We start from the raw sequence: 71,300 nt of genomic DNA on the forward strand, positions 1-71,300 counted from the left end.
AGAATCAGCAGACACATTGTCTTCCGGCAAGTACTCTTTAAACAAGTCCGCCCATTCGTTCATGCAACTTTCAGGTAGATTGTGATCAGTTTTAATATTCATCATTCTAGCAGCTAACGACAATTTAGAGAGACCTTCTCTACAACCACTGTAAAGTGGTTGATTCGCCGCGTTTAACATTTCGTAAAACTTTTTTGCATCTATATTAGGTTCTTCATCTTCATCATGAGCTACGAATGCATCAGCTACCATATCATGAACCCTATCATAATCTACCATCTCCTCCTGATGGTAACTATGTTCATTATGCAAATGATGATCAACCGGTTCTTTTTCCTGAAAATTGCTATTACTACTACTTGCTTCATTCTGATCATAATTAAAACCTTCTCCATGTTGAAACCAGATATAGTAATTTGCCGTGAAACCTCTATTTATTAAATGCTTCCAAACATTTTCACGATTTGCCAGTTTCGAATTGTTGCATTTCCGACAAGGACAGAACATCTTACCACTTTCTTGGGCGAGCGGTGTTGAATCTGCTTGATGCATAAATGTCTCCAGACCCGCAAGGTATTCTTTCGTCACTCTCCCGTTAGCATCTCTATGCATATACATCCACTTCCGCAACTCGTAAATAGTCCCGGAGCCAGTCATTTTTTTTCTTTCACGTTTTTTGTTGTTGGTGTGTTTAAAATGATGTTCAAACATCCATATTTATAGGAAAATTCGAATCTGGTAGTTGTAATTTTGCTATGAATTTACGACGAAAATTAATTAGGTGGGCAAAAAAAACGTGTAACACCTATAAAGTTGGTGGATTCAAAAATTTCCTCGCTAAATACACGTAAACTATTACCTCGTAAATACCACGCAAAGTTTACGTCGTATTTACGAGGAAATAGTTTTTCCTCGTAAAATACTCATAAAATTACATCCACTTTACGACGAAACAGTTTTGTCGTTACGTTACGAGGAAATAGCGATGACTTTAGTTTTTCACGTAAATTCGTCGTAAACTCGACGCAAATTTACGAGGATTGTTTTTCCTCGTTAATTTTCGTAGTTAAGCATGTGTTTTCTTGTAGTGTTTATCATCAATCGAATCACTGTACGCTCATGTTTTTTATTTTTCTTATCAATGAATAGATGTCTTTACTTGTATGACTTAGATGTCTCGTATTTCTCGAAAAAGTGATTCGATTGATGGGATTTGGTATGATACTTATGAGATCGATGATATCGATGAAGTTTATTTTCAAATCTGTCTTCTTAGAACGTATTGATTTGACACCATAAGCGGGATCACCACCTCATAGCGTGTTGCCGCCATAACCCCGTATTTCTTCTAGACAATCTCCTAATTGTTCCAGAGCAACTAGAAAAAGATTCTTTAACCAGAAAGAATTCTGTTCAGATGTAGGATACCTATCCCGAAGTTTTCGCAACTCAATCATGTATGATGGAATCATCAAAGATTTGATCTTTTCGAACTCTGTCTGTAACTCACTATAGGCTCGGGAAACAAAGAGAAGATGTGTACGAACGATATATCCAGCAACAAGAAGAAGGAAAAGGATTGAATAGAGGACCTCACGAACATTTGGCGATCTCAGATGTGTCGATATCAACGATGACTCATTATTTCGATGAATCATTTCTTCGGACAGAAGAAGATTATGTAAAGACTTACTCGAAATCTCACTTATCAGATTCCTTTGTGGAAGACACAATTTTTTCTGAAGAATTCGCCATGATATATCTAATCCATACATAATATCATGAAAAATGGATACAAATTTTTGACGGCTACTTAGTATCCGCAATAGGTCTGAAAAAATATCTAAGAATATCAAATTTAGATATTTGTACCCTGTCGAAGTAAAGAACCATGGCATATATGTTTGGAATAGATTCCATTTTGAGAGAGTTGAAAAAGCACTATCTCGTTGAAAGGTTCTATCCATCTGCTCTTTGTCAACGCATTTTTTTAGGCAAAGACTCCATTTTTTACTCTGTAAATATTTCTAAGAACATGGAGTGTGAATCAAACCCACATTTGAATTAAAATTGAGATACTGATGCAAGCTCTTCTCTTCTGAATCGGATAGATTCATATCTGAAAGAGTTTGACAATACGTTCTTTCCAAATTTACTCTTTGTCCCTCTATTAGAGGTGTTCCAGAAATGTCTGCAATCGAATAAATAGCTCTACGAACTAATGGATCGGATCGAATTGGAAAATGGAAAGATTTGTACAAGTTATACCTTTCGTCCCCACTTTGTGGAAAATCGTTAGATATGAATATGTTAGATACCTGTGACTCGATTGACGAAGGTGAAAAAGTATCTCTCTCCAAAAAAGCATGTTTTATTTACCACCACACGAAGAAAATATTTTGTTGTGAATGAACAAGATAGTGAGGAATTGTCCATACGTAAAATCAAAATTATTGAGACGGGCCTTTTCCACATGAAAAGGAAATCTTTTGTTACAATAGAAGCAGAAGTGATGTGGATTATTCAAGAATCGAAGTCGATTTGCTTTAGAAAAAGAAGATATCAATGAACTTCTCTGAAATGGTTTCACGGGATTCAGCCAATTGTCTTGATCGTGGGATACGATTGGGAAATAGGAATCCGTGTTATCAAAAGATTTCCTGTGATTCTTTCTAGTATGGAATGAGTCAATCATCCACTTTCGTATCTTATTGAACAAAAATGGTGATATTGTTCCTCCATTGATCAAGAATTTCGATTTTTGAGAAGTATTATGATCATCCAATAAAAAGGGTTTCAATTTTTTAAAATGAACGATTTGAAGACCTATTGATTCTAACAACTAATTCCAGGGTTGATCGTTCGGACCTTTCAATTCATAGATGTAAATCTCAGACCTATGAATGGGGATATTCTCGAAACTCACAATGAAAAAAGGAAGTGAGTTAGACAAAAAGAGAAGTAACTTGGACAAAAAACGAAGTAACTTGGACAAGAAGAAACGAAGTGACTTAGACAAATCTTTTTTATCAATAACCTCAGACCAATCAATCGAATATTGATTAATACATAATCGATCGAACACTACTTGAAAACGGCTCTTCCGCTCAGAAACGAAATGTTTCAAATGCTCCTGGAATTTCTTGCTCCCATTGGACCATTTGTATCTATATGCATTAGGATCCCGATTTATGGATCTCTCGGTTTGAGAAAGAAAAATAAGAGGATCGAACCATTTCTTCTGACTCTTTTTCAAATTCGATAAATGTTGGTTGATCGTATCTTTCATTATAGTTCTATGATTCAGAGTATCATTTCCAATTAGATCCCTTTGAATTCCATATTTTAAGTTGCGATCAGGTTTTTTCATTAAAAAGAATCGATTCAATACATTTCTTATGTACCCATAGGGACTATATTGGAATTGGATTTGAATCAGATTCCGGATCAATCTATATTGATTGACTGCCTCCATTATGTTGTTGCTAGCAAATACCACTCTTTTTGGTTTTGGATCTTCAAAAAAATATCCGCAGGAGATCCCGACCCAATTTTTTCTGATCGTTCGATAAAAAGATTCATTTTCTTCATAAAAAAAATAGGAGGTAGAACCAATAAAGATTTCTTTTTCAATTCATCCTTGGACTTGAAACCTCTTCAAGAATTGTCTTTGATCCAATCCGTAGGAATTAATAGAAAAGGCAAATCCCTTATGATACACCAGATCCTGCTCGGTTATTGATAGAGTGAATAGATCTGTCATTTCTTGAAATCTCTCTTCTGACTCAAAATCGTGGCGTAACGTGTATCCTCCCCCCCCCCCTCTTCCGTTCATGGAATAGATGAAATAAATAAATAAATGGATTTTTGTTCAAGAATGAAATCTTATTGGAACTGTCCATATCCAGTTCATCCTTCGGAACCGTATCACATCTCAGATCTGATGAAATAGGATGAATTGAGACGGTATTTTGTAAATACATAATTATCTTGAATATATTAACTATTTCTTTATTTTCCGATTGGCTGGAAGGGACAAAAGAAACATCTTGTTCTTTCTTCAACAATTTCTGATCCCTAGTGGACCTCTCAGTAGGATTCGAACCCAGATGAAGTTATGACCATCTGTCAGAGAAAAAAGAACGAATGGTTCTTGTAGAATTCCAAAAAAATTCTTCGCTTTCTTCCGGAAGCAGATGATTATTCATTTGCTTTTCACGTTCCGTGAATAGCCGGGGCATTGAGGAATATCCAGAAAGGTATTTAGGGAATCGGTCTGATTCTATCTCTCTTCCTTCCGTTTGAATAAAGGAAGGATCCCAAAGAATCGATCTTTCTTTTAGTTGTTGAATCTCTCTTTGATTGATCAATGTGTGATAGTGATATTCTGAATCCTCATTACTAATGGAATCGAAAGGATCTATGAATTGATCAGAAGATCCGTTAAATAGGCTAGAATCCGTTACTTGAACGAAACTAGATCTTATAGAATCATATTGAATATTTGACGATACATTTCGTACCTTGCTAAAAAATCTATCCTTGTTTACCAACCACACATTGTCTATCCAAAACCAATTCTCTCTCGATATTTTCCTTAAAAAATCCGATTCGTGCGGATGCTTCCCCCAAATAATGAAGAGATCTTGGTGGAATTGCCACATATGAAATTGAGCACAATTTTGCAAAGAAATAGCCCGATTGTTTCTCGAGAAGAGATGGGAAACATGCTCAATATCATTTGATTGAATAGTTGACCCAGCTCCTTGTTGTTTGAAGAAACCCTCCACTTCAATTGGTATTTTTTCACGAAAAGTAAACATGAGATAACAAATCCAGTCTTTCACTAAGATTTCGAATAGTTGTCCTGAATTCAAGTTGATTATGTTTCGCCTCTTATTCGGAGAAAGACGATCAAACAATTCCCAATCATGGCCCTTGCGGATCGGATCATCCATATAATATACAAAAAAAAACTCCAGATATTTGATATCTTTCTCTTTAAATGGGATATCAATTCCAGCGACGGTTTCATTAGATATCTTACAACAAAAATCCCTCTTTTTTCCGATCCAGTTCCTCCACCACCGCGAATATTGAATCAAACACTTAATCTCAAACTCAAATTCTTTATTATAACTCTCAATCCTTTAGAAAATAACTCAAAACTAAAGCTCTCTCTTATCTCACAAGTTATGCAACACTCTTGCATATCCTTTATATATACAACTAAGTTCCTAAACTCATTAGGAAACCCCTCTTATAGATAACTCTAACATATATTCTTTCTTAATCTCATAAGAAAGTGGTAGCTTATTCCCTAAGCTACTTCAAGTTTAAATCAACATTCTCCCCCTTAAACTTGAAATCTTCTCTTGACACATCTTGCATCCCGATTAACTCTCTCATCTCTTTAAACTTGATTCTCCCCAATGCTTTGGTAAGTATGTCTGCCTTCTGTTTCACTCCGGCGACATGCTCAACGCTTACCAAGCCCTTTTCGACACATTCTCTTATAAAATGAAACCTTGTGTGAATGTGTTTACTACGGCCATGGAATACTGGATTCTTGGACAATGCTATTGCAGATTTGTTGTCGATTCTCATCACCACCTTATCACACTTTGATCCGAGCACCTCGCCAAGTAGATCATTCAACCATATTGCTTGTTTAGATGCTTCTGTTGCAGCTATAAACTCTGCCTCACAAGAAGATAAGGCAACTATTTCTTGCTTTTGAGAGCACCATGTAATAGGGTTCCCACCGAGATAAAATATATGGCCTGTGGTGCTCTTGCCGTCATCTGGATCAACGTTATAGCTGCTATCACTGTACCCGACCAGACCTTCTTCCGATGCTTTACCAAACTTCAGTCCATATGACAATGTACCTTTCAGATAGCGCAACACTTGCTTCAACGCAGCCTTGTGAGACTCCTTTGGATTATGCATATACCTGCTTAGAATACCAACACTACACGCAAGATCAGGCCTTGTATGTATTAAGTATCGCAAGCATCCAATGTTCCTTCGGTAATCCATCTCATCAACACTCGCTTCTTCTTCTGCTTTGCAAAGTTTCAGTCCCGCGTCCATAGGTATGTGTATTGCATTGCATTCCTTTAATCCAGCTTCTTCTACTATCTTTGCCGCATATTTCTCTTGGCTTAACACAATACACTCGCTTCTTTGAGTAACTTCTATCCCAAGGTAGTAACTCAACTTACCAAGATCAGACATATCAAACTTTGTTGCCATATCTCTCTTAAAACCAACTATCATGTCCATGTTTGAACCTGTCACAAGCAAGTCGTCCACATATACTGCTACAATCAAGAGACAGCCGTGCTCTTCCTTTCGATACAGTGACGGTTCCTTAAGGCACCGTTTGAAGTTTAACTCATGCAATACGTTGTTGAGCTTCTCGTTCCATGCCCTTGGGGCTTGTCTAAGGCCATAGAGTGCCTTCCTTAGCTTATAGACTTTAGTCTCTTTTCCTTTGATGATGAATCCCTCAGGCTGAGACACAAACACTTCCTCTTTAAGGTCACCGTGAAGGAAGGGGGTCTTGACATCTAGGTGATGCAATTCCCATCCTCGAGAGGCCGCTATCCCAATAATGAGTCTCACGGTTTCTATCCGAGCAACTGGAGCGAAGACCTCATCGAAATCTATCCCAGGTTTTTGTATGTAACGTTTGGCAACCAACCTCGCCTTGTATTTATTGATGCTTCCATCAGAATTTCGCTTCACCTTGAAGATCCATTTTAGTCCAATGGCTTTGCAGTTTGGAGGAAGATCGACCAAGCTCCAAGTTTCGTTCTTCACTATTGATCTAATCTCATCTTCACAAGCATCTCTCCAAACTTTTAGCTCCTTTGCCTCTTCATAGTTCCATGGTTCCTCGTTCACCAACATTAACAGATGTTCACACTCAATCTCACATAGTGTCTCATACATCTCATCTTCTTCAGCAAGCAACTCGTAGTCTTCGAGGTAACTTGATGCCTTGGTCACATGCGAGGAACGCCTCAGCTCTACTGGTGCCTCTTGTTGTGAATTTTGAGTCGCATCATAAACTTCTTCCTTCGCTTTGACATCTCCTTCGTCTTGAGAAATATCCTGATCACTAATTACTTTGAAACCAAAGTCTATCGTACCAGACATATCGTTGCCCTCTTTCTTCTCATCTGACCACTTCCACCTTTGACTTTCATTGAAAACTACGCCTCTACTGACCACAATTCTCTTAGTTATTGGGTTGACTAGTCGATAGGCTTTACTTCCGGGCTCTGTTCCAAACACTTAATCTCAAACTCATTCTTTATTATAACTCTCAATCCTTTAGAAAATAACTCAAAACTAAAGCTCTCTCTTATCTCACAAGTTATGCAACACTCTTGCATATCCTTTATATATAAAACTAAGTTCCTAAACTCATTAGGAAACCCCTCTTATAGATAACTATAACATATATTCTTTCTTAATCTCATAAGAAAGTGGTAGCTTATTCCCTAAGCTACTTCAAGTTTAAATCAACAGCGAACTCCAGTTAGATTCAGGCATGATACACTTTTTAATTATTGGGAGAACCCGAGTACTCTCTCGGATCCCGGAAACAGCTCTCAGAGATCTTTTTTCCTTTTGTAAGATACAGGAGCGAAACAATCAACCTATTGATATTGGAAAACCCAAAAGATTCTTCCGATGTATCATTTATGGGTCCAATGGAATTCATAGGTATAGGAAGAAGCCCTTTCAAATAGAGATTTTTGCATTCCACCATATTTCGATTGTTAATACGATATAGAAGGGCCGCTACTACAAATAGTACTACACCCTTGATCGTAAAATATCGATTGCTTGTTGAACCATGTGAATTGCGCAAAAGTAGGATACTAAAAATTCGAGGGTCCAAGGGTTTTCTAAAACGTTCTTGGTGAAAAAAAATATGAATGAAAGATCCCACTGAATTGATTTGGATCCATGAATCTAAGAAATAGTGAGAATTCTTGATCTCTCTCACTATTTTTCTCAATTCGAAAATCCAGGATTTGAATTGATGTCCTTTCATTGATTCCTCCTAAATTGCATTGATTTATCCAAAAGATTTCATTTTTGGAATTTTGTTATTCACCATGTACGAGGATCCCCACTAAGCATCCATGGCTGAATGGTTAAAGCGCCAAACTCATAATTGGCGAATTCGTAGGTTCAATTCCTACTGGATGCAAGCCAATGGGACCCTCCAATAAGTCTATTGGAATTGGCTCTATATCAATGGAATCTTCTCATCATCTATACATAACGAATTTGTGTGGTATATTCATATCATAACATAACATATGAACAGTAAGAACTAGCATTCTTATTGAGACTAGAACTCATAAGGAAGAAAATCAATTTATGGATGGAATCAAATTTGCAGTATTTACAGACAAAAGTATTCGGTTATTGGGGAAAAATCAATATACTTTTAATGTCGAATCAGGGTCAACTAGGACAGAAATAAAGCATTGGGTCGAACTCTTCTTTGGTGTCAAGGTAATAGCTATGAATAGTCATCGACTCCCCGGAAAGGTTAAAAGAATGGGACTTATTCTGGGACATACAATGCCTTACAGACGTATGATCATTACGCTTCAACCGGGTTATTCTATTCCACCTCTTAGAAAAAAAATAACTTAAATCAAAATACTTAATAGCATGGCGATACATTTATACAAAACTTCTACCCCGAGCACACGCAATGGAGCCGTAGACAGTCAAGTGAAATCCAACCCACGAAATAATTTGATCTATGGGCAGCATCATTGTGGTAAAGGTCGTAATGTCAGAGGAATCATTACCGTAAGGCATAGAGGGGGAGGTCATAAGCGTCTATACCGTAAAATAGATTTTCGACGAAATACAAAAGACATATATGGTAGAATCGTAACCATAGAATACGACCATAATCGAAATGCATACATTTGTCTCATACACTATGGGGATGGTGAGAAGAGATATATTTTACATCTCAAAGGGGCTATAATTGGAGATACTATTGTTTATGGTACATAAGTTCCTATAAAAATGGGAAATGCCATACCTTTGAGTGCAGTTTGAACTATTTGATTTACGTAATTGGAAGTAACCAATTAGGTTTACGACAAAACCTAGAAATCGATCAATGATCCAATTTGAGTACTTCTGCAGGATAGACCTCAACAGAAAACTGAAGAGTAACGGCAGCAAGTGATTGAGTTCAGTAGTTCCTCATATAAAATTATTAACTCTAGAGATATAGTAATATGGAGAAGACAAAATTGTTTCAAGCACCGACAGAACCATAAGCGCCCCTTGTTTCAAAGAGAGGAGGACGGGTTATTCACATTTCATTTGATGGCCAAAGGCGAATTGAAAGCTAAGCAGTGGTAATTCTAAAGATTCCCCCGGGGAAAAATAGAGATGTTTCCTACGTTACCCATAATATGTGGAAGTATCGACGTAATTTCATAGTCATTCGGTCTGAATGCTACATGAAGAACATAAGCCAGATGACGGAACAGGAAGACCTAGGATGTAGAAGATCATAACATAAGTTATTCGGCAGATTTTGATTCCTATATATCCACTCGTGTAGTACTTCTACCATATATAGAAGAATTCTACGATATATATAAGATAAGATCCATCTGTATAGATATCATCATCTACATTCAGAAAGTCGTATGCTTTAGAAGAAGCTTGTACAGTTTGGGAAGGGGTTTTGATTGATCAAAAAAAAAAATCTACTTCAACTGATATGCCCTTAGGCACGGCCATACATAATATAGAAATCACACTTGGAAACGGTGGACAATTAGCCCATACAGCTTCTGAAAGAATGCCGACGGTTAAAAAGATAATTCTGATACTAAAAATACGAAAACTCCAATAATCTAATTGCTTAGAACATAAAACATAAAAGATTGAGACAGAGATACCATGATTGTTTTGATTAGACATAATAAACCCAATTACAATGTAGTAGTATTTTCTTTGTTCAATCAAAGAACATTAATATCGAATAAAAACAACTGAACAGAAAATCAAGCGTAAGCAAATTCAAGAATCAAAGTTTTTTTTTACCTACATAATAAGTATGAGTGTACAATGTAGGAAACTGAGAATCAATCAAGAGATAGTAACCGCAAAGTGGTTTTCAGATATTGAAACTCCCGGAAAAAAGCTTTCAAAAACGGTTAGACTATATGTGAACAAAAAGTCTTTATAGTCCCTTATAAATTTATATTAATATTCTTTATAAAACTATATGATCGCTTTTTTGAGTATTTGTTATTTTTGTCTCAGCATATTGAAGCAGGTTTGGAGTTGCTGAAACTGAGAAAGATAAACAATCCAGATTTGTTTCTGAACAAAACTGCCTTAGTTGTTGGAGTGAAGTTTCTTGAAAAATAGATGAGCTTTATGATGAGTTTTTAGGTGACAAGGAAGGTTTCCAATTTGGAACAGGCTTTGACAAGTACAACATAGAGAAGAATATCAACTTCCTCTATTCGGCTATTGCAGTAGAAGAAAAGTATTGGGTTGCAGTTGTAGTCAACTTGGAGAAGAGAAGTATCACAACATTCAATTGTGCAGTAATGAAATTCACAGATGCGAGTTTGGTCCCTTATGTAAATGCATATGCGATGGCTCTCCCATTAATGATTCGTAACATCTTCAAAGATGTCAGCATGGATACAAGCAAGTTCTCGATAAATATTGTTTTGTAGGTGTCCCACAGGTAACTATCTCTTGATTGATTTACGTAATTGGAAGTAACCAATTAGGTTTACGACAAAACTTAGAAATCGATCACTGATCCAATTTGAGTACCTCTGCAGGATAGACCTCAACAGAATACTGAAGAGTAACGGCAGCAAGTGATTGAGTTCAGTAGTTCCTCATATAAAATTATTGACTCTAGAGATATAGTAATATGGAGAAGACGAAATTGTTTCAAGCACCGACAGAACCATAAGCGCCCCTTGTTTCAAAGAGAGGAGGACGGGTTATTCACATTTCATTTGATGGTCAGAGGCGAATTGAAAGCTAAGCAGTGGCAATTCTAAAGATTCCCCCGGGGAAAAATAGAGATGTCTCCTACGTTACTCATAATATGTGGAAGTATCGACGTAATTTCATAGTCATTCGGTCTGAATGCTACATGAAGAACATAAGCCAGATGACGGAACGGGAAGACCTAGGATGTAGAAGATCATAACATAAATTATTCGGCAGATTTTGATTCATATATATCCACTCGTGTAGTACTTCTACCAAATATAGAAGAATTCTACGATATATATAAGATAAGATCCATCTGTATAGATATCATCATCTACATTCAGAAAGCCGTATGCTTTAGAAGAAGCTTGTACAGTTTGGGAAGGGGTTTTGATTGATCAAAAAAAAAAGAATCTACTTCAACCGATATGCCCTTAGGCATGGCCATACATAATATAGAAATCACACTTGGAAACGGTGGACAATTAGCCCATACAGCTTCTGAAAGAATGCCGACGGTTAAAAAGATAATTCTGATACTAAAAATACGAAAACTCCAATAATCTAATTGCTTAGAACATAAAACATAAAAGATTGAGACAGAGATACCATGATTGTTTTGATTAGACATAATAAACCCAATTACAATGTAGTAGTATTTTCTTTGTTCAATCAAAGAACATTAATATCGAATTCAAATTATAAAAACAACTGAACAGAAAATCAAGCGTAAGCAAATTCAAGAATCAAAGTTTTTTTTTACCTACATAATAAGTATGAGTGTACAATGTAGGAAACTGAGAATCAATCAAGAGATAGTAACCGCAAAGTGGTTTTCAGATATTGAAACTCCCGGAAAAAAGCTTTCAAAAACGGTTAGACTATATGTTAACAAAAAGTCTTTATAGTCCCTTATAAATTTATATTAATATTCTTTATAAAACTATATGATCGCTTTTTTGAGTATTTGTTATTTTTGTCTCAGCATATTGAAGCAGGTTTGGAGTTGCTGAAACTGAGAAAGATAAACAATCCAGATTTGTTTCTGAACAAAACTGCCTTAGTTGTTGGAGTGAAGTTTCTTGAAAAATAGATGAGCTTTATGATGAGTTTTTAGGTGACAAGGAAGGTTTCCAATTTGGAACAGGCTTTGACAAGTACAACATAGAGAAGAATATCAACTTCCTCTATTCGGCTATTGCAGTAGAAGAAAAGTATTGGGTTGGAGTTGTAGTCAACTTGGAGAAGAGAAGTATCACAACATTCAATTGTGCAGTAATGAAGTTCACAGATGCGAGTTTGGTCCCTTATGTAAATGCATATGCGATGGCTCTCCCATTAATGATTCGCAACATCTTCAAAGATGTCAGCATGGATACAAGCAAGTTCTCGATAAATATTGTTTTGTAGGTGTCCCACAGGTAACTATCTCTTGATTGATTTACGTAATTGGAAGTAACCAATTAGGTTTACGACAAAACTTAGAAATCGATCACTGATCCAATTTGAGTACCTCTGCAGGATAGACCTCAACAGAATACTGAAGAGTAACGGCAGCAAGTGATTGAGTTCAGTAGTTCCTCATATAAAATTATTGACTCTAGAGATATAGTAATATGGAGAAGACGAAATTGTTTCAAGCACCGACAGAACCATAAGCGCCCCTTGTTTCAAAGAGAGGAGGGCGGGTTATTCACATTTCATTTGATGGTCAGAGGCGAATTGAAAGCTAAGCAGTGGCAATTCTAAAGATTCCCCCGGGGAAAAATAGAGATGTCTCCTACGTTACTCATAATATGTGGAAGTATCGACGTAATTTCATAGTCATTCGGTCTGAATGCTACATGAAGAATATAAGCCAGATGACGGAACGGGAAGACCTAGGATCTAGAAGATCATAACATAAGTTATTCGGCAGATTTTGATTCATATATATCCACTTGTGTAGTACTTCTACCAAATATAGAAGAATTCTACAATATATATAAGATAAGATCCATCTGTATAGATATCATCATCTACATTCAGAAAGCCGTATGCTTTAGAAGAAGCTTGTACAGTTTGGGAAGGAGTTTTGATTGATCAAAAAAAAAGAATCTACTTCAACCGATATACCCTTAGGCACGGCCATACATAATATAGAAATCACACTTAGAAACGGTGGACAATTAGCCCATACAGCTTCTGAAAGAATGCCGACGGTTAAAAAGATAACTCCAATACTAAAAATACTAAAACTCCAATAATCTAATTGCTTAGAACATAAAACATAAAAGATTGAGACAGAGATACCATGATTGTTTTGATTAGACATAATAAACCCACTTACAATGTAGTAGTATTTTCTTTGTTCAATCAAAGAACATTAATATCGAATTCAAATTATAAAAACAACTGAACAGAAAATCAAGCGTAAGCAAATTCAAGAATCAAAGTTTTTTTTTTTTTTTTTTTTTTAGAATCAGAGTTTCCCATCAGAAATGCAGAATTATTATTATTAATTAAAATCAAAACCCTCACATGGCATTTTCGGATTCGTGACGAACAGCTTTCATAATCAACCCATCGTTATGCACCACCATTATCACCGGCGTGTTTCCGAACGCCCTCGCCATCGCCGTCAGTATCTCGGATATCAAATCCTTGAATTTTTCCGGAGCCAGATTCTCGCCGAATCTCTCGAAAATCGCCTCGTACACGCTATCGGTCTCTTCTCCCGACGCCACTTCCGATTCCACCGCCACCACGCGGTTGAGACCTTTCCGGAGCTCCGACGGCGATAACTTTCCGTCTCCGTCTAGATCTAGGATCTTGAAATAGTCGTCGGTGATGGATTCGAAGGCTTTTGTGTCCGAGATTAGTCCCATAAGAGTCTGGCTCGTGAATACCGTTTCGATCATGATCCGAATCTGGAAACTTTCCCTTGTTTGCAAGTTTCTTTTTCTTTTTTCTCTTCCTTTCTTTATTGTTCGCACACATACATGGGAACTCAATAGCGTAATAAATTGCTTGCATGTTTTGCTTTGCTCAAGAGAATAATAAAAGGCATTACATTTTTGGACTTTTTTTTTCTTTTCCTTTTTGTCTCCAAATTGTTTATTGAGAAATTGTATTGTTTACAACAATTATCTTATAATTAAGTATCTCATTCGGTACATTTTTGTATTTTTTATCTTTACCTATTATTTTGTCCCCATATTGTTTTTTATTTCAGGTAAGTAAAAGGTTTGAATTAGCTCCAAAATAATCAATTTTAATGATAAAATAGGGTTTTTGATAAATAAAAAAATGATAAAATAGGGTTATTTCATGCTTCACCCAGAGAATTTGTTTCTGTTAAATATTTCTATGTTTAACAACAAAATTATTTTTTTGAAAACTTTGATTATACATTCTATAAATCATTATTTATGTGATTTTTTTTCTATTTTGACTGTATTAGACTTTTTAATTTGTTGGTTTTATTTAGATCATTCAGTTTTATTTATGCGCTTATATATTATTTTTAGGTAATTTTATATTATGTATTTCATTTAGACTGTGCAAATATGTATTTTTAATATTCAAATCAAAACTAGATTTATGCATTATGGTTTTTGGAATTCATCAAAAAAATGATGTAGTTACAAATTTAAATTTTTTTTTTAAGTTCTCTTTTTATATCATGTTAACATTTTTTTCATTTTTGTGTTTATGTTTAATGTTTTATTTATTTATCTTTGTCAACTTATATATATTATATTGTGAAAAGAAAATACAAATATTTAAGAAGCTATCTGGCGGTACAATAAATGTTTGAAAAACAATATACTTCCAGGCACTTTTGGCTAAGCAATCCGCAGCCTGATTCCTTTCCCTAAACTCAATCCAAAGAGCATTGAGGGAGTTTATTCATTCACTCTCTTATATCAATCAACATATTTCCCAACTTCGTGTTTGATTATATCTTGTTGATAACATCAATAAGTCCTTCGCTATCATTCTCAAACCATATTTGACGCCATCCTTTAATCCATGCGAGTTGAAGAACGAATAGAAAACCTGCTTCTGCTTGAAAAGCACTGTGTATATTGGCCACTATGGCTGCACCTGATTCAATATGGTTTCCGTTATTCTCTGAGAATCCATCCAATCAAAGGTATGGGGAGAGAGTACATGTCAAAGTTTTTTAAATCAAGAGACAGAGACATAACGCCTTTCCATCAAAATGTAAAAGCCACAAAACAATTGATTTCATGTTGTGAAGAATGACCAGAGTGAGCAAACTTTCAGTTCGCCATCCAACAATAAGCTAAGCCTAAGATTGTGTACTAAATTCTAGCTAATCGACTTTTTGCGCACAAATAATCAACATTTTTTCTTGTAATTTGGGTGAGAAATGTCAAAATAACACTTAAATTAAAAAAAGGTGTAAGAAAACTCTGTCAAAACGTACATTATACATTTGCCTTCAGCAAGAAAATTTAGAGAATAAATGACAATTGCAAACATGGGAGAAGATGCAACCTCTAACAAGACTAGAAAACAGCAGTGCAGCAAGTGAAAAAAACTCGGTTATCCACAGACAGAAGAAATCTAATCTCATTCATTAAAGCCTGGCTGACTTTGCTGTGCCTTGGGCTGATAAATCACTTTCTTTCCATTCATCTCACCATAGCCAACTCCTCCTTCCCTATAGTATCCACCGCTGAAATTCCCACCTTGCGGTGCACCAAGCCATTGTGTTGGCGGTGATGGCAATGGGTTGTTGATATTTGCATTAGCAGCTTCTGTATAGCTTGAATACAATTGTTTGCTTCTGCCGTTATCTTCTACCGATGAACCAGTTCTGATTCCACCATGGTTCGGTTGTTTTACTACCATCTTGGAGTTGTTGTAGTAGTTCCGGTTATAGTCTGGTGATGGACCAGGATATCTCGGACCGTTGCTGTACATTCCTTGAGAGCTATTGTTATACTTTCCGGAATAGTAGTAGCTCGAGTCATCGCCATATGATTTCCTGTAAGAAGAGGAACCCGCTGCTCTTGGTCCACCGTAATGATAATTACCCGGTATATTTCGGTTGTATGAGTTCGGGTCAATTAATCCTGAAGCCGAACCAGTGGAAGATTTCATATTAAGGGTGTTTTTGATCAGACGATGAGCTGCTTCTCCCAGTGAATGCCCGGCTATAGCACCAGCCACTTGTGGTCTGCGCCATAGATATTATTATATGTATTAAAAAAAAATTAGCTAATACTATGATATTCAAAATATCAGTCAGTAAAACCCCCTCTTACCTATCTCGGGCTTGTCGGCGTCGGTTGCTATTGTCTTCGTGCCATAAAGCAGGAAATGGCTTTATATCTGCTGGCGTCAAGATCTGCAAATTTAAACTTCCACAATGACTATATATCCACTTGTTTTGCACTGAATATTCAGTAGATAGATAAATAAATTGGTGAGAGCAAAGAAAAAAAAGACTAAAGATAACAATGACATTAGAGATAACAAGTCTAATAAAATTCTTCAAAACATTGAATCAAATGATAATTTCTCTTCTGTTTTTTAAATGCAGTGATGAACTAAACTGTTAATGAACTACTCTTTGGTGCAACATACCTTGTCCGGAATGATAGCTCCTCTTGGTGGTTCTGGGATATGAGAGTGTTTGGCAGGATTCAAGTATGTAACATTTCTGAAAGATTTATACGGAAAAAAAAACTGAGTAAATCATAATCGTACTTAACAGTAACTTGCCAAGTACAAGAAAACGTACAAGGCTCGGTTCTGCTCAATGCATGGGAAGCCATTGACAGGGGAAACAACTCTAGTTTGAAAACCGTTCCTTTCACTAAACCACAGAAAACCGTTCATCCCTTGGCTGCAATAAACAAAAGACAATCGAGGATAAGACACATAACTTCTCGATTATTAAATTAGCCAATCAAAGCTGACCTAGCATTCGGGTCAATCATCCATGGAAGACATTCATTTGGAGGCAACTGGTGGTAGAAGTGGTAGTACTGCATAACCCGCTGGCCCAGTGGATGAGTGGGGTGTACGTATAACAAATCAAGCATCACGCTGTTGCGTTGCCGTTCTTCCACCTACGAGATTGATTCCCACATTGAATACTTAAATATAAGTAATATTTCAATTCAAGTTACCAAAACACAGTGACAGTAAAACTGATGGCTAGAGCAATCTAATCTGTAAAGCTACCTAATAGCTAACAAAAAAACATCCTGAAAGTCCAAGAATTTATCTTTCATAAAAAATATAGTTTCACTGGAGAGTATGTAGAATATGCATATGTATTTCGAGCGAAGAATCAGTTCAAACCGTTAGCGTTTCTTCAAGCTTCCTTGTAGATGCTAACAATAACTTCTCCTCAATGAAAGGAAGTTTCGCAATACCCTGGATCACAGCAAGTGCGAAACACACAACATCAAAATCTAAGAACACAATAAATAGTCTCATCATGATAACATTATCACTGTATCCAAAGCATACAGACAACAACGAACCTGCCAAGAGAAGCGCTTTCCATTCATGTCAATCTCAAAATCTGTAAATAAAATGATCGCTAATGAGTATCCACTATTGAGCAAAAATACATTGCACAACAACCATGTAAATAGATTCATTATCAACAATTACCAGAAGGGTAAAATTTCAGGATCGGAGATGAGGGATCAGTCATCAACTTCCGGTATTCTCCAGGCAAAGCGTTTGAGCTGCATAAACAAAGAAACACAACTTACATCATTGCTGGCGCTGAAAATAATAATAATAAAGGTTCCACAAAAAAAAAAAAGAACCTTGCAGCCGGCAGGGTTCCCATTAACTGATCAAAAGGTTTAAAGGGCTCTCCAATGAAAAATGTGATTTCCAAATCAGATAGATTCTTAAGATCTGAAGCAAATGGGGCATAATGGTATGGGTAAAACCTGAAACAATTAGAAGAAAGGGTCAGACTTGCATTGAAATTTGCAACTTAGTATTAACATCAAGGTCTTTCTCGAGAAGAGACCATCAGCCTACTATAAATAAATATTGCAGCATTTGAATGTATGGCTCTCATGGGAATAACATGATATATCAATGTATACTTATTGAAAAATTAGACTGACCATTGCCAAGAGCATACACCTTGGTAGTAGTACCGGCAAACCCAGCACAAACCTTCAACATATTTTAGTACCTACAAGGGAAAAGTAGGTCAGTAGACTTGATGACAGTCTCATGTCCTCTAAAACTGTCACAGGAGTCATTTCACAAAAGTAGTTCAAATCTCGCTATAAACCTCCTTAAAAGATAAGAGCTGTGTAGTGCTAAATTTGAGTGTCAAAAATCGTCAGGATGAAAGACTTAATGGGATGTCAAGAGTTCAAAATGTGCACCAAAACACATTTAGCACATGACTGACGAAACCTTTATTCCATTTTAGACGTATAATAACAAATCATCAGAAGGGTGACAAAGCTTACCATGTCTTGTTTGATTTGCTCAATTTCCTCTGGATTGGTCGTACTAAATTTCTCAGCATAATACCTCTCCTTGTAGCCGGGCTCTCCCAGCTTAATCTACACAAAAAAAAGAAAGAGCAGTTTGAGGTGTACCTCCTAAATTATTCCCCCAGTAAATAAAGAGAAAAACGTCTCTCCAGCTCACAGGCTCATACTGACAGAACGTTGCAACAATCTTACCTTATCCTCTATCGGTTCAGGTGGTATTTCAGATGGGTCTCTTCTTGATCTTTGTTTCATTTCTTCATTGTTTTCCATTGACTGAGTACCAACATTAGCACACCGTTAGCCACAACTTATGCAGTTTGAACATAACGGAAGAACACAATACAAACTCATTGATTAGAAATGGAGCTAGTTACTGCCTAATAAAGAGAACCATTCGCTCAAAAGCTAGCTTATAGGGGTGTATTCTATCCACTACCGGTACGAGGATTGGACTAACGCTATTATAGAGACCCAATCAAACCGCATCAGATGCTACCACACAGAAAAAGCGCAACAGTGTAGGGTAGAAACTAGAAAGGGATACCCAATAGGGTAGAGAGGCCCAACGTGGCGGCCAGTGCCAGACGCATGTTGGTTCCAACATGGATTAGGCATGTGGCCAGTTATTAGGGCCTTCTAAGGGTATGAGCACCCTACTTTTCTAAACCTTTCAACGGGTTACATAAGAGGAAATATGGAAATGGATAAGAATACCTGTTTTATCCGCGTCCTTTTCTGAAATATTTTATCTTCATTTGCCGTGACAGCTTGAATGAAATGCTCTACCCTATCTAGCAAAACCTATAAAAGAGAATGTCAATAACGGATTATTAAAAAGACACACGGTTCATAGAAATAATGCAGTTCGGGTTTTCATTAGTAATCATCTAGGCAGACAAAGCAATTCAAAATAGTTACACAAAGATAACAGACCATTCTCTACAGCTCATACGAAATAGGGCACTGAAGACCGAGATGCGAGAATGATGTGTGGGAGAAGGTAAAGAAACCCAATAGCGTACCTCACCAGAATCAGTTAGATAGCCTCCCATAGCTGTAAATTCCTTTCTGTAAACATGCATCAGCAAGTTTATAGCCCCCTGAAGTTGCAAAGGAACATAAAGACCAAAAAAAATTAAGCTAAAGACTAGTTTGTAAAATGCCTCGACGGCATTTAAGTGCATGAAACATGATACCGATTCTCCGTCCGGCTAATATTACAATCAGTAAAACAATCATGTGATGTATAACAACCAATGTATCAAGGAATGAAAAGATTCGATAACATGCATACCTCTCGAATTTCTAATGTAGGCATATGAGGCAGGAAATCATTGCCAACAAAGAAGCAAAGGAATACAAAGTCATCAATAATTCTCTCGAAGTTGATGGTGAAAGGAGGATCTGGGATGGCCAATTCATATTGCAGATATTCTCGCAGCACCCAGATGTTCAGGAACTATAAACACATTACATCAGACAGATATGAGAAAGCTCCAAAAGTTTAAAAAATGGCATGATGTTTAAATGCAGTAAGATATTTTGAGCATAACAAAGCAAACTACTTAAACCTGATATTTTTTCTTGTGGATTGGAATATCAGATGCTGCATTTGGGATACCTGATTTTCCAGGGCAATCTGCAGCAAAATGACCAGTTTGTCCACACACAAAACATTTCTCTTGTTGGCCAGGGTAAGTGATAACCTGGAGTGAGAAAGACGAGCAGTCATTTTGATTGACAGAGTATCAAAAAAATACAGAGCAAAGGGGGTGGAAAACAGATACCTCTCTTAAGATTGAAAAGTGAACTTCATGTGTGGCTAGAGAGAGCATTATCAAATCTGCATCCTGCACAATAACATAGAGTTCTTGGCAATAAGCAATCAACAATTTGTTGGAAGAAGCAAAATGGAAACAAAACAACTACGCTGTGGCTTGATACTAACCAGACCGTATAGACAATGCCGTGTATTTGGATCGAAACCAGGAAGACCACGTTGTAGACGAATGTATGACATTATCTTGTGTTCTCCTTCCCCCGGAACATTTGAATCAGAGAGAATCACCTACAGATAATAATCCATCAAGAGAAAAATTAACTTGAAAACCATAAGTAAAGGCTAAGTTAGAAGAATGGTATCAGACCTTAACAAATCTCCAACCAGGGTTACGATTTAACCTAGACTGTATGTAATACTGAAGAGCTACTGAGAGTACAGCCATAAACGGGGTCCCAGGAGTAATGACATTTGAATCAGAGGTTTCTGCCTTCTCTTTAGCAGACAAGATTTGCCCCCCAATCTCAAAATCTTGTCTCAACATCTCTTCCTCAGCTTCCTATTCAACACCAGATAATAGTATCAACAACAATGACCCACGCAAAGCCAGGAGTAAATATATAAAAGAGAAAGAGAAAGAGACGATACAGCCTCTGCTGCGTCCTTTGCAGCTCTGAATCGCCGAGAACGCTGCTGATTCATCTTTGCTCTTGGTGCAACTCCATCTGCAACAACATCATCAGGACCAAGTGAAAGAGACAGAGAGGAGAAGAAGGAAGCAAAGATCATCTAACCTATAGCCAAGTAAAGAAGCTTCCTGGGACGCACTAAAGTAAATAGATGGTCAATGTACTCGAACACTGATTTGAATACATCATCGTATGTGGCAGGTGCAGGCTGCAATTAGTTACAAAAATGTGAAAAAATCTTCATTGAAATAAAATAACAGCACAACTCTTATTGCTACACAGACTCACTCCCATCCATAATATCTAATCCAATTCATTTCTAAAGAAAACAACTGTGGATCATCATCATCATGTCAGTGATTTCATTTCTCATACAAGATAAAGCTGAAAACCCTAAAACCAAGTAAGAGATGACTTTCTTTCTTTTTTTACCTTTCCTTCAGGATGGAAACAGGGATGGATGATACCGTTCATGTCGAGGTACAAATTATCAAATTCGAATCCGTTAGGGTTAGGTCTGGTGATATCTAGGGCACCAAGACCCGATTCTTCCTCAACGACGTCGCTAATTGACTTGGGGTATCGGTCGGCGAGCCATCTGTAGAACGCTGGAACTCCCATGGCGATGAGATTTTGAGAGAGATCCGATCCGAGTGATGCTTGCTCCCGATCAGTTTATGGATACTTACTTAACTATGATTTCATTCTACAGAAGAACTCTTTTTTTTTCTTTTTACTTTTAGCCAGCTTCGCTTTGGGCTTGGTGGTTGCGGCTAGGGCTAATATTTAGTTTTGCTGGAGCCTTTAATGTTTACCGAAGCAAGTGGCGAGACTTCAACAGGCCGGCTTTATTTTTTACCCACGGCTTTAACTGTGTAACTTCTTTTTCTTCTTGTTCACCGTCTCAAAGATCTATTTATTAGATTATCAATTTGTAAAGAATTTTATAGATTTTGGATGAAGTCCAAATATCTTAAACTCTAGTGTTATTCAATTAAGTCTTTTCAGAAATATCTTAAAGTCTGATGCTATTGGTTTATGAATTTATAATAAGTAGTTATAAGTTTACAAAATTTAGAGTTATTGGATTCATTATTTTAGAATGTCAATAAAAGTTTTGTCATGTTATTCAAAATTTAGAAGTTTACAAATCTGTTGTCATTGGATTATTGATATTTGAAAACTTTCATCATAAAATATGTTTATCAAAGTATTACTTTGATCCAAAAAAAAGTATTACAAATAGATCAAGTATTGTCAAAGTCTTTTTATAATTAACAAAACTTAATTACCAAATACACACAAATCTGTAGCTATAATGGGGGTGATTCGTAGCTGCTGTAGGTGCTGTCCACAACTCTATTTATTTCTAAAGCACCAAATTCAGAGCAATCAAGCTTTAAATTTCTTTTTGAAACCACACCTCTTGGAATAACCTACAGCTGTACAAGTGTTCTGCAGAGCCAAATATTCAAAGCAATTTTTTTAGTGCTTTCCATAAAATTCTACAGCAATAAAATTTAAAGCCACAGCAAAAAGTCAACAAATTTTTTTCTACAGCAAAAATTTTAAAGTTACAGCCCTTACCAATCAGACCCAATATGTCTTCACCATTCAGTTGCCGTCGTCTAAATTGTAACAAGTTACTTCTTCTTTCTATCCATGTATCACTATCTTCTATATATTAATCAGAAGCATTACAACATGTTTATATAGCTAAGTGTCATCACGATGATGATTCTTAGAATTCTTACAAAAATATGTTGATCCACATAAACATATACCCTGCTACAAACCTATTATGATCCTCTCTCTTATTACGTGGAAACATGCAAGGGGTGTTTTCGGTAAGTAATTTTATTTTGCTACAGAGAACTAATGATTTTTAGCGCATGTGGGTAGAAAGTTAATATTGGATGCTTTTGGGTATATTGACCTAATTCTCTCATTAAACAATCACATTAAGCATATAATAAAAACAATTAGATTTTTTTTTATATGTTATATTTTGAATTTTTTAAAATGACTATAAATTACTAAAAATGGTAAAAGTCTCACATTAAAAAAATTTATGATCAATGGTTTATCTTTTTTTGTTTAAGCAAGATACAAATGATCATATATCATAGGGGTGGACGTTCGGATACACGATCGGATTTGTATCGGATATTTCAGTATAAAGGTATAGAACCCGTTCGGAAATTTCTACACTCCGAGTCGGGTTCAGGTATTTTATGTTCGGGTTCAAATATTTTGGGTCGGGTTTGGATATTTAATTTTTGAAGAAAAAATAAATAAATTATTCATTGTTTAAGTTTTTTGTATTTTAATATATTTTAATTTAAAAAAAAAAGTTAAAAGATTAAACTATTAATAGGTTTGGAGATAAAACTTTAAAAATAGAAAGACACTAATTTAGTTGTTGTTTTAAAATTTTAGATGTAACTTTTGTTAATGCAAGAAACAAGAACTTGATATGTATTTTAAGTGAGTAGCAAATGATTTTGTCAATAATTATATGTATATTATCTAATTTTGAGCAATAAGAATCATTAATATAAATATTTTGAATAAAATGTGAGAAATCAACTAGAAATATAGAGTTAAGTATACTTATGTTTGGTTATCTTCGGATATCCATTCGGGTTCGGATATTACCCGTTCGGATTGAGATATTACCCGAATTGGTGAAATAAATCATTTGTTTTGTTGTTCTAATTAGATGATTTTTAGACCGACCTGATGAATATATATTCTATAACAGCTTGATATATTAGATTTGAACACTAACTTGTTAATATAGTTTGCCAGTGATTTTTTTTCAAAATTTTGATTCTTAGATATGTATATGGAGTGAAACTAATTTTTACAGATGTCCATTTTTTTTTAATTGACACTTATATAATTTACTGAACTCATAAAAGAAGTTAAAAAAAGAAACTTAACTCATATCAATGAAACAAAGACGAGAACGAAAGCACAATTCTATAGAGGTAGAAAATGAAATCACTTATAGAGAGTCAATAGTAAACTAATCGAGAGCAGAAAACCCTCTTTCGTCATTATACAATCGATGTTTCCTATATTTGGTGATTTGTATCAGCCACAAAACTTAATTTCGTTTTGTGCATATGAAGTCTTAAAAATATTAAAATGAGATGTAATACGTTAACTCTTCAACGACGATGATATATTTAAGAGACCAACATTTGTATTCATCATTTTATAATCGATAAAGAATGTAGTGTTGCAAAATGTTAAAATTATTTCATAAACAAACATTATTATAAGAACTCACCACGCGCATGCGTGTGGGTTATCATCTAGTTTTTATTAAACTACTATCAAATTAATTAGTAGGATACAAAAGAATATTTTTTATTTCCTTAAATAAAAGCTACGGAATTACCTAATATGATTAACATATATACGACAATTAATGATTATAAATCATACATATTTGATAACAATTTTGTATCTTCTCTCTTTTTTGTTTAATTTTATATTATTAAATGAAATTAAAAAAATTACTTTAAGCATATAATAAAAAATTTTAGATTTTTTCTTATATGTTATATTTTGAATTTTTAAAAATGACTATAAATTACTAAAAAGGTAAAAGTCTCACATTGAAAATTTTGTGATCAATGGTTTAATTTTTTTTGTTCAAGCAAGATACAAATGATCATATATCGTAGGAGTGGGCGTTCGGATACCCGTTCGGGTTCGTATAGGACATTTAATATTTTCGGGTATTTTTGTACAAAAATATAGAAACCGTTCGGGTATTTCAGTATAAAAGGATAGAAAATGTTTGGGTATTTCTACACTTCGGGTATTTCTACACTTCGGGTCGGGTTCAAGTATTTTATATTCGGGTTCAGATATTTAAATTTTAAAAATAAAATAAATAAATAACTCATTGATTAGGTTTTTTGTATTTAAAATATACTTTTAACTTAACTGGTTTTCTAATTTCTAAAATATTAAACTATTAATAGGTTTGAAGATAAAACTTTCAAAATAGAAATACACTAATTTGGCTATTGTTTTGAAATTTTAGATACAACTTTTGTTAATGCAAGAAACAAGTGCTTGATATGTATTTTAAGTGAGTAGCAACTGATTTTGTTCATAACTATATGTATATTATCTAATTTTGAGCAATATGCATCATTAATATAAATATTTTGAATAAAATGAGAAAACTAAACTAGAAATATAAGGTTAAGTATACTTATGTTTGGTTATCTTGGGATATCCATTCGGGTTCAAATATTATCCGTTTGGGTTAGGATATCGAGTCTCTCTAAATTTAATAACCGTTCGGGTATTTTACTATTTCGGTTCAAATTTTCGGATTGGATTCATATACTGGTTTGGGTATCGGATAAAATGTTCAGCCCTAATAAATCATATGAATATGAAGTCTCATTAATAGATTTTAATATTTTATATATATATATATATATATATATATTAATATCATTTGAAATAAATTATATACTATATAAAATATGTTAATTTCAAAATTTGCAGTGAAAAATTATTGAGTTCTTAATATTTTAATTTTGAAATTTGTATTGAAAAATCTCACATTAAAAGTTTTGTGATTAACAATTTAAATTTTTTATTACAGCAAATATACAAATGTTAAAAAATCATATGAGTAAGAAGTATCATTAATAAATATTTATATTAAAATATACTATGTTTCTATGTCAATATCACTAAATTTTAATTTATACCATATCATTAAAAGTATTGATTTTGATTTATGTGCTTACTCTAATGTATATACTTTTATGCATACAAATTATTTTTAAATAGGTGGTTTTTAATTTCTTATTTGGTCCTCACAATCCCAAAAATACACTTATTCAAATCGAAGTGATTTTTTATATTGAAAGCACTATATATTATTTTATTCAGATTAGATAATTTAGTCTTGATTTAATTCCTAACATGCTTTTAATGAAATATCATGACAAGATTTCAATCACATTCTTTTGAGTTTGTTTGAAGAATGAGAGATTTAATCATTCGTCTAATATTTGTTTCTCCTTAATATCCTATCTAACTATTATAATTGTAAAAATAAGATATTTGAACTATTTTTTTCTGGTTTATCATTTAATAAATCAAACATTTCTTAGTTTATACATAGTTTACATATATTAGAATGACAAATTATTATATATATTTTTTATCTGTATATTCTTAGAGGGTGTATTGAACTAAAATTTTTAGGAGATTTTGAGTTTTTAACTAGATTCACTGTTATTCAACTAATGATTTTAAGAAAGAAAATTCAAATCATGTGTTATTGATTGTGGAATTTATGTAAAGTCACTAAAAACAGTTCCAAATTCCTTGCTATTCGATCACTAATTTATAAAAGCTCTCAAATCTAGTGTTATTCAAACCTAAATAGTATTTTAAGCAAAAAAATTGTAAACAGGATTTCAGAATATTTTGCATCCATTTCTTGTTGAAATTAATTCATACGAAATCACACATCTATTTAGGTCTGGGATTTTTATCCGAGATCCGGATTCGATCCGAGATTCGATCCGGATCCGATCCGAAAATTCGGATATCCGGAGGGACCGAATCTGGATCCGGATAATAAAATGTTGGATCCGTCAAAACCGGATCCGGATCCGGATATCTTGATTTTTTAGTCCGGATATCCGGATCCATAAGTTTTATTAATAACTATTTCAAAAATAATAATATCTATATATAAAAACTAACTTTATTTAATATATTTTTATTTTTATAATAGCATATGTAAATTTTATGTAAATTTTGTAATATTATACATAGAAATAATTAAAAACATTATATATTTTTTATTTTTAAATTATTTTTAATATTTAATGTATATTATTATTATTATTTTATTTATTTTAAAGATCCAAATTCGGATCCGGATATCCGCCGGATATTACAATTTTTAGAAGGATATCCGACACCCGGATATCCGAGAACTCCGGATCCGGATAAGGATAATAAAATTATGGATCCGTCAGATAAGAATCCGGATCTGGATACATTAAAATTGTCCGGATATCCGATCCGTCCCAGGCCTACCTCTATTGGTGTTATTTGGAGAAACTTTAATTAAAAACCATTACAGAAAAAGAATTTCAGAGATGATCACTGAAGCCCGAGAGACCACTCCGGCGAGAGGACCGCCGCCGTCAATCAGACGCCTAGGAGAAAACGCAGTAGATAAAAGCTATGGCAATAGAACAACCCAGATTTTGTTCGATAACTTTCATTCTGCACAAAAATTTTCACTTCTTCTTATGATAAAATTTCAATCTAATTCTTCTTCTTCTTCTCAATTGTTTTCATTCTGAAAAGTGTTTTAGCTCCCAGTGGTGTCACCCCTTCAAATTGGAGGTGATCTCACTGATTTTCTTGAGGTACCAATGATTAATTGACACATAATACATTGTAAAGGTCTCTGTTCTAATTCTGGAACTGGGTTCTGTTGATGAATCGTAGTGAAACTTGTGTAACCAGTATTGTTGTTTGGAAACCCTTCATGTTCATGTGACAGACCAGCCCATTCTTCTTAATGCTACAGTGGGAGGTGTCACCAAGCTTGCAACCGATGAGCTATTGTCTCAGACAAATCAACAGAGACATGCAGCGTAAGGATGATATATGGGATGGACCAAGACCACTTTACTTTATCAGCCTTCTGAATCTTTGATAGATGAGTTGTTTTCTCTATATAAACATGTCTCTAGACTATTGATTGATTTGGTCTTCTTCCTTTGTTATTTCAGAACCTAAATGTTCTTGTTTAAGATTTTAGCAAAAAAAAAATTTCTTGTTTGATCATTAACACAACTGCAGACAAACAAACGTGTTGCAAAAATGAGTGGATGGATAGAAAGATCCATATGTCCTAAGCTCAGCAACAATGAATCTCTTGAGATCACTAAAAAATTCATGAGCAAACAAGTAAGAATGTGATGAGGTCACCACTGAAGGCATCAGTTCTATGTCAAAGTTGCGAGGGGAAGAGTTGAGTTAAAGTTGTGAGAAGAGTGGACGCTCAAGGTTATTTGCCTATTGCTACAAAAAATTTGTCATCAAATATTTTTTTAATTCACGTTTGCTCATTTGCCAATGTAAATTACCCAGAGTACTCTGCAATTTTAGAAAAGAGTCACACAAAATCACCAATAATTTTCATTTTTACTTTTAAATTCTACCAAAATGACCCAAATATCTTGATATTTTATATTCGGGTTCAGATATTTAAATTCGGGTTCAAGTATTTTATATTCGGGTTCAGATATTTAAATTTTGAAAATAAAATAAATAAATAACTCATTGATTAGGTTTTTTGTATTTAAAATATACTTTTAACTTAACTGGTTTTCTAATTTCTAAAATATTAAACTATTAATAGGTTTGAAGATAAAACTTTCAAAATAGAAATACACTAATTTGGCTATTGTTTTGAAATTTTAGATACAACTTTTGTTAATGCAAGAAACAAGTGCTTGATATGTATTTTAAGTGAGTAGCAACTGATTTTGTTCATAACTATATGTATATTATCTAATTTTGAGCAATATGCATCATTAATATAAATATTTTGAATAAAATGAGAAAACTAAACTAGAAATATAAGGTTAAGTATACTTATGTTTGGTTATCTTTGGATATCCATTCGGGTTCAAATATTATCCGTTTGGGTTAGGATATCGAGTCTCTCTAAATTTAATAACCGTTCGGGTATTTTACTATTTCGGTTCAAATTTTCGGATTGGATTCATATACTGGTTTGGGTATCGGATAAAATGTCCAGCCCTAATAAATCATATGAATATGAAGTCTCATTAATAGATTTTAATATTTTATATATATATATATATATTAATATCATTTGAAATAAATTATATACTATATAAAATATGTTAATTTCAAAATTTGCAGTGAAAAATTATTGAGTTCTTAATATTTTAATTTTGAAATTTGTATTGAAAAATCTCACATTAAAAGTTTTGTGATTAACAATTTAAATTTTTTATTACAGCAAATATACAAATGTTAAAAAATCATATGAGTAAGAAGTATCAATAATAAATATTTATATTAAAATATACTATGTTTCTATGTCAATATCACTAAATTTTAATTTATACCATATCATTAAAAGTATTGATTTTGATTTATGTGCTTACTCTAATGTATATACTTTTATGCATACAAATTATTTTTAAATAGGTGGTTTTTAATTTCTTATTTGGTCCTCACAATCCCAAAAATACACTTATTCAAATCGAAGTGATTTTTTTATATTGAAAGCACTATATATTATTTTATTCAGATTAGATAATTTAGTCTTGATTTAATTCCTAACATGCTTTTAATGAAATATCATGACAAGATTTCAATCACATTCTTTTGAGTTTGTTTGAAGAATGAGAGATTTAATCATTCGTCTAATATTTGTTTCTCCTTAATATCCTATCTAACTATTATAATTGTAAAAATAAGATATTTGAACTATTCTTTTCTGGTTTATCATTTAATAAATCAAACATTTCTTAGTTTATACATAGTTTACATATATTAGAATGACAAATTATTATATATATTTTTTATCTGTATATTCTTAGAGGGTGTATTGAACTAAAATTTTTAGGAGATTTTGAGTTTTTAACTAGATTCACTGTTATTCAACTAATGATTTTAAGAAAGAAAATTCAAATCATGTGTTATTGATTGTGGAATTTATGTAAAGTCACTAAAAACAGTTCCAAATTCCCTGCTATTCGATCACTAATTTATAAAAGCTCTCAAATCTAGTGTTATTCAAACCTAAATAGTATTTTAAGCAAAAAAATTGTAAACAGGATTTCAGAATATTTTGCATCCATTTCTTGTTGAAATTAATTCATACGAAATCACACCTCTATTTAGGTCTGGGATTTTTATCCGAGATCCGGATTCGATCCGAGATTCGATCCGGATCCGATCCGAAAATCCGGATATCCGGAGGGACCGAATCTGGATCCGGATAATAAAATGTTGGATCCGTCAAAACCGGATCCGGATCCGGATATCTTGATTTTTTAGTCCGGATATCCGGATCCATAAGTTTTATTAATAACTATTTCAAAAATAATAATATCTATATATAAAAACTAACTTTATTTAATATATTTTTATTTTTATAATAGCATATGTAAATTTTATGTAAATTTTGTAATATTATACATAGAAATAATTAAAAACATTATATATTTTTTATTTTTAAATTATTTTTAATATTTAATATATATTATTATTATTATTTTATTTATTTTAAAGATCCAAATTCGGATCCGGATATCCGCCGGATATTACAATTTTTAGAAGGATATCCGACACCCGGATATCCGAGAACTCCGGATCCGGATAAGGATAATAAAATTATGGATCCGTCAGATAAGAATCCGGATCTTGATACATTAAAATTGTCCGGATATCCGATCCGTCCCAGGCCTACCTCTATTGGTGTTATTTGGAGAAACTTTAATTAAAAACCATTACAGAAAAAGAATTTCAGAGATGATCACTGAAGCCCGAGAGACCACTCCGGCGAGAGGACCGCCGCCGTCAATCAGACGCCTAGGAGAAAACGCAGTAGATAAAAGCTATGGCAATAGAACAACCCAGATTTTGTTCGATAACTTTCATTCTGCACAAAAATTTTCACTTCTTCTTATGATAAAATTTCAATCTAATTCTTCTTCTTCTTCTCAATTGTTTTCATTCTGAAAAGTGTTTTAGCTCCCAGTGGTGTCACCCCTTCAAATTGGAGGTGATCTCACTGATTTTCTTGAGGTACCAATGATTAATTGACACATAATACATTGTAAAGGTCTCTGTTCTAATTCTGGAACTGGGTTCTGTTGATGAATCGTAGTGAAACTTGTGTAACCAGTATTGTTGTTTGGAAACCCTTCATGTTCATGTGACAGACCAGCCCATTCTTCTTAATGCTACAGTGGGAGGTGTCACCAAGCTTGCAACCGATGAGCTATTGTCTCAGACAAATCAACAGAGACATGCAGCGTAAGGATGATATATGGGATGGACCAAGACCACTTTACTTTATCAGCCTTCTGAATCTTTGATAGATGAGTTGTTTTCTCTATATAAACATGTCTCTAGACTATTGATTGATTTGGTCTTCTTCCTTTGTTATTTCAGAACCTAAATGTTCTTGTTTAAGATTTGTCCAAAAAGAAAATTTCTTGTTTGATCATTAACACAACTGCAGACAAACAAACGTGTTGCAAAAATGAGTGGATGGATAGAAAGATCCATATGTCCTAAGCTCAGCAACAATGAATCTCTTGAGATCACTAAAAAATTCATGAGCAAACAAGTAAGAATGTGATGAGGTCACCACTGAAGGCATCAGTTCTATGTCAAAGTTGCGAGGGGAAGAGTTGAGTTAAAGTTGTGAGAAGAGTGGACGCTCAAGGTTATTTGCCTATTGCTACAAAAAATTTGTCATCAAATATTTTTTTAATTCACGTTTGCTCATTTGCCAATGTAAATTACCCAGAGTACTCTGCAATTTTAGAAAAGAGTCACACAAAATCACCAATATATTTTCATTTTTACTTTTAAATTCTACCAAAATGACCCAAATATCTTGATATTTTATATTCGGGTTCAGATATTTAAATTCGGGTTCAAGTATTTTATATTCGGGTTCAGATATTTAAATTTTGAAAATAAAATAAATAAATAACTCATTGATTAGGTTTTTTGTATTTAAAATATACTTTTAACTTAACTGGTTTTCTAATTTCTAAAATATTAAACTATTAATAGGTTTGAAGATAAAACTTTCAAAATAGAAATACACTAATTTGGCTATTGTTTTGAAATTTTAGATACAACTTTTGTTAATGCAAGAAACAAGTGCTTGATATGTATTTTAAGTGAGTAGCAACTGATTTTGTTCATAACTATATGTATATTATCTAATTTTGAGCAATATGCATCATTAATATAAATATTTTGAATAAAATGAGAAAACTAAACTAGAAATATAAGGTTAAGTATACTTATGTTTGGTTATCTTTGGATATCCATTCGGGTTCAAATATTATCCGTTTGGGTTAGGATATCGAGTCTCTCTAAATTTAATAACCGTTCGGGTATTTTACTATTTCGGTTCAAATTTTCGGATTGGATTCATATACTGGTTTGGGTATCGGATAAAATGTCCAGCCCTAATAAATCATATGAATATGAAGTCTCATTAATAGATTTTAATATTTTATATATATATATATATATATTAATATCATTTGAAATAAATTATATACTATATAAAATATGTTAATTTCAAAATTTGCAGTGAAAAATTATTGAGTTCTTAATATTTTAATTTTGAAATTTGTATTGAAAAATCTCACATTAAAAGTTTTGTGATTAACAATTTAAATTTTTTATTACAGCAAATATACAAATGTTAAAAAATCATATGAGTAAGAAGTATCAATAATAAATATTTATATTAAAATATACTATGTTTCTATGTCAATATCACTAAATTTTAATTTATACCATATCATTAAAAGTATTGATTTTGATTTATGTGCTTACTCTAATGTATATACTTTTATGCATACAAATTATTTTTAAATAGGTGGTTTTTAATTTCTTATTTGGTCCTCACAATCCCAAAAATACACTTATTCAAATCGAAGTGATTTTTTTATATTGAAAGCACTATATATTATTTTATTCAGATTAGATAATTTAGTCTTGATTTAATTCCTAACATGCTTTTAATGAAATATCATGACAAGATTTCAATCACATTCTTTTGAGTTTGTTTGAAGAATGAGAGATTTAATCATTCGTCTAATATTTGTTTCTCCTTAATATCCTATCTAACTATTATAATTGTAAAAATAAGATATTTGAACTATTCTTTTCTGGTTTATCATTTAATAAATCAAACATTTCTTAGTTTATACATAGTTTACATATATTAGAATGACAAATTATTATATATATTTTTTATCTGTATATTCTTAGAGGGTGTATTGAACTAAAATTTTTAGGAGATTTTGAGTTTTTAACTAGATTCACTGTTATTCAACTAATGATTTTAAGAAAGAAAATTCAAATCATGTGTTATTGATTGTGGAATTTATGTAAAGTCACTAAAAACAGTTCCAAATTCCTTGCTATTCGATCACTAATTTATAAAAGCTCTCAAATCTAGTGTTATTCAAACCTAAATAGTATTTTAAGCAAAAAAATTGTAAACAGGATTTCAGAATATTTTGCATCCATTTCTTGTTGAAATTAATTCATACGAAATCACACCTCTATTTAGGTCTGGGATTTTTATCCGAGATCCGGATTCGATCCGAGATTCGATCCGGATCCGATCCGAAAATCCGGATATCCGGAGGGACCGAATCTGGATCCGGATAATAAAATGTTGGATCCGTCAAAACCGGATCCGGATCCGGATATCTTGATTTTTTAGTCCGGATATCCGGATCCATAAGTTTTATTAATAACTATTTCAAAAATAATAATATCTATATATAAAAACTAACTTTATTTAATATATTTTTATTTTTATAATAGCATATGTAAATTTTATGTAAATTTTGTAATATTATACATAGAAATAATTAAAAACATTATATATTTTTTATTTTTAAATTATTTTTAATATTTAATATATATTATTATTATTATTTTATTTATTTTAAAGATCCAAATTCGGATCCGGATATCCGCCGGATATTACAATTTTTAGAAGGATATCCGACACCCGGATATCCGAGAACTCCGGATCCGGATAAGGATAATAAAATTATGGATCCGTCAGATAAGAATCCGGATCTTGATACATTAAAATTGTCCGGATATCCGATCCGTCCCAGGCCTACCTCTATTGGTGTTATTTGGAGAAACTTTAATTAAAAACCATTACAGAAAAAGAATTTCAGAGATGATCACTGAAGCCCGAGAGACCACTCCGGCGAGAGGACCGCCGCCGTCAATCAGACGCCTAGGAGAAAACGCAGTAGATAAAAGCTATGGCAATAGAACAACCCAGATTTTGTTCGATAACTTTCATTCTGCACAAAAATTTTCACTTCTTCTTATGATAAAATTTCAATCTAATTCTTCTTCTTCTTCTCAATTGTTTTCATTCTGAAAAGTGTTTTAGCTCCCAGTGGTGTCACCCCTTCAAATTGGAGGTGATCTCACTGATTTTCTTGAGGTACCAATGATTAATTGACACATAATACATTGTAAAGGTCTCTGTTCTAATTCTGGAACTGGGTTCTGTTGATGAATCGTAGTGAAACTTGTGTAACCAGTATTGTTGTTTGGAAACCCTTCATGTTCATGTGACAGACCAGCCCATTCTTCTTAATGCTACAGTGGGAGGTGTCACCAAGCTTGCAACCGATGAGCTATTGTCTCAGACAAATCAACAGAGACATGCAGCGTAAGGATGATATATGGGATGGACCAAGACCACTTTACTTTATCAGCCTTCTGAATCTTTGATAGATGAGTTGTTTTCTCTATATAAACATGTCTCTAGACTATTGATTGATTTGGTCTTCTTCCTTTGTTATTTCAGAACCTAAATGTTCTTGTTTAAGATTTTAGCAAAAAAAAAATTTCTTGTTTGATCATTAACACAACTGCAGACAAACAAACGTGTTGCAAAAATGAGTGGATGGATAGAAAGATCCATATGTCCTAAGCTCAGCAACAATGAATCTCTTGAGATCACTAAAAAATTCATGAGCAAACAAGTAAGAATGTGATGAGGTCACCACTGAAGGCATCAGTTCTATGTCAAAGTTGCGAGGGGAAGAGTTGAGTTAAAGTTGTGAGAAGAGTGGACGCTCAAGGTTATTTGCCTATTGCTACAAAAAATTTGTCATCAAATATTTTTTTAATTCACGTTTGCTCATTTGCCAATGTAAATTACCCAGAGTACTCTGCAATTTTAGAAAAGAGTCACACAAAATCACCAATATATTTTCATTTTTACTTTTAAATTCTACCAAAATGACCCAAATATCTTGATATTTTATATTCGGGTTCAGATATTTAAATTCGGGTTCAAGTATTTTATATTCGGGTTCAGATATTTAAATTTTGAAAATAAAATAAATAAATAACTCATTGATTAGGTTTTTTGTATTTAAAATATACTTTTAACTTAACTGGTTTTCTAATTTCTAAAATATTAAACTATTAATAGGTTTGAAGATAAAACTTTCAAAATAGAAATACACTAATTTGGCTATTGTTTTGAAATTTTAGATACAACTTTTGTTAATGCAAGAAACAAGTGCTTGATATGTATTTTAAGTGAGTAGCAACTGATTTTGTTCATAACTATATGTATATTATCTAATTTTGAGCAATATGCATCATTAATATAAATATTTTGAATAAAATGAGAAAACTAAACTAGAAATATAAGGTTAAGTATACTTATGTTTGGTTATCTTTGGATATCCATTCGGGTTCAAATATTATCCGTTTGGGTTAGGATATCGAGTCTCTCTAAATTTAATAACCGTTCGGGTATTTTACTATTTCGGTTCAAATTTTCGGATTGGATTCATATACTGGTTTGGGTATCGGATAAAATGTCCAGCCCTAATAAATCATATGAATATGAAGTCTCATTAATAGATTTTAATATTTTATATATATATATATATTAATATCATTTGAAATAAATTATATACTATATAAAATATGTTAATTTCAAAATTTGCAGTGAAAAATTATTGAGTTCTTAATATTTTAATTTTGAAATTTGTATTGAAAAATCTCACATTAAAAGTTTTGTGATTAACAATTTAAATTTTTTATTACAGCAAATATACAAATGTTAAAAAATCATATGAGTAAGAAGTATCAATAATAAATATTTATATTAAAATATACTATGTTTCTATGTCAATATCACTAAATTTTAATTTATACCATATCATTAAAAGTATTGATTTTGATTTATGTGCTTACTCTAATGTATATACTTTTATGCATACAAATTATTTTTAAATAGGTGGTTTTTAAATTCTTATTTGGTCCTCACAATCCCAAAAATACACTTATTCAAATCGAAGTGATTTTTTTATATTGAAAGCACTATATATTATTTTATTCAGATTAGATAATTTAGTCTTGATTTAATTCCTAACATGCTTTTAATGAAATATCATGACAAGATTTCAATCACATTCTTTTGAGTTTGTTTGAAGAATGAGAGATTTAATCATTCGTCTAATATTTGTTTCTCCTTAATATCCTATCTAACTATTATAATTGTAAAAATAAGATATTTGAACTATTCTTTTCTGGTTTATCATTTAATAAATCAAACATTTCTTAGTTTATACATAGTTTACATATATTAGAATGACAAATTATTATATATATTTTTTATCTGTATATTCTTAGAGGGTGTATTGAACTAAAATTTTTAGGAGATTTTGAGTTTTTAACTAGATTCACTGTTATTCAACTAATGATTTTAAGAAAGAAAATTCAAATCATGTGTTATTGATTGTGGAATTTATGTAAAGTCACTACAAACAGTTCCAAATTCCCTGCTATTCGATCACTAATTTATAAAAGCTCTCAAATCTAGTGTTATTCAAACCTAAATAGTATTTTAAGCAAAAAAATTGTAAACAGGATTTCAGAATATTTTGCATCCATTTCTTGTTGAAATTAATTCATACGAAATCACACCTCTATTTAGGTCTGGGATTTTTATCCGAGATCCGGATTCGATCCGAGATTCGATCCGGATCCGATCCGAAAATCCGGATATCCGGAGGGACCGAATCTGGATCCGGATAATAAAATGCTGGATCCGTCAAAACCGGATCCGGATCCGGATATCTTGATTTTTTAGTCCGGATATCCGGATCCATAAGTTTTATTAATAACTATTTCAAAAATAATAATATCTATATATAAAAACTAACTTTATTTAATATATTTTTATTTTTATAATAGCATATGTAAATTTTATGTAAATTTTGTAATATTATACATAGAAATAATTAAAAACATTATATATTTTTTATTTTTAAATTATTTTTAATATTTAATATATATTATTATTATTATTTTATTTATTTTAAAGATCCAAATTCGGATCCGGATATCCGCCGGATATTACAATTTTTAGAAGGATATCCGACACCCGGATATCCGAGAACTCCGGATCCGGATAAGGATAATAAAATTATGGATCCGTCAGATAAGAATCCGGATCTTGATACATTAAAATTGTCCGGATATCCGATCCGTCCCAGGCCTACCTCTATTGGTGTTATTTGGAGAAACTTTAATTAAAAACCATTACAGAAAAAGAATTTCAGAGATGATCACTGAAGCCCGAGAGACCACTCCGGCGAGAGGACCGCCGCCGTCAATCAGACGCCTAGGAGAAAACGCAGTAGATAAAAGCTATGGCAATAGAACAACCCAGATTTTGTTCGATAACTTTCATTCTGCACAAAAATTTTCACTTCTTCTTATGATAAAATTTCAATCTAATTCTTCTTCTTCTTCTCAATTGTTTTCATTCTGAAAAGTGTTTTAGCTCCCAGTGGTGTCACCCCTTCAAATTGGACGTGATCTCACTGATTTTCTTGAGGTACCAATGATTAATTGACACATAATACATTGTAAAGGTCTCTGTTCTAATTCTGGAACTGGGTTCTGTTGATGAATCGTAGTGAAACTTGTGTAACCAGTATTGTTGTTTGGAAACCCTTCATGTTCATGTGACAGACCAGCCCATTCTTCTTAATGCTACAGTGGGAGGTGTCACCAAGCTTGCAACCGATGAGCTATTGTCTCAGACAAATCAACAGAGACATGCAGCGTAAGGATGATATATGGGATGGACCAAGACCACTTTACTTTATCAGCCTTCTGAATCTTTGATAGATGAGTTGTTTTCTCTATATAAACATGTCTCTAGACTATTGATTGATTTGGTCTTCTTCCTTTGTTATTTCAGAACCTAAATGTTCTTGTTTAAGATTTGTCCAAAAAGAAAATTTCTTGTTTGATCATTAACACAACTGCAGACAAACAAACGTGTTGCAAAAATGAGTGGATGGATAGAAAGATCCATATGTCCTAAGCTCAGCAACAATGAATCTCTTGAGATCACTAAAAAATTCATGAGCAAACAAGTAAGAATGTGATGAGGTCACCACTGAAGGCATCAGTTCTATGTCAAAGTTGCGAGGGGAAGAGTTGAGTTAAAGTTGTGAGAAGAGTGGACGCTCAAGGTTATTTGCCTATTGCTACAAAAAATTTGTCATCAAATATTTTTTTAATTCACGTTTGCTCATTTGCCGATGTAAATTACCCAGAGTACTCTGCAATTTTAGAAAAGAGTCACACAAAATCACCAATATATTTTCATTTTTACTTTTAAATTCTTACCAAAATGACCCAAATAACTTGAAACCCCCCCCCCCCCCCCCCCGGAAAAAAACAATCTCCTAAAATATCTAGTTCAATACATCCCTCTTAAGTAACTAAACCTCAAAAGGCGTAGACTAATAAAATAAATAATTTGTTTTGTTGTTGTAGAATTAGAAGATTTTTAGACCGAATTGGTGAATATATACTAGACATACATTTATATTTCGAGTCTGCACTTATATATTTTATAATAGCTTGATATATTAGATTTGAACACTAGCATGTTAATAGAGTTTGCCAGTGATTTTCTTCAAAATTTTGATTCTTAGATGTGTATCTGGAGTGAAACTAATTTTTACATATATCCATCTTTTTAAATTGACACTTATGTAATTCACCGAATTCATAGAAGAATTTAAAAAAAGAAACTAAATTCATTGATAGACCATGAATTTGACTCACTTTCATTCATGGTTTATCAGTGTTTTACCTATTAATTATTATATTATAAAGTCTATTTAGTATATTTATAGGATCAGGAGTGATTTGGAGATAAGTGATGATTTTGGAGCATTTTTGGAGATATTTGGAGCAAACACCCGAGATGACCATCGAGCTCGACCATCAGTCGATATTGAAGAGGAATAATCGATCGATGTTCACATCAGAACATTGATCGACAGCGAAGCGCGCAGAAAGCTCGTTTGGTCACAGCCGACTTGAAGTTCAAGCTTCACCAATTTACAAGATTACCCTGACGAGTTTTAACCTAATTATATAGGATTTGTCACAATGTTAGAGGCAAAGTGTGCTTTTCTTGTTTTACTATTTTCACAGCAAAGGTTTTCTAGGATTTTGATAGATTGGAGAGATGATCCAAAGTTATATTTGTGATTGGAACTCCTTTGATATTTATTTACTATTCTAATGAAGTTTTCTTACCTTATTGTTGTTATGAATTGTTTGGCCATGTCTGAGTAGTTTCTTTGTTAGATTTTAGGGTTTAAATAGGTTATGAGGGATTAGCCCCAACTATAGATTGCTGAGTTGTGATAATAATCATTAGGATTGTCATTAATGTCTGATTATAGATTAGATACCTAGAACTTGCCATAGGAATGTTAGATATAAGCGATAGCTTTAATCTCATCATGAAACCATTCTAATTGAGATAAGATTCTTGCTAGAGTAAGGCGAGAGCTGATCTAGTGAGCTTAGTGAGCACATTCAACCCGCACATTAACGCTTGACCAGTAGCGTCGATCGATATTCAAATAGAATAATCGGTTGACGTTTCGAATAGTGTATCGATCGATATTCATATGGAATCATCGACCGATAGTACTGGTTAATAGACGAACCTAGAAAGCGAGAGCCTAGTGGTTCGTTTATAAGTGTTGAGCTCTACATTATCATGGATGCAACTCATTAGACATCTGTAGGATTATAATTCCAAGTCTCCCGAATTAAAACCCTAAATCTAGCTATTTCCTTTTAAGCACCAAAACCTCAATCAATCAATCAAGCAATTACTTGCTCAACAAAATGCAATTTTACATTTAAATCATTAAACCACCTTACTTAACAAATCCAATTAGATTTATTAGGTTTCCTAGCTCCTTGTGGATTTGATCCCTAAGTACTAGAATTGAACCTCTTATTTGAGAGAATAAAATCACTCCTTACGGTAATTTGAGTGAGATCATCCATCAATGAAACATATAAGAGAATGAAAGCACAATTTTATAGAGATAGAAAATGAAATCACTTATGGAGAGTCAATAGTAAACAAATCGAGAGCAGAAAACCTAATCCACTTATACAATCGATGTTGCCTGTTTGGTTTTGGTGATTTATGTCAGCCGCAAAACTTAATTTCATTTTGTGCATATGAAGTCTTAAAAATAATTAAAATGAGATGTAATACGTTAACTCTTAACCACGGTGATATATTTAAGAGACTAATATTTGTATTTATTATTTTACAATCGATAAATATTGAAGTGTTGCAAAATTGTAAAACCATTTAATGAATAAACATTATTATAAAAACTTACAATTATCATTTAGTTTCCATAGTAAACATAAAAAAAAAGTTTAAAGCTGCTCTCGCACTAACATCACCGTCGGTGTTGGTTCTTGCAAGAAAAGAAAACGATTTGGACAACCAGTAACAACACCGAACATAAATAATATAAAACTCAGTCAAGTGAAAAATCAAACAAAAAATTTTGAATTGAAAAAAATCAAAATTTTAACACAAAGCCTAGACAAAAATCTTTCGATGATGAAAAATAAACTAGGCCAATGTAGTAATGTCGCATGAGACCAAATATTTCAAAAATCACCTCAGAGATTCAGAAGTTCAATGTTGCAAACGATTCTTACAACTAACCACGCTCTAAACACTACAAGAAAACATCAAAGATTCTGAGGGAAAAAATCGTCGGAATTTCGTCGGAATATCGTTATTCCGACGAAATTCCGACGAAACACGTCGTCGGATATAATTCCTCGGAATTTCTTTTTTTCCTCGGAAATCCCTCGGAATTTTCCGACGGAATTCCGAGGAAATAAATTTCCGAGGAAATAAATTTCCGAGGAAATTCCGAGGATCCCTAGTTTGTCGGAAAAGTCCTCGGAATATACCGAGGGAGAACTTCGTCGGGATAATTCCTCGGAAGTTCATTGATCGATGCGTGTTTGGACATATATACATCGATCGATAGGAGTATACCGACGGACTTTTTATTCGGTTTATTCCGAGGAACTATTCCCTCGGTATATTCCGAGGGATCCGTTCCTCGGAATTTTCTGAGGGAGCTGTCCCTCGGAAAATTCCGAGGGAAATGTCCCTCGGTATATTCCGAACGTTTTAAAAAAAAACGGATCGATCGATGCGTTTTTGTTCAAAAACGCATCGATCGATCTAGTGAAAAATATAATTAATTTCCTCGGAATGTAAAAAATATTATTTTTTTTGAAAAAATAAAATTTCTGAAATTTAAATTCGAAAATATGAAATTAAAAGTAAAATTGAAATCATATTAATTAATATTCAAAGTTTCACAAATAAAAATAAAACATTCCGAGTTTGGGGGAAAAAAAAAAACTACGGGTCTGGCACGTCCGGGAACACCTCGTTCGGGTACATCCTCTGCATCATCTCCATCATTTGCTGGTTCAGCCTCCTCTGTGCCTCATAGCCCGCCTGTTGAGCCGCCATCTGGGTCTCCAACAAAGATATACGATCATCTTTGTCCTTCAACTGAGCCGTAAGTACTTCTGGATCAACAAAGGGCGGTGGTGCAGAAGAAGGAGGAACCGACCGGGTGCGACGACCCAAACCGACCAAACGTCCCTTCTTCTTTGGAACCGACTGAATAGAAAAAAGCCAAATTTAGAAATTTAAACCAAGAAATAAATGAATTGAACTTTTAAGAAAAAGAACTTACGGATTCAACGATTCGAAACCGGGACAAGTTGGTCGAAGCCGTCGAAGCGTCATCCTCGGTTTGAAGCTGAGACACTTCGTCTACCACCTGAGTTTGGACCAGGTCGACCACGTCCCTCACAAGACCTTCATCAATCTGGCCGGTCTAATTGTTGGTATACGCCCTCCTCATTAGGGCGAGATCATCAACCGGCTCGCCATCATTTTCTTCCGCTTTGAAAAAAAACATAAAATTAAAGAAACATTAGAAATTAGAAGAAATGCACAATAAATTTAAATTCTGAAACTCAAATAATTGAAGAAAAAGCGGTTGAACTTACCATGCGATCTCCGAGAGTGGCAATAGATTGAGCACCCAAGTTATGCTTGTAGATGCCCTTCCCTTTACGGTCGCTCCTGCGGTTGGTGGAGTTGGTGGAAGAAGTTTCTTTCGTCTCCTCCTTATCCCAATGCGCACACAACTCCTTCCAGACCGTGTCGTTCATCGACTTTGGGACCTTTTAATTAAAAAAAAAAAGAAAAAGTTTAATAAATTAAAAAATAGTTTAATAAATTAAAAAATTATTTAATAAATTAAACCGAACCTTATTGATTTCCCACTTCTTCTTCCACTCGTGGATCTGCTTCCCATAGTTGTCCATTACTTTATGGACGAAGTGGTGATAGATAAAGAGCGTCTCATCGGAATTCCAGTTGAACTCTTGCAGAAAAAAAACACAATTAGTAGAAAATTTATATTAAAGATTAAAAATATAAGTAAAAAATTAGAATACTTACCGCAAACTGACGAAACCACAGAACCTGCTTGTCGGTTGGGAAGTGAGTGAAAGTCGGATGTCCACTGTCGAGGGCCGAGTACATCATACGGTTGATCCATGCGCTGATCCCGTTCCCGGATCGGTTGAACCTTATTAAAAGAACAAACGATTAATAATGAATCCAAATTTAAAGAAAAAAAATGTTTAATTACCATGTTTGACCCCATCCATGTGGATACGGAGTGAGATACGGAAGATGGTCACGACCGGGCTGTTGAACCAACTCCGCAACCCTCATTACTCCCGGAGGACCCGGAGGAACAGGAGCGGATGCAGCAGCGGGAGCGAGAGGAGCATGAGCGGGTGCAGCAGAGGGAGATGTATGGTTGGAGCTGTGGGGCGAAGGGGAATCCTGAAAATGGCTGGAATCCCGAGACTGGCTCCCCGTACCACGACGCTGTCGAGACCGGGTCTGATCATCATGAGACCTGTAAATTAAAAAAATATATTTAATAAATACAGAAATATATAAATTAATTTTTTTATTAAAAAAAAATCTTAAATAATTTAATCACAGAAAAAGATTTATATATATTAAATTTTTTTAATAAATATATAAAAATAGTTCTAATAAACAAAAAATAGTTTTAATAAATAAAAATTGTTTAATAATTACAAAAAAATAGTTTTAATAATATATATATATTAAAAATATTTTTAAATCCCAAATAATAGTATTTAATCACAAAAAAAGTTTTATAGATATTTAAAATGTTTTGTAAAATCCAAAAAATCGAATTTATATAGAAATATTTTTTTGTAAAATCCAAAAAATCGAATTTATATAGAAAAATCGTTTTGTAAAATACAAAAATCGATTTTATATACAAAAATCGATTTTATAAATACAAAAAATAAAAAAATTATAAAAAAATTCTAAATCAATTCAACAAAACAAATTATTCAACAAAATCACAATTCTAAACCTATTATACAACCAAATCACAATCCTAACCAATCACCCTAACAAAAATCTATCAAAACTACACAAAAACCTAACAAATAGAACCTAAGAGAGTGGGATAGGGTCCTTACATGATTTGAGAAGAGGGAGATCGCCGGAGATATCGTCGGATTTCAGGGGGAAATCGCCGGAGAGAAAGAGAGGAGTCGCGCAGAGGAAGAAGAGAGAAATGGGGAAGAAGAAGGGGCTTGTGGTTATAAAACCTAGGGTCCGACGGACATTATCCGTCCGTCGGAATTCCGTCGGAATTCTAATTTCAATTTTCACAAAATTTTTGCCCGGTAAAATGAAAATATTCCGAGGAAATTCCGACAGATAGTAAAATATCCGTCGGAATTTCCTCGGAATATTTCGAGGAAATACCGAAGAACTAGTGTTTGGGGTTTCAAAACATCAATTTTTTTTGTCGTATTTTATTTCTTATACAATTGTAATGCATACCATTGAGGATTCTTTGTATAGATGAGCATAAACCATGAAATAACAAATTTCAAAACTAATTGAAAGTATTCCCTTTACCGTTCATTAAAAGGTATAAGTGTTTCTCTTATGTTGCGAGATTTCGTTCATACAATCGGAAAAGTGTTAATTATACGGTAAGGAACAAATTTTTGCCTTCATAATGAACGTAAGGCACTTAATAAGGGTTATATAGGTGTTATTCAAACGGCAAAACGTTGTTTTCGGTTTAAAAACCCTATTTCCTCGGAATTTCCTCGGATTATTCCGAGGGAACTCCGAGGAAACCCTCTTCTTCCTCGGAATTTCTTCGGAATATTCCGAGGAAATTCCGACGAACTAGTGTTTGGGGTTTCAAAACGTAATTTTTTTAAAAAAAACGCATCGATCGATGCGTTTTTGAACAAAAACAAATCGATCGATTACTAAGATGGACCGGGCCGTAAGATTGTGATCGATCGATGAGAGTATCCCATCGATCGATCGAGAATCTGAATTGTTCCTCGGAATGTCCTCGGAAAATCTTGTATGTTTTTTTAAAAACGCATCGATCGATTCGTTATAGAACAAAAAAGCATCGATCGATTACTAAGATGGCCCGGGCCGTAAGAATGTGATCGATCGATGAGAGTATCCCATCCATCGATCGAGAATCTGAATTGTTCCTCGGAATGTCCTCGGAAAATCTTGTATGTTTTTTTAAAAACGCATCGATCGATTCGTTATAGAACAAAAAAGCATCGATCGATTACTAAGATGGCCCGGGCCGTAAGAATGTGATCGATCGATGAGAGTATCCCATCGCTCGATCGATCGAGAATCTCAATTGTTCCTCGGAATGTCCTCGGAAAATCTTGTATGTTTTTTTATAAACGCATCGATCGATGCGTTATAGAACAAAAACGCATCGATCGATGCGTGTTCGGAAAACAGAATTATAAGGCAAAACCCGACCTTTTTTGGATCTAAACCTTAGAACTCTCATCCCCTCCGATTTCCCCTATAATCCCCCCCTTTCTCTCTCTGTAATCATCCGATTTGAACAATTTTGGGCTCTATTCCACTTGATTTTTCGAGCTCTACCTGATTCCTACACTCGTCTTCACCCTAAGACAGGTATACTCCGCGAATCTCCAGATTCTGAAATCGTGTTCTTGAGCAATTTTTTGGGTTTTGTGAATTTCTTATTTCCGTGTTGATTCATTGATCAAATATGCATGAAACAAATGTTTAAACATGAAATAGAACACAATTGTCTGTGATCAACGAGTTTGGAACAGGATTTGAGATGATTTAGGGATTGAGAATTTTTTTCAATTTGGTTTTTTTTTTATCACAACTCGATTTCGCTTTTCATTTTCATGTTGCTTTGAGTTCTTAATTGATTATAACCATGTTGAGAGCAATGATTCTATTTTGTAGAGAATGAAGCGCACGAAAACATCCGCAAAGAAGAACACACAAGAAGAGGGTTCGTCTCAGTTGGAGAAGCAAAGGCCAAAGAAGTGGGATAAGTCTGATTCCACCCACTACAACAACATGAAGAAGGTAGCCGTTCCGGCTACACAACTAGCATGTCCTGAGACGATGACAATATTGGGAATCAAAGCAGACATTGAAGGACTGTTCCAGAACATGGGTCTAGGCCAACTATGCAACCTCAACGAACCCACTTATCCGGAGTTGGTACGCCAGTTCATAGCATCTGCATACGTCACCCGTCCCGATGATAGCCATCAGAAAGGTTTTCTGGCATTCGTAGTGCAGAAAGTATACTATGAGGTATCTTTCACAGACCTCTGCGGACTATTTGGATTGAGTGCAGGGGAGAGGACATCGGGTCTTTATTGGACTTCATAGCTGTTGAACTTCTGGGAAACGATTGGCACAGGGGTTTATAGATCTTCTCAGGCAAAGGAGTCACTTATCCGGAGCCCAGTATTGAGATATGCCACACGCCTCATTGGCTCATTGCTATATGGGACAACCACAGACGCATCAGTCACGCAATGGGAGTTGTGCCTCCTGTACCAAGGTGTGAGGCATTTGCTACCGGCATTTGGAAACTCTACATTCCCACCTGCTACTGCCTTCAACATGGGAGCGGTGCTGGCCGCAAACTTAGCAGGATACAAGGGGAAAGTAACCAAATCCAAGAGCAATGCATGTGGATTTGGTGCAGTGATTACTCGGATCCTTAGACATGTGGGTGTAGACTGCGAGAACCAGCAGGTAGCACTGGACAGATCGAACAACATTGCTTGGAACTACCTGGATGTCATTTCTCTAGTAAGTAAGGAGTTCATAGCTGGTCTCCACTCGAGGATCCATCGTCTACGTATTCCAGGACCGAGCGAAAAAAACACTCTACTGCCACCTGCCTCAGATCGGCCTGACTGCTCTACTTTCAGAGGCTGCAGTTGAGTTCGTACCCCCTGCTACCGCACTAGTAGACAAGCCATCCTTCTTCACGCCAAAATATCAGACCAAAGGCAAGGGCGTGGTTGATGAAGAAGGACAAGATGAGGCTGCACAAGCCATTCCAGATGATTCACAACCCCATCAGCTACTCCCATCAGACTCCAGCCAGTACAAGCTGCAAGAGCTTCCACCGAACGCCACTTCGCGCCAGCAACAACATTGGAGAGATCAAAGCATAAAGACAAACAACGACATGCTACACAAGATCTGGTTGTGTTTTGAGTAGCTTTTAATTCGTATTCAGCTTTGCCTTGCTAGATAAACCAAATAACTATTATCCGAGGAAAGAGGTTATATCAAGTGTTCCTCGGAATTTCCTCGGTATTTCTTAAAAAAAAAAAAAATAAGTTCAATGGTAGTCTGTTTCCGAGTCATCATCACCAGATGAATCTGAATCTGGATCTTGGTGAAACTCTCTAATCACTGGTTCATCCTCTACGTGAACGACGACTTCCTCTCCAAAGTCGGTTAAATCGACTACAAGGCCAACTCCAGCTAAATCTTCTGCTGCACTTAAGTTGCCGGATGTGCTTGGTTGTAGTGGGTCTTCCAGCTCAGAACTTCCCTGAACTCGGCCTCTCGGGTTGAGTCTTGTAACAGTAACCCATGGATCATCTCTGTTCCTTACCCGGGGGTACTTGATATAACAAACCTGTAACATTTAGAAAAATTATAAATTAATACACATGATGATGAATCATTCTGAATAATTAACATTTAATTACCTGATCGGCCTGGGAAGCAAGAATGAAAGGATCATAATATTGCAGCTTTCGCCTCGAATTTACTGATGTAACACCAAATGCATCTGTTCTCACACGTCGATCTGGGGTGTTGTCGTGCCAATCACAATAGAAAACAGTACAGCGCAATCCAACCATGCCCAAATACTTGATTTCCAAAATCTCATGTATGTGTCCGTAGTATACATCATCTCCTGATGCAGAACAAACGCCAGCATCATAAGTCGTACTCGAACGTCTCCTCTTCTGAGTTGTGAATGCATATCCTCGAGTACAAAATCTCGGATATGACTTCACAACAAAGTTTGGTCCAACGACCATCTCACGTATCCAATCGTCAAATGTTTCACCTCTGGCCAAACCAGCAGACACCTATTAATAGCACATATATATATATTATATCAATAAATGTGAATTAGTATAAATATGTGATAAAATATATTTTAATTTGTTTAAAGCACTCACATAAGTAAACATCCATCCAGTAAATTCTCTCTGCTTCATTTCTTCTAGTTCGTCCTCTGTGGCGTATCTATACTCGAACCGCTTTTCTGCCATGAAAATCCTGTATATGATGACAATAATGTAATTAATTAAGATTTAAATTTCAACTTGTTAAAATAAAAATTTGTAAGCTCATTTATTTACCTCTCATATTGAAGAACGTCTTCGCAGTTGGTGAGCAAATATGTTTGCAAATGACTGCGCTCCTGCTCAGTAAGTCGACGGTCCTTTGGTTTTCCGCTAAGTCGTCCAACGTCTGTGAAAATGTCTGGAACCGTAACATGATATGTTGCCCGTTCGCCTCTATCATCATGCCGAGCAGGTCTTCTGTTTTTGGTCTGAACTTCTGCTGGAAAGTAGTACTCGGCAAAGTTTGAAGTTTCTTCATTGATCATCTGTGCGACTATAGAACCTTCCACCCTACTTAAATTTTTCACCATCTTCTTCAAATGGAACATATACCGCTCATACAGATACATCCATCTATACTGCACAGGACCACCAAGTTCCAATTCTCTTGCCAGGTGAATAACAAGATGCTCCATAACATCAAAAAATGAGGGAGGAAATATCTTCTCAAGGTTGCACTGAATCACGGCTATGTTAGTCTTCAAATTTTCAATACCTTCAAGAGTCACTGATCTCGTGCATAAATCGCGGAAGAAACCACTTATCCCTGCAATTGCTTCATGAACATTTCGTGGTAATAGTTCCTTGAAGGCGAACGGAAGGAGGCGCTGCATCATTACATGGCAATCGTGGCTTTTCAAGCCAGTAAACTTTCCTTCCTTTCTGTCGATACAGTTACGCAAATTTGATGCGTAACCGTCTGGAAATTCCACATCGTTTGAAATCCAATCAAAGAACGCATCTTTTCCCGCTGCATCAAGTCGGTATATGGGAAAAGGAGCCCTACCATTCTCATCAACATGAAGTTCTGAACGAGCACATATATCGACTAAATCCAGTCTTGACTTCAAATTATCCTTTGTTTTACCTTGAACATTAAGGATCGTGTTCATGAGATTGTCAAAAAAGTTCTTCTCAATATGCATGACATCTAAATTATGCCTTAGCAGATGATCCTCCCAGTATGGCAGATCCCAGAAAATACTTTTTTGTGCCAGTTATGTAGTTCTCCAACAGCATCTACCGGAAAACGCTCATGTCCACCGACTTCTGGCGTCCTTTCTGCACCAAAATCTCTTAGTTGTATCTTCAAATCTTTCCCACAAATTTCCGGAGGTGGACTGTCAAACACCCTCTTGTTCTTCGTAAACAAATTCCTACTCCTACGATATGGATGATCAGGTGGTAGGAATCTCCTGTGACAGTCAAACCAACACGTTTTCCTTCCGTGCTTTAGTTGGAAAGCATCAGTGTTATCTTGACAATATGGACATGATAGCCTTCCATGCGTTGTCCATCCAGACAACATACCATATGCTGGAAAATCACTTATTGTCCACATTAGTACTGCCCGCATTTGAAAGTTTTCTTTACACGAAACATCGTATGTTTCAGCACCTTGAGCCCATAGTTGTTGCAACTCATATATTAGTGGCTGAAGAAACACATCAAGTGATCTCTTAGGATGCTCTGGTCCGGGAACGAGAATCGAGAGAAACAAAAACTCTCGTCGCAAGCACAAGTTTGGGGGGAGGTTGTATGGTGTAAGAATGACGGGCCATAGAGAATACTGTCTTCCACTCTTGCCAAACGGACTGAAACCATCAGTACATAATCCAAGGTAGACATTTCTTCTCTCATACGCAAAGTCGGGATACTTTGATTGGAAATGCTTCCACGCTTTTGCATCTGAAGGATGTCTGATCTCACCATCTGTTGAGTGCTCCGCATGCCATCTCATTGGTTGCGCTGTGCGTTCAGACAGATACAACCTCTGCAACCTTTCCGTCAAAGGTAAATACCACATCCTTTTATATGGCACTGGAACTCTTCCACTCGTATCTTTATAACGAGGCTTTCCACAAAATTTGCATGTAACCCGCTGTTCATCCGCCCTCCAATAAATCATGCAGTTGTCGCTGCATACATCTATTACCTGATACGATAAACCAAGACCAGCTACGAGTTTCTGAACCTCGTAGTATGAACCAGGAGCTACATTATCCTCGGGTAGAATACCTTTTACAAAATCAGCAATCGCATCCACACAGTCTTCAGCCAAATTATAATCTGTTTTAATGCCCATCAATCTTGTAGCAGATGATAAAGCTGAATGACCATCTCTGCAACCTTCGTACAATGGTTGCTTTCCAGCATCCAACATATCATAAAATCTCCTAGCTTCTGCATTGGGTAAATCTTCCCCTCTAAAATGATCATTTACCATCTGCTCAGTACCTACACCATAATCTACATCCGTTCTAATTGGTTCTTCTAATCTAACCGCTGGCTGAGGTTCGCTAGTACTACCATGTTCATAATCAGTTTCCCCATGATGATACCAAATTTTGTAACTTCGTGTAAACCCACTCAAATATAGATGAGTCCAAACATCCCACTCTTTAATAACCTTTCTATTTTTACAATTAGAGCAAGAACATCTTAACATACCTGTTTTTCCTTCCGGTTGTCGGTGAACTAACCCCATGAATTCGGTTATACCTCGCTGGTATTCTTCCGTAAGCAATCTCGTGTTCGGATCCAAATGAGGTCGATCGATCCAAGAACGAAAATAATTTGAAGAAGACATATTTTTTATGAATCAAATTCGTGTGTAAATAGAGTAAGAGGGATGATGAAGATATGGAGTGAATGAAGAGGAAGAGGAGTGCTTGTATTTATAGTTTAAATCCTGCCGACATACCGAGAAAATTCCGACGGAATTCCGACGGAAAAAACTAGTTCGTCGGAATTTCCTCGGAATTTTGTAAAATCCCCCAACGGCTCTCCAACGGCTATAATATTTCCTCGGAATTCATCGGTTTTTTCCGAGGAACACAGTTTTCCTCGGAATTTCTTCGGAATATTCCGACGGACTGTAGTTTCCTCGGAATTCCGTCGGTATATTCCGAGGAAATTCCGAGGAAACCCAATTTTGTGTTTCCTCGGAATTTCTTCGGAAATTTCTCGGTATATTCCGAGGATTTCATTTTCTGTCGGAATGTCGGTCAGAATATCGCTGTTTTCTTGTAGTGAAATGACACGAAAATATGAAGACGTAGTTTAATAATTAGAAAAATCTCATGATTCATCGTTGACTTCATGTTTGGATAGCATCTGCCCACGTATTAACAACTATTGTGTCTCTCCAATTAGTAGCACATTTTCTTTGCTGAGATTGGAAAGTTCCCACATTTCCGTTTTCTTCGTAGAAAGCTCATGCATTTCCATTCACCGAACTATTTTCTTCTTCGCTGTTCACATTTTCCTTTTCAGGAGGAAATTCATTGGACTGGCAATGTGTACCTTTCAATTTGTGGATGAATATATAGTTGAATTATGATTATTTATTTATGCTTGAACATGATGTCATTATTTACGTATCATATACATCTGAATCCACACTTAACCACAACCACCTGAACTTTTGAAGCTACATTAGATGAATCTACAAATGCAATCCAGCCACTGCTTTCTGTATTTACGAGATTGGACCGCTTTAACCATTGATTTCTGAGAGAAACTGCTATGGCTCGTGAGAGGGTTTTGCCAGATACTGACGCCATTCTTCTGGCATTCCCTTACTCGATCTCAGCATCCTTATAGCTGCATTTGTTAAGGGTATGGCAACAATGTCATAGTCTTTTGGTTCCTGCGGTTAACAACAATAAAAATCTTTTGTTTCAATATTTTGAGGCAAATTGGTTAAGGTTAAGCCATTGCAGTTTGAGAAATAATTATACCTTTGGAGACTTGAGTAACTTCATGTGTGCTTCTTCTACTGTCTTCTGACCTTTCTTTGAGTTGCATCTTGAACATGCAGCTACCTATGTTAATGAACAAGTTAGATTAAATAATTTTCAAAAAATTTAGCCAACCACATACCAGATTTTGCCAAGTCCATTCTCCACCTCGAGAAATGGGGATAACATGATCAATGGTCAAGTTTTCACGGGAAGAACAATATCTATATATCCCAAATAACAAAAGTTGTGTCAATAAGAATACAGCTCAAAATTAGTTAGTGGCTAACATAGGAAATTACTCACTGACAAGTGTAGTCGTCTCGTAGTAAAATGTTTTTACGACTCAGTGAATTTTTCACTCTTCTTCTTTTAACAACCTGAAGCAGATGTGGAACCTGAAGCAAAAGAAGAAGCAAGCTTCAGAATACCCTTAAGGACATTAAAAACTATTCATGTGCTAAATACCCTTAAGACAGCAGGTATGTAGAATGAACCGGTAGGAGAATTAACAGTCTGATCATAATACTCCAGAACATCGGCCTAAGAGAAGGAAAATGAATAAAGGTTTCCTTCCAACACAATATATAATTATCAAAATGGGTTTACAGCTTTTTTGCCTGACCTTATCCATGTATTCCAGACAGATTGCGCGCTTCCAGCAAACAACATTTACCGGCCTTTAGTGATAGCCAAGAACAACGGATCCAAGTTAGACAATACAATTGATTCAAGCAACCAAATCTACACAATACTACCAAATTCAAGACACAAAAAATGAGCACTTATTGAACAAAGGATGGGCCAATTAGCCAAATAAAAAAAGTCCAATTGTTGTTAACACAAGAAAGGTTAAAATGCAGAAGGAGAGGACCTGTATGAAATATCAAGAACCAAGCCTCTGAAGCAAGATAAATCATCCGTCTCTAACTCACTCTCATCTCCGTACAAGTTCCAATCATCTGCGTCTTCTTCGCTAACGAGATTCTTCTCAGCGTTATCAAGATCCCTAGTTTTCTTTCTGTTTGGAAAAAACGAGTAAGGCGACGAAACTCTCGCACCAAACTCGTCAAGCTTTAATCGGCTCCTGCGCACACGAATCAACGGCGATCCAGCGGCCATGTGACGAAATTGGTCTCTCGAATACTCGCCGAACGACAATCCCTCGTTGCTGCAGATAAGCTTCGATCTCACCGAGACATGCGCCATTTTTACGGGATGCTTTGATCGACGAAGAAGAGTTGGACAAGTTAAGAAGCTGATCGAAGTCTTGGAAGCGAAAAGCATTTACAATTTGGACTAGAGAAGAGCCGTTAACCACAAAACTGATTTCTATGGAAAATATCCAACTTCGTAAAGGACGAGTTTACCCTCGTAATTGGTATTCCTCTAAATCTCCTCGAATTTCTCTGCGCTTTTAAACCTGAACCAAATCGGCAACCAGACCTAATTAAACCGTGAACCAGAAACAGTTTGTTTGGATGGATAAAAACCAGTTTTGTTTATAATTTCCAATCAAAAACCAATTTTAATTATGAACTTTTACAAATTATACAAATAAAAACTTTTTTTATTTTTATTATATTCATTTTCAAAAATTCATTTTTCAAAGTAATAAATATTTAATGTCAAATTATTAATTTTATATTGAAAGTCAAAATATGAATTTTATATTTGATTTTTATTTGGTTTGTATTTATATTTTATTTCATAATTATTTTTATTAAAAAAACTAATAACTAAACTTAATTATTTTTGTAAAATTTACTGAAGATAACTAAAAATATATATATATATATATATATATATATATACTCTCAACCAAACCAATATATATGTTCATCAAAGTATTTCACGAGTCTATATTTATTAGATCATGCCATGATCTCACTGCTCAGCGCGCCACGTCAGCGTTTTGTGGACCCTACTTTTAGAAAGTGTAAAAAATGTCAAGTCTATGGTTTGAACCCGGGTTATTGAGATATAAACACCAACATTTATACCACTAAGCTAAATGATACTTTGTACATTGATGGTCGAACCTAATATATATTTATGAAGGTCGAAAACTCTTGTTTCTTCGGCTTCATCTGAGGGTCGGGCCTACAAGTGCGTTATGAGTTTCATTTTTAAATGAGATTCATCACGTTATATGAAAAAAAAACTCAAGTTTGCAACAATTATAGTTTTCTCATATTGTAAACTGTTGTCGTTTGACATGAGTTTGAGTTCTTTTATTCACTGTCTCAAACAAGTCTGAGTTACAGAGTTACACCATGTGTCTGTTCGTAATCTATTTTTTCACCAGTGAACTCTTCATATCCACATCTTAAATCGCTTGATCATAAATGTTCCTGATTTGTAGCCCCTATATAAACCCTATATATATGATTCTCATCTTTGATGAACCCAATCTGCATTTCCACAAAACTCATTGATTCCTCTTAGATTTAACCAACTTCTAGAAAATGTTTCTCTCTGCCTCTCCAATTCGTCAAACCGGCGTCTCGGCGTCCGTCACTCAACCTTCGAATCTCTCCGTCTTGGTCGTAGTAGTCAGAGCATAGTCTCTGGCTTCCTCGCTTCTGGGATACCCTGAACTTCAAGAAAGACAGGGAGTTTGTGGGAATCACGGTACTCTTCCTTGATGAAAAGGTAAGTTAATCTTCGATCTATAACACTTATTTAACATAATTGTTTTAATTTATTTCCTGATTCTTTGTTGAATAATATTATTTGCAGATTCCGTGATTCATGGGTTTACTCCCGTCGGACGTGCTAATCATTACATGCCATCTTTGAAAGCTGGTTCCATTGTGAAAGTCGATCGTTTTGAGGTTTCTAGGTGCTCAAGCATGTACAAGATAACTGATCATCAATTTCATCTCACTAACCATTAGTGATGAAGTCATCACGGGTGCTCCTGAGATCAATCTTCAGTCAAGATTAGACTGTTCGACAATCTCCAAGTGATTGCGAACACAAACCTAGAACTTCCAGGTATATTATCATATTGCATCTGAGTTTATATTATGTTTTGATATCATAACTGATATTTAAACTCACAGATGTGGTTGGGCAAATCCGTTCTGTCCAGGGCTCTGGCCTCACCAAAGAAACAACTCGAGTCGTTATCCGTCTCCTCATTGATCCGTAAGAAACAATCAACACATAATTCCCTTTATATTACTGTCTATATTGTGCTAACATCAATAATCAAAAATATTTCATACCCAAGATTTGTGGTCGTCTATTTATCTCCCTTACTTATCAATCTAATTTTAAACAAATCTTTATTTTACTGTTTAAAAAAACCACAATAACCCAAACAATCAAAACACCAAAAACTAGAATCCCAAAAAAGACGAATCATTAATGACCACCTCTCTTTTTGTCTAATCTTACAAATAAACTTCAAAACAAATATACCAAACCAATCAACTCAACTAAAACTCAACGACGCATACATTGAGCCAGCTAAACAAATATAAACTACACGACCAAATATTTAACAATTTACAAACTTACTTTCATAGATGCTTACGAAGAAGACGAAGACGACAACCAAGATCAGTGAAATTACCTAAACAAAAAAGCAGAGTAAGTTACAAACTCTTATAAATACAACTAACAATGATTTTTGTTTACATATTACCCATCAAATAAAAGAGAAACAAACACAACCACACCAGGAGATACAAGAGACAATCCCAACATACACAAATGCGGCAACAACATCTCCACCTGCTCACTCCTCTTGTCTTATAAAAATAGCTTATATGCTCAATGTCAACATGTCAACGCTATTGTCTTCTTATGAGAAATACATATATTCGTTTAAAACCCATTAAGACCCAAATACTAATTGTCACTCATTTTATAGTTATTTCTACAAGTCTTCATATATTTGTTTTAAAGGTCCGGTAAAAACAACAAGTTTAAAAGTAAAAAAACATATAACCAACATAATAAGAATAAAAAAAATTATTACTTAATACACACAACTTACAAAACTAAACTGGTGAAAAAATATTCAGAAACAAAAGATACTCTCAACAACCTTAATATAATTTATGTAATCTCAACAGTACAAGTAACAAATTAAAAAGACAAACAAACAATAAGTCTCAGTGACACAGCAAGCAACAACACAAACTATATCAATCACATTACTAACACAGTTTAGTCCTTCATGGGTGGAGAACAGTGCATACACAGTACATCATCACAACTCTAACCCTATAACAATAAAAAAACTTAAAAAACAATGATCAACCCAAAACACAAAATTCACAGCTACAATAACCCTAACAAATATTGAGATGAAACAAAAAATATGTTTACAACACCGCGCTTGCGCGTAGGCAATGCCCTAGTGAATTAAAAGGTTCTAGTTCTTCCTGAGGCCATATGCTTTAAAATGTTTCTTGGCAGGCTGTCAAGTGGTTCAGGCTGTGATAGTTCGGGTAATCTCAAAAAATGGTGTTCTACTAATTAAGCCAAAAATAAAACTTTTAGATAAATAGAGATCTTTTTTTCATGATATAAAATAAACTAACCTAGATTTCAATCATGACTATCTATAAGAGGGATTCTGAAACTCTATAAAAGTAGATCAACCATTACTCACTTCGACTAAGAGATAAGCAGAATCATGGTTTATACAATACTACGTTGTAATCCTACTATTAAAATCAATAAAATACTATCTTGATCTCTTTTCCTGCTTTACTTTTGTTTTAGTAGTGTTATGAATAACTCTATTTTATTTTACCCCAATAGATATGATGGTTTTTTTTCTATGAATGTGAATTCACAACCAAATCTGTTTGCCCGGTGGTACTATAGCCAGACTTTTTAACAATGAAATCAGAAATACAATCACTGCAAAAGGACATTTAGGAAACAATTTAAATCTCTTATGTTGCTTTGGATTACTTATAATCAATCTCTAGAGTATCTTCACTCTTTTCTTACCCTCCTTGTTTTTACACTCTTTTTATTTGGCTTGGTAGAGCAGTTTTAGATTTGAAATTGTAAATCTCTATTTCATTAACAATTATGATGTTGTGGAGCTGTATGGTAGTTGCATGCTTAGGTTCTATCGAGATGAACATGATTGATCTTTTTTTTTTGTTTGTAAAAAAAGGTTAAACCCAGATAGAGACCTAATCCACGGATGGGAAATGCAACCCACAGATGGATCCTCTCCCAGATATTCAAATGAGCTGTAAGCATGGGCCATATCCGCGTTGCCACATGTGGAGCTAATAATTTTGCACTAGAAGAGAGCCGATCCCTGGTGTAGACCAACAGGGCAAGTCACGACGATGTGGTTTGAACATGATTGATCTTTCATGGAGATAAACTTGATTAAGCAAAACCCTTTATGAAAAATGTAATGTGTTTGGCACCTTAACTATTATTATAATCCCGTCTTCGTTTGTTTAGATTGTGGGGAAAATCTGTCTGGCGATCGATCATGTGATGATAATTCGGGATGGGAACTGTAGTCAGTATTAATAATGGTCATTATCAACAGGAAACCGTATTTATAGGTGGGAATTTACTAATATTAAAAAACACAAATATAGAGGCCCGGCCCAACTTTAAAATGTATCAATAGGAAGAGTCCATATTAAGCCGAAGACTTGGCCCTATATTCGCGAATGCGTCATTTTAGATTTCTAAACATGTCTCTCTAGATTCTTCTTGACCAATCACGCTCTCAAAATCAAAATCTCCCAAGGATCTCTCTTTGCTTTTCACCGGAAAATTGTTTCGCGGACTTCTTCTTCCTCGCTCGCTCTGACTTGCAGATTCCCAGGTTCTTCTCTTGAGGTCTTCGTTGTTTGATCTCGTGTATTGTTGATTTTGAGATAACCCTAGGAGTTTTTTTCTAGATCTTTATTTTGTGTTGCTAACCTCCTTTTCGGTTTTGATTTGATGAAAGCTGGCAACTTTGTGTGCTTCCAGATACTATTAGGGTTCATGGGAGATCAAGCCACTAATCAGTGCTCCAGTAGCAACAATGCATCGGTAGAATCAACCCTTGAGCTGAACATCAAGACGCTTGACTCACAGACGTATACTTTCAAAGCTGACAAGAATGTGAGAAATCTATCTTCTTTTTATATGTTTTTTGTTTTATTATAAGTTTTTAAGCATAGAGTGTGATTATATATATCTTTATACTATTTGGGCTTTTCAGGAAACTGTTTCTGTTTTCAAAGAGAAAATAGCGAGTGAGACTGGGGTTCCTGTTGCTCAGCAGAGGCTCATTTTCCGGGGACGAGTTTTAAAAGATGATCACCCTCTCTCCGAGTATCGTATCCTTTGTGCAGAATTTTTATTATACTGCAGTTGTTGTATATACCATGCATCCCTTGGGGGATTTTCATATAGGCATGTGAAAGAAAGGTGCTCCTTTTATGGATAAGTGTTGGAAGTATTACCTAATAATACCTTTTAAGCCTGCATTCAGACTGTCAAATTTTGTATTATTAGGGATCATTCTACGACAGTGTGCTCATGAAATACCTTGTAATTTGCTCTGCAGACGAAGCTGTATTTAGTTTTGTGTCGGTCCTTTCCTTCCATCACTTGATTACTTCAGTATAGTTTAACTTGACATCATCTTAGATTTGGAAAATGGGCATACCTTGCACTTGATTGTGAGGCAGCCAGCTGAATCAATGCCATCATCTGGTACCCCTTCAGAAGGGGCAGCTGCAAATGATGGTAATTATATATGTCAACACAACCTATATTTGGTGTTTCTTAAAAGTAATTTCAACTTCTTGTCTCATTAACAGGAAATGGTTCAAATGGTGGACCATCTCGAGGTCGTGGACACATCTCCCACAGCGTAGTCCTTGGGACTTTTAATCCTGCAGATCACACTGAAGGCTTTGGTCCAGATATCAGCCGGGTAATCCTTAAGCATTTATGATATTAGGTGTCTCTTGGGGTGTATATTAATTTGGGAAAGACGTGGCTGATCCGCTTTTACTTTTACTTAAGTTATCGGATCAGTTCTAAATGCTGACCCGCTTTTGCTTTTGTGTTACTTAGGTTATTGGAGCAGTTTTAAATTCTTTTGGAGTTGGTGGGCAGAACCTTCCAAATAGCAGTATTAATGTCACGCAGCCGTCTATGCCCGTGAGTTGCTTTTCTTTACTCTACATTAAAATGTAGTTTTAATGAGTGCCTTTTCTGCCATTTTGTTCTATTTTCTACATTATTTAATCGTTATTGGGGTGAAGACTTCTGGGAAATTTATTTACCCTAATGATTATTGAGAATCAGGTGGTGTCACAGTCCGGTGTGTTATCTTTCATTTGATGTTGTTAATATTATCATCCACAATTTCATGTTTCTAAACTCACTGTTTCTTTCCTATAGTCCAATTTGTCTGGCCATCCTCCGCCTGGAAATGCATCAGGTGGAACGCCTGCCACCGGTGGTCAAAGCCAAGCGGCGGGACAGTCACAGCCTAGGCCAGCATTTACTAGTGCAGCATTTCGAGCATCTATGCCTCATGTGGTTCAGATTCCTATTACAGCAGCTACAACGATTCCCATTCCTTCATTTCAGACGGTACTTACAGTCATGTAGTAATTTGATCTCGAGTCTAGAGCTTTAATCTTGTTATTTGACGATCGAACTCTCTAACTATGCAGCCTATCCCGGATTCGTTAGACACTCTTATGGAGTTCATTAATCGGATGGAACAAGCACTATCACGAAACGGTATTGATCTGATTTTTACTGTTATGTTGAATAGAAACACATCAACAAGTTAATTGGATTTTCCTCCAGGCTATCAGCCAGATACCTCCTCTGCTACATCAGAAGGTCGGCCCAGGGAAGAGTTGCCTAGAAATACACAAGGCCCATCAACGCCTGAAGCACTGGCTATTGTCCTGAGGAGTTCACAGCGTCTACTAAGTGGTCTAGCCGTCTCTTCGTTATCGGTAAACACCTTCTTGATACAGATTATTAATTGGTTCCAGTCTTCCTCCGTAGATTAAATGCCATTGTTCTGGCTTTCAGTATCGGGCATGTAACAATATTATTTGCAACAAAATTGTTGTAGCATATTGCAGGACGTCTAGAGCAGGATGGATCCTCTCCAGATCCTGCCCTCAGGGGACAAATCCAGACAGAGGCAGTGCAGGTAGGTCTTGCTATGCAACATTTAGGGGCCCTCCTTCTGGAGCTTGGGCGGACACTTCTGACACTGAGAATGGGACAGTCTCAGGTGCGTTTTGGGTCATTTCCTTTTGCGACTGTTCTTCTTTTCTTGTCTTTCGGCTCACAAACTGTGTGATCCACAGGAATTATCCTATGTGAACTCTGGCCCTGCTGTATACATATCTCCTTCAGGACCGAATCCTATTATGGTTCAGGTAAGCGTCTTATTTTCTAAACCTATTTTATACTTTTAAGTACATTTTTTCCTGTTTGTTGCAGCCTTTTCCGCATCAAACCAGCCCACTCTTTACTGGGGCGGCTGGCTCATCAAATCCAGTAACCGGACAAGGTGGTTTAGGAACTTCCTCAAGGCAGATTAACATTCACATACATGCTGGTGGGTGAAGTTCACATTCTTTTCATTGGACCCAGCTTCATAATTCTTCTCCAACAACTATCATTCTTAATTACAGGGTCGTCAGCTTCACCTACGATGTCGTCAGTTGGAAACCATCAAAGCAGTGGAGAGCAAGGAGAACATAACAGCAATACAAGTTCAGTCCGGGTACTTCCAACGAGAAACTTCACTGCTGCTTCTGCTCCTGCTCCTGCTCCATCACATTTTACCAACTTCACTGCTGCTACTGCTCCTGCTCCATCACATTTTACCGGTGAGAATGTGTCTGCCGAGATTCAATCTGGTGCTTCTAGTGCTGTGACTGAGCAGGCTACCAACACTGTGGCTACTTCCACACCGGAGGAAAGTAGCCCATTGCGTGACTTACCATCTGAGAGGAGTGACTCGATTGTATGTCTTTCCTGCAATCTGATTACTATTTATTTCCTGTTCACGACGTCTCTGCCTATCACTAATCTACAGTTTTTCAACCAGGGTCAACGCGGTAAAGAACATTGTGAAGATTCAGGGCATCCAGAGGTAGATACTATCAGTGATGCCAAATTAACTAAGAAGGCTACTCCAGAAGTCGTGACCCCACTTGGATTGGGGCTCGGGGGTTTGGACCGTAAGGTAATGAACTAGTTTTGTTGTCATTGCATCGCCCATCGACAAGCAATGTTGGTGGTTTTTGGTTCCAAAAGCTTACAGTCATTCTATGTTTTTTTTTTGTGGTTAAAAGAAACGAAGCAAGCAGCTTAAGACATTAGGTAAGAATGAAGATGGCGGGACTTCTGCTTCGGTTGAAGGTGTGCAACGGGGCAGTGGGACCAGTAGTCAACAACAGCTTTTGCAATCTCTCTTTTCTGGTAGCTCACGTGGGCGAGGTTCAGATGATGGGGTAGATGTCTCGAGTGCAATGTCTCAGGTGTTGGAGAGCCCTGTTTTGGATGGATTGCTAGGAGGGGTATCTCGACAAGCTGGTGTTGATTCACCAAATATGCTGAGGAATATGTTGCAGCAGTTTACCCAGAACCCACAGATCATGAACACAGTCCAGCAAATTGCTCAACAGGTGGATGGTCAAGAGATAGAGAATATGATGTCAGGCGGAGCTAATAGCGAAGGAGGTGGTGGCTTTGATCTCTCTAGAATGGTCCAGCAAATGATGCCTCTAGTCTCACGTGCTTTTAGCCAAGGAGGACCATCACTTGAATCGGCATTAGAACAGGCTGATGTTCATCAACCTTTACAGGTATTACATCTATTTAATGCTCTAGACACAATAACCTCAAGAAACAGCAATTGTTCTTGATCTATCCCTTTTTGTTTTTGTCCACTCAGGCAAATGTTCAACCCATGATGCAGATGATTGAGCACTCTGATCCACCAGAAGATGTCTTCCGTGCAATGGTTGAAAATGCTGCGATGAGTCAAGAAGACCTTGCAGACGTGCTCTGCAGTGATGAAGCTCTTGCTCATGTAAGCATTAAAGAGACTAGTTTGCTTGTTAGATAAGATAAATTCCCCTTTAACTAACTTGTTTATTGGGGATTTGCAGGAATACGCGGAGTTGCTAAGGCGTGATCTGGAAGGCCGGCTACAAGATAATCATGGTCCATAAGCTACTTTGCAAAATTTGGTTGTTGAATTTATTTGTTTGAAGGTTCTCTGTTTACTTTGCTAAGATCCCCACTTTGTATGAAAAAATTAGGGTTTGGGGATAGTTTTCTAAGCTGGAGATAATCGACATTAATTTATGTGGTCTCTGAAGGACCTATTCAATTTGATATTTCCATCGTTGAACACTTTAGTTGCTCCACTAACTGGCAATTTTTGTTCTTCACTGTCCATTATTCGAGAGATTTGATTAGCTGCAAGGGTGTCAAAAAGGGTAAACCAACCCAAATGGTTTGAGGCTTCTATGGATTATGGTTGAAAACACAAGACTGATGTTCCATTTGTATGAAGTTTGTTGCGGAATTTGACCAAAAAGTGGGGTTTTTTTTTTTTTTTGACATCAACTGGAGTTTATTATGGTTAAAAAATGTTTTTAACAGTAAAAAATAATTTGAAAACTTTTGATGATTTTTTTAAGGTTGTTGAGCCATATGTCTAATGTCTCCATCAACTAGTTTATGCAAGCAATTCGATATTTTCTGTTTTTATGGAGTGTTAAATATTTTGTTAATTTGATAGTTCTCCTTCTCCCCATTGTGTTTGTTGTGATTTGAGGATAAGAGAAGAGATGAAAGTAACATAGGAATATGAAAAGAACAGAGATGGATGAGACCAGAGAAAAACAAAATTTGTTGGAGATGGGAGAAGAAACAAGAATGAAGTAAAATAGATTTAGAACCTGTGTGGCTCTTGATAACACATGAATAAAGGAAATTGATAATAATATTGATGAGTATATCTCTGGTTTTATATACAGAGTATGGTGAATACCAAAAAAAAAACAAGTATATCATACACATTAAAGGGAGATATACGATACTGACGACAGCATAACTAGTAGGATATTAACGTCTAGTTGATACTACTTTCTATAAGCCAATAGTTCTATTCACAAATCTTCTTATTTTTAAACCAAAATATTAGGATGCAACGGTTAAACATAAAAAGGAAGAAACACTCGTCTGTAATTTCTATGTCAACATTTTTATCCAGTTATCATATATGAACAAGGCCTATTAACAAAGTATAACCAACAAATAAATAAAACAAAATGAAAAAAAAAAGTGATTCACGTTTAGACAATTCCTCACCGTGGACCCGACACCTCCTGTGATGCCACGTAAGAAGCTGACTGCCTATAGCCGCCACTATTAGAGCTCTCTCTCCGGTGAAAATCCATATTGTCACTCTCCCCATTTCCCCCTTCAACAATAGAAGACTCCGCAAACCTCAACCCATAAAACCTCAAGAAGTTGAGCGACTCCATCCTCGGATTCCCCACCGGTATGGTCCCCTCGAACATACCAACAACCGCCGCCATCGTGGGCCTCAGAGCCGGCTCCTCGTGAACACAGCACAAAGCTATCCGAACCAACTTCGCAACCTCTTGGCTCGTCACCCGACCCTCTAGCCTCGGGTCCGCCAGCTCCATGTAACTCCCTTGTTCGTGCATATCCAAAGCGTACAAAGGAAAATAAACCAAACCAGAACTGGTGGTAGTAGTGGTGGAAGAGTTGTTGTTCTGATGATTCTCCTCCGCTGCGCTGTTGCTCCTTGACCGGAACAAGCAGTTTTTCCGACCGCTCACTAGCTCTAACAACACCATCCCGTAGCTGTAAACGTCAGCTTTCTCGGAGATAGCCGTGTTTGTGATCCACTCGGGAGCTAAATAGCCTCGAGTGCCTCTCATGGTGGTGAACAAACTCGACTCCTCTGGGCTTAAAAGCTTCGACAACCCAAAATCAGATATCTTCGGCTGGAAATGATCGTGTAATAAAATGTTTTCGGGTTTCACGTCGCAGTGTATAATCTTCTGTTCGCATCCACTGTGTAGATAGGCCAGCCCACGCGCCGTTCCAAGCGCTATATCAAACCTTTCTTGCCACTCAAGCACTGGACCGTTCCCTCCGAACAAGGTCTTTTCTAACGACCCGTGGTTCATGTACTCGTAGACCAACAGTAACTGCCTACCGCGAGCGCAGAAGCCTCGGAGTTTCACTAGATTCGCGTGCCGGATATTGCCAATGACTGCTATCTCCGTGCAGAACTCTTGTCTACCGTTAAGCCCATGGTTCGTGATTTTCTTGACCGCGATAAGGGTTTGGTCCGGGAGGATTCCTTTGTAAACCGAACCGAATCCGCCTGATCCTATCTGCAACTTGAAATTCTCCGTCGCTTGTTCAAGCTCTTCGAATTCGAATTTCCGAGGTAAGCCAGGGATACGGAAAGATCCTAGATCTCCTGATCCGAACGAGCCCAGTCTAGTTGCTTGCTTCTCACGGATGCTGCTGTATCTCATTACCGCGCACCTTCTCCACCAGAGGAACCCCAATGCGATCACAAGGAAGAAACCAGAGCAAGGTAATAGCACAAGCGCGGTCAAAGGAAAACTAGTTTTACCTCCAGGTGGTTGATGAGGAGCATTCGGTTTTTTCACCGACAACTTTACGTATCCGGTAAGATCATGATTGTCTTTTGAGTTCGTTACTAGAGAGAGAGACCCAAACGAATCCTTTACCAAATAGCAAGACCGAGACGTGTTCTCGTAGAAAACACCGAGGCACGAGCAATTCTTACTGCATAGATCATGACACGTAGATAACTCGATATCGTGTTCCACAGGATCTGTGAATCTAGTTGAGAAGTAAGACAGACCGTGACCGAGTTCGAAATACGAAATATTGCTTCCTTCGCAAGAAACAGATAAACTCAACGATTGGTTAACCGGAACGCATGTATTCTTGCTCGCATCTAACCGCATCCCATCCACACACGAACAGCTCTCGTTTTCCGAATCATTATCAAGATTGCAAACTCTGAGCTTGCCGCACACTAACGGAACTTGACATGGATCCATAGGACCAGAGATCTCCGTGACCATACTCTTACCAGAGAATCTACTAACGATGAATTTACCAGACGGATCCATCTTGGCTACTCGAAAGTCGGAGGACGGCGGTAACGGCACGCGGATTACCGCCGTTGTCCCGTTCCTTCCCATCAGAGCCAATCCAGAAGTAGTGACGGTTAAAAACTCGACAGGAAAATTCGAATCGACGTTGGCTTGTGTATGCATCCTCAGCTTCCAGTAGTTCTGTCCTCTCCACTTCATAAACCCACCAGTTTCAACGACGACGAATTTATAATCTCCCTGGGAGAGATTGTACCGCGAGACGGATCCCGACAAGAACATCCCAACGGGAAGTCTTTGTCCGAGAACGATCGTGTCCGTCGGGAATCTAAAGCTTTCCCAAAGAGAAGCGTTTAGACGATCGAGCAAAAGGAGATTTCCCGAGTCCATTAACCGAAGGGAGTAAACCGGAGAGGCTAAAACCGGCGTTGACCAAACCGGTGTTTGGTTTACACCGTCTTCGATAACGGAGATTCCTTGAGGGGAGAGGTTCATTTTCCCTGCCCTCGAAACGGGAGAGTCACGATTCGAAGACCAGATTGTGGAATCGGAGTCGACGTGGATGATTGAGAAGTAGAAATCGGAAGAGGAGTCGTCTCCAGGACTGAATAAACCGGCTTTGAAGATGGAGTTAGGGGAGAAGAGGAAAGCTCCTTTGGAGCTGTCGATGAATCTTAGGTTAGAAGCAGTGAAATTTGGATAGACGAATTCTCTGAAAGAGCCACATGAGACCGAGGCAAACAGAAGATACAGACAAAAGAACAACAACAGAAACACCGATCTCATTGGAGACTTGTTTGTTTTTCTTGGGTTCTTATTATTTTTACATGAGAACTGGGATCATCGGAGATGAGTTCTTGTTCTGTTTAGTTCTGTTAAATCTTTGTGTGTTTCAAGAAATGGTGTGTTTGACCAGAAAGTTGTCTCTCTCAGCAAAATTATTGGTGTTGCACCTTTTATTTGAGTAAATTCATTTATTATTATGTCGACTTTAGTTTATAACAAAAACAATGTCATCATTGACCTTTTCGCTCTGGTAAGTTACTTTCAAATTTGTTGCGGTTTTGTACGTATTCATCATCTTCAGAAAGAAAGCAAAACGGAAAAAGAACTCGAAATTTGTTTTACAAAAATATTTTTTTAGAAAAACTGAATATTGTATACACGTTCACCGAACAGGTGAACTCCAACTTCATCTTTGATTACTGAAAACCATGGTATTTAAAATAGCTTGAGAGTTAAAATAACGTGTTAGGCACAGACCCGGCTCTAAGAGAGTGCCAACTGTGCTTTTGGTAATGGGACCAAAGCGTTGTTCTGGTACGACTATTGGACTGAGTAATTAGGTCCTTTAATCCTCCTCTTAGGTTCATCCGGGCCGAGGTCTCTTAGGATTCCTCTTTCAGCCAGAGTCTCTCAAGCTGTTCGTAACGGTCACTGGAACCTGCCTCCGGCGCGCTCTGAAAATGCTCTGACCCTTCAGATTATTCTATCTACTATGTCGGTTCCATCTGCAACTAGCACCGATGACGTGTATTTGTGGAGGCAAGGTACTGGTGATTTTGACGTGTATTTGTGGAGGCAAGGTACTGGTGGTTTTGGTCCATCTTTCTCATCGAGGGTTACTTGGGAGAGAATCCGTGTTCCAACCCCCCAGTTGATTGGCACAAGGTGGTTTGGTTTAAGGACGAAGTTCCTCGGTATTCCTTTATCACTTGGACTGCTTTCCTTGGTAGATTACCAACCCGAGATCGTCTAATCTCTTGGGGACTTCAAGTTCCGTCAGGTTGTGTCCTTTGCTCTCTCGCTGATGAGTCTATTAGTCATTTATTCTTCGATTGTTCTTTTGCGGTTGTTACTTGGAATCGTTTTTGTGGCAGGTACATGGCGTCTCCACCGGCATCACTAGCTGCAGTTGTTAGCTGATGTCAGAACCTCCAGGGCCCTCATGCTCCGCGCGCAGTAGCGGTTTTGAAGCTCCTCAATCAGGTCGTCATCTACTCCCTTTTGCGTGAGCGGAATGCTCGTATCTTCAAAGGCGTCTCGACATCTCAGAAAGCTACTTTCAGGGTGGTGGATCGCGCAATGCGTGATAGGCTCCTATATGTGCCTAGGCCCGCAGCGTCTGCTCGCTATCCTTCTCCTCTTGAGCTCTATTTCTGCTTTATCTCCCCTTATAGTTAATGCTGCTACATTTCTCTCTTGCTGTTGTTGTTGCTCTTGTGTTCTCTGCCCCTTTTCCTTTTCTTTTGTGTAATAAGTTGTCAATCACAACATGTAAAAAACTCAAAAAACTGGAACAAATCTTAACATTTAGACAAAAAAAAAACTGTGCTTTTGGACAAGCACTACAAGAAATAGTTCAATTTTTGACCTTCAATTTTGCTGGTAAGTGGTCAGAAACACTCTATACTAATCACTTTTTAACCACATAAACTCATCAAAAAAGCTCCATCAGAAATTGACTATTGTCGGAAAGTGGTCATAAATTTTTGACTGCATTAAAAGGTCAAAAATGTCGTCAGAAAACAAACGTAAAAAAGGGTCAAAAATAATTATTCATTTTTTATAACTTTCTGACCACTCTTTTTATTGATTTTCTTATAATTTTGGCATATGAATTTTTGACTACTATTTAATAACATTTACCGGATTGTTAATTTAAACAAAATAATTACATTATAAGTGAATTAGTAAAATTAATGGAAATTGAATAAAATTTATCTGAAACAAAAAATTGAAATTTAGCAACGTAAGAATACATATCTTAACTAACAAAGCTAAACCCGAAATGATTTAATCTTAATTCCATCATCATCATATAGAGGGCACTCATCATTTCCGCCATTATTTTGACTCCTTTGATCTTCTTAGTCTTGTCCTTCTCCATGGCCTTAATGAATCCGTACCTAATTTTATTTTGACATAAACGATAAGATAAATTAAATTGTCACACATAAAAAATATTTATCGTTCTTTTTGTGTAAAGCCTCCTAAACAATAATCTTCAAGCTTTCAGCTTTTCCAATTAAAAACTAAACCAATTAACATGAAGTTCAAAAGAAAAATAGTTAACAAAAACAAGAACTAGGCAACTGTAATCTAGATTTGGATAAATATTAAGTTCGAATCTCTATATAAATTTTAGTTTACAAAAAAAAAAATCTCTATATAAATTATGATGATATATAATTCTTTTACACCTAAAACATGGATCTAACCTTGCAAGGAACAGAAGAAAAATGGTGGAAACAAGGCTGAGATGGACAGTGATAGCAGCAACATTAAATCTTCTCAAACGTAACCTGCAATGAAAGAAGGAGAGGTCGTGAGGATGGAGTAGATAGAAGAAAATATCAAAAAAGAAGAAATAGAAAAGGTATTCCAAGGAGGTCTAACTAAAAGAATGAAAAGAGGCAGACGAGGAAGCTAAAGGATGAGAATGAGAAAACATGTTTGAGATCTAGGTTAAATTAAAGATATCGTCACAAAATGGTTAAAATGTGATTAAAACTTTTTTGACCATTTTCTGACTATATGTTTTGATTAAGAAATTCTAACCATTTTATGACCATTTTTCTTATCCATCATAAAATGGTAAAAATAAGGTCATAAACATTTTTGACCATTTTTGACCATTTTTGTTGGTGGAAAAGTGGTCAAATTTTTCTAACCACTTTTTGACACTATGGTTTGGTTAAAAAATTCTAACCATTTGGTGACCATTTTTTTTTTATTCATCACCAAATGGTCAAAAAAAGATCATAAATACTTTTGACCATTTATGTTGGTCAGAAATATGATCAAAATATGATATGTTTTCTTGTAGTGAAGGTCCTAATCTTTTTTTTTCTAAATTTTCTTGAAGATTCAGAGTCCAAGATTTTAAGATGAAAAAAACTACTACTAGTATACAGAGTGGACAGAAGAAGATAAGAATGTTGAAATATGTATAGCATTCAGGAAGAAAAGCACAAAATCATTCGGGACGATTGGTTAGGAATAGGATGTAATAAGTGACTTTACTTTAATTTATATCTACAATGATATAAATTATCAATATAAGATTTATGTAGTTTTTAAAGTTAAAGTTAAAAAAATAAAGAGATTTTTCTAGTAGTCTTGTTTTCTTATGCAAAAACACTGTTCTAGGAATATTTTTTATTCTTCATTTAATTTCTACAGTTATTTAGATATAGCTACATCATTTAAAATAAAAATTTGAGAAATTAGGACGTATATACATGAAAATCTCCGAAATTAGGCAAATGCCATGTTACTGCTCCATTTTATTTTAATACCATTACACCCCTACGCCTTAACACGTTTATCCTATGTCTACGCTGTCTATGGTGTCAGAAGATATTACTAGACCATCCTATTTACACAAAATGTCTTGAAAGGTTTCAAAACCTCTTTAATTTATTTTAAATATTAAAAATTTAATGATGGGAAGGGAAAATGAAGTTTCATTTTCCGGAAGCTACGGCCAGTCCGTGGTGGTGCGAGAAAAATCTCTACAATGTTGTTTTGCATATTCAAGCTAGTCCACAACACCACTGAAAAATCTCTCCGAATCCTATGAGTTTTAAAAAAAGTTCGAGATTTGCTTTCTCGTCGCTGGGAGGCCCCTCAGGATGTCATTGCATGATTTCGCGCAAGTTGCAGGCCTTAATTGCAGCAAGATTATGAAGAAAAACATCAGAAGGAAGAAGAACCTCATCACGGAGAAGCCATATTGGGGGGGGGGGGGGGGAATTAATTGCAGGAAGAATCCACCCGATGAATTCTTCTTCAAAGGTTAAATTCTCTCTCCATATGTTTTTACGATGTGGCTCTTCCTCTTGTTAACATGTAAGTACCATGTAGACATTGATTTCAAGCTCTGTCATCTTGATTCCAAACGATGTGTGGCAAATCACCATTAAAAGTTCATTAAAGATAACATACGAGTTAGCAGTTTTGGACATACTTAGTCGTTACATTTTCTTTTCTGATTAGAACCCACAAAATATATAATGTTAACTAATACATATTTAGTTAGTTTCTACAAAATAAGTTAGCGTAACTGTTCGAAGCTACAAACATGTACCATGTGCTTACACATGTTTGGATAGTTGCTATAAATAGGCATCATGTGCTGCCATTAGCATCTACATGTTAAGTTAGATGTTACAAAATATGTTGCGGCTAATGAATAACTGGTTGTTAAGATTTTATTAAATAGGTGTTGTTAGTTGATGTATTGTTTGTTGCTACTCTAAAAATGTTAAAGTTAACTAATATATGTTTTGTTAGATGTTACATTTTATGTGACTTTTAGTTCACACATATTTGGTCAGTGGCTTCAAAATATGGTGCATGTATGAAGAACTATAGGAAAGGACGAAGACGTTATAAGGATACTTCAAATTCTTGTCTCCTAGTTGTGATAATTAACATTTTATTTTCCATCTTACATATAATTCTTAGCCACCATCTATTTGTCAATTCTATGTGTTTAGATGACCAGTATGATGTTCGTCAAAGATGACAAATATGAGAAGAAGGTGGGAGTCACGCCATCATAGAAACAAATAAGAACATCAAACACATCGCTTGGCTTTCGTTGGTCCCAAAGGTGGTGGTTAACTTGGAGGCATCTTGATAACATTTATGTTAGCTAACATTTTCTTAGTTACTTGTTTTATCTATGTGTAAGAAGATACTAATTCATGCTCATCTAAAATAAAAGACTCGATTTACATTATATTATTAGCATATAATATTAATACTTAACAACTAACAATATATTTACTAACACACTTAGAGGTTATATGCTTTGTATACAATCACTAACTCTCACACTTCTCTAGCCTCTCTAGTTTCATCGGATGTATAGTAATGCATAACCACTAATATTTGATTTAACAGTTAAGACGATTGTTAGCCGTTAATGTCATAAGTGTAACGAAATTGGGTTCATCCTTTGTCATGCCCTTGAGAAGAAATTACTGACATTTAACTTTAATTATAGACCAGTGACAAATTCGTCATCAACACATATACGTAAAAACTGTAGCCACTATTGATCTAATTAACAATTACGATCATGCGATAAGTATGAACAATGTCAACGATAAAATATAATGTAACAGATAACATGTTAATTATACATACGGAATATTATAACAGGTAACTTTGTTGTTTTCGATCGTGTGATGAATACATTGGTTCACAAGATGTACATGAATCTCTTAAGCTCCATTGAAATCACAAAATATAAATGATCGTCTTTTCCAATCCGACAGGACTTCTACTGAAACTCTACGACGAGG

The 71,300-nt window shown here is 35.5% G+C and overlaps 5 protein-coding genes and 5 long non-coding RNA genes across 17 annotated transcripts in view; 5 read left to right on the forward strand and 5 right to left on the reverse strand.

Moving 5' to 3' along the window:
• Positions 1–13,319: 13,319 nt before the first annotated feature.
• On the reverse strand, positions 13,320–14,059 carry LOC125592409. Its single transcript, XM_048767499.1, has one exon. The coding sequence runs from the start codon at positions 13,932–13,934 to the stop codon at positions 13,551–13,553; it is 384 nt and encodes a 127-aa protein (XP_048623456.1). The 5' UTR covers positions 13,935–14,059; the 3' UTR covers positions 13,320–13,550.
• Positions 14,060–15,413: 1,354 nt separating this feature from the next.
• LOC111215767 (5'-3' exoribonuclease 4) lies at positions 15,414–21,784 on the reverse strand. The gene is made up of 22 exons (XM_022719837.2): positions 21,435–21,784; positions 21,108–21,210; positions 20,962–21,038; positions 20,681–20,872; positions 20,482–20,601; positions 20,321–20,383; positions 20,105–20,239; positions 19,828–19,992; positions 19,556–19,633; positions 19,248–19,334; positions 18,726–18,806; positions 18,507–18,602; positions 18,150–18,220; positions 17,838–17,966; positions 17,677–17,753; positions 17,544–17,584; positions 17,359–17,433; positions 16,972–17,123; positions 16,793–16,897; positions 16,636–16,711; positions 16,314–16,396; positions 15,414–16,225 (listed from the first exon to the last, which is right to left on the reverse strand). Exons 1-22 carry the CDS (start codon positions 21,621–21,623, stop codon positions 15,616–15,618), a joined length of 2,805 nt encoding a protein of 934 aa, XP_022575558.2. The 5' UTR covers positions 21,624–21,784; the 3' UTR covers positions 15,414–15,615.
• Positions 21,785–26,931: 5,147 nt separating this feature from the next.
• Positions 26,932–27,864, forward strand: LOC125592410. Its single transcript, XR_007328369.1, has 2 exons — positions 26,932–27,436; positions 27,519–27,864. It is a non-coding gene; the product is annotated as an uncharacterized LOC125592410 (long non-coding RNA).
• Positions 27,865–30,309: 2,445 nt separating this feature from the next.
• Positions 30,310–31,287, forward strand: LOC111206741. Its single transcript, XR_007328370.1, has 2 exons — positions 30,310–30,863; positions 30,946–31,287. It is a non-coding gene; the product is annotated as an uncharacterized LOC111206741 (long non-coding RNA).
• Positions 31,288–33,739: 2,452 nt separating this feature from the next.
• Positions 33,740–34,721, forward strand: LOC125592411. Its single transcript, XR_007328371.1, has 2 exons — positions 33,740–34,293; positions 34,376–34,721. It is a non-coding gene; the product is annotated as an uncharacterized LOC125592411 (long non-coding RNA).
• A 1,304-nt stretch (positions 34,722–36,025) lies between these two features.
• Positions 36,026–38,143, forward strand: LOC125592412. Its single transcript, XR_007328372.1, has 2 exons — positions 36,026–37,719; positions 37,802–38,143. It is a non-coding gene; the product is annotated as an uncharacterized LOC125592412 (long non-coding RNA).
• A 13,242-nt stretch (positions 38,144–51,385) lies between these two features.
• BNAC09G16700D lies at positions 51,386–53,130 on the reverse strand. Of its 2 annotated transcripts, XM_013822537.3 has the most exons (7): positions 52,674–53,130; positions 52,425–52,479; positions 52,268–52,342; positions 52,106–52,197; positions 51,942–52,023; positions 51,800–51,883; positions 51,386–51,708 (listed from the first exon to the last, which is right to left on the reverse strand). In XM_013822537.3, exons 1-7 carry the CDS (start codon positions 53,084–53,086, stop codon positions 51,583–51,585), a joined length of 927 nt encoding a protein of 308 aa, XP_013677991.1. In that variant the 5' UTR covers positions 53,087–53,130; the 3' UTR covers positions 51,386–51,582. The 2 variants fall into 2 exon arrangements, with proteins under 2 accessions (XP_013677991.1, XP_048623457.1); XM_048767500.1 differs by lacking the exon at positions 52,268–52,342 and having other exon boundaries at positions 52,674–53,105.
• A 4,306-nt stretch (positions 53,131–57,436) lies between these two features.
• LOC106382511 (ubiquitin-like domain-containing protein CIP73) lies at positions 57,437–62,200 on the forward strand. Of its 7 annotated transcripts, none has more exons than XM_013822539.3 (17): positions 57,437–57,626; positions 57,753–57,910; positions 58,011–58,128; positions 58,442–58,540; positions 58,615–58,730; positions 58,874–58,960; positions 59,204–59,398; positions 59,482–59,551; positions 59,621–59,775; positions 59,898–60,062; positions 60,139–60,210; positions 60,275–60,392; positions 60,469–60,803; positions 60,876–61,025; positions 61,135–61,647; positions 61,737–61,874; positions 61,954–62,200. In XM_013822539.3, the coding sequence occupies exons 2-17, from the start codon at positions 57,791–57,793 to the stop codon at positions 62,014–62,016; spliced, it is 2,514 nt and encodes an 837-aa protein (XP_013677993.2). In that variant the 5' UTR covers positions 57,437–57,626; positions 57,753–57,790; the 3' UTR covers positions 62,017–62,200. The 7 variants fall into 7 exon arrangements, with proteins under 7 accessions (XP_013677993.2, XP_013677992.2, XP_013677995.2 ...); XM_013822538.3 differs by having other exon boundaries at positions 57,443–57,626; positions 57,776–57,910; XM_013822541.3 differs by having other exon boundaries at positions 57,443–57,626; positions 57,776–57,910; positions 61,761–61,874.
• An 815-nt stretch (positions 62,201–63,015) lies between these two features.
• Positions 63,016–65,954, reverse strand: LOC106452654 (G-type lectin S-receptor-like serine/threonine-protein kinase At5g35370). The gene has a single exon (XM_013894814.3). It carries the CDS (start codon positions 65,767–65,769, stop codon positions 63,160–63,162), a length of 2,610 nt encoding a protein of 869 aa, XP_013750268.2. The 5' UTR covers positions 65,770–65,954; the 3' UTR covers positions 63,016–63,159.
• Positions 65,955–67,677: 1,723 nt separating this feature from the next.
• Positions 67,678–71,300, reverse strand: part of LOC111211912 — a 5,161-nt gene continuing 1,538 nt past the window's right edge. Inside the window, exons 1-2 of the long non-coding RNA XR_002662783.2 lie at positions 68,205–71,300; positions 67,678–67,892 (exon numbers count right to left, since the gene is read on the reverse strand). The exon at positions 68,205–71,300 is cut by the window's right edge and continues 1,538 nt beyond it. This is a non-coding gene — a long non-coding RNA (uncharacterized LOC111211912). The remainder of the gene's footprint in view (positions 67,893–68,204) is intronic.

Source organism: Brassica napus, chromosome C9 (assembly GCF_020379485.1).
Source record: "Brassica napus cultivar Da-Ae chromosome C9, Da-Ae, whole genome shotgun sequence".
NCBI lineage: Eukaryota > Viridiplantae > Streptophyta > Magnoliopsida > Brassicales > Brassicaceae > Brassica > Brassica napus.

Excerpts from the sequence above, each read along its gene's own strand:
- LOC106452654 (XM_013894814.3), bottom strand. The coding sequence starts at position 65,769 with ATGAGATCGGTGTTTCTGTTGTTGTTCTTTTGTCTGTATCTTCTGTTT.
- LOC125592409 (XM_048767499.1), bottom strand. The coding sequence starts at position 13,934 with ATGATCGAAACGGTATTCACGAGCCAGACTCTTATGGGACTAATCTCG.
- LOC111215767 (XM_022719837.2), bottom strand. The coding sequence starts at position 21,623 with ATGGGAGTTCCAGCGTTCTACAGATGGCTCGCCGACCGATACCCCAAG. Across the intron at positions 17,585-17,676 it reads CCTGAAATTTTACCCTTCTG|ATTTTGAGATTGACATGAAT; the intron begins GTAATTGTTGAT and ends TTTTATTTACAG. Across the intron at positions 16,226-16,313 it reads CGCCGACAAGCCCGAGATAG|ACCACAAGTGGCTGGTGCTA; the intron begins GTAAGAGGGGGT and ends TCTATGGCGCAG.
- LOC106382511 (XM_013822539.3), top strand. The coding sequence starts at position 57,791 with ATGGGAGATCAAGCCACTAATCAGTGCTCCAGTAGCAACAATGCATCG. Across the intron at positions 61,026-61,134 it reads TCGGGGGTTTGGACCGTAAG|AAACGAAGCAAGCAGCTTAA; the intron begins GTAATGAACTAG and ends TGTGGTTAAAAG. Across the intron at positions 61,648-61,736 it reads ATGTTCATCAACCTTTACAG|GCAAATGTTCAACCCATGAT; the intron begins GTATTACATCTA and ends TTGTCCACTCAG.
- BNAC09G16700D (XM_013822537.3), bottom strand. The coding sequence starts at position 53,086 with ATGCTTTTCGCTTCCAAGACTTCGATCAGCTTCTTAACTTGTCCAACT. Across the intron at positions 52,024-52,105 it reads CGAGACGACTACACTTGTCA|ATATTGTTCTTCCCGTGAAA; the intron begins GTGAGTAATTTC and ends TGGGATATATAG. Across the intron at positions 51,884-51,941 it reads AATGGACTTGGCAAAATCTG|GTAGCTGCATGTTCAAGATG; the intron begins GTATGTGGTTGG and ends TCATTAACATAG.